We start from the raw sequence: 72,089 nt of genomic DNA, 5'->3' as shown, positions 1-72,089 counted from the left end.
GTCTGAGAAACTGGTGCGGCTACTCTTTGAAATGGTGAGTGATCTCTCAGGAAGCAATGGAGACACTGTGATAGTGTTCTGATATTGAGTTGTTTATTTTCTGAAGATATAATTTGATAGTGATTAGGATAAAAGTACTCTTAAATTTCAGTGTTGATTTTACATAAATGGGTAATATGCTGCGTTTTAATAGGGATAAATTTAGTTAGGTAGGTAGTTAGTTGGTTAGAGAAATAAAATAGAGAAAACATTCTTTCATAAAAGGTAAAAGTACTCTTAAAATTCAGTGTTGATTTAACATAAATGGGTAATATGCTTTGTTTTTATAGGGAAAAGTAAGTTGGTTAGTTAGGTAGATAGTTAGTTAGTTAGGTATTTATTAGGTAGGGGTGAAGTTAGTTAAACAGTTAGTTAGGTAGCCAGGTTGTTAGAGGAAACATATGCTCTTATAAATTGTGGGGAGGGGGGTGTATTTAAAAGAGAAAAAAAAACTGACTCTGGTTTTAAAAATTAAGTAATATCAGTTATATTAACATGATAAAATAACATGTAATTAACTAAAACGGTTGGTCATCAGTTAGTTAGCCAGCTAGTTAGTTAGGCAGTTATGTCATCATAAAAGCAAAAAAAAAAACCTCCTAAAACTCAAACCGACATAAATTACCATTACACTGTTGTAATGGGGGCAAAGTTTGTCAGTTCCTTAATTAGCGAGTTAAGCTCTAACATTTATCTAAAACAAATATGTAAAAAACTATAAATGTTGGTTATGTTATTGTCTATATTGTTTATAATGGATCTTGGCACTTTTATAAGTTCTTATCATGTTTTTCTTTTTTGCTTTAACAGGCTCGTTTTTATGCCCCTACAACAATTTTTATTGATGAGATTGACTCTATTTGCGGGAGGCGGGGCACTTCAGACGAACATGAGGCCAGTCGCAGAGTAAAGTCAGAATTACTTGTGCAGATGGATGGTGAGTTTTGTGTAGTAGGCGACTCTGTTATGATAGTACAATGAATGATGCAGCCTTACTTTAACACCCACCCATGTAATGGCATCAGGTGTAGGAGGTGCTCAAGAGAATGACGATCCCTCTAAAATGGTAATGGTCCTGGCTGCCACTAACTTCCCCTGGGACATCGATGAGGCTCTCAGGAGACGACTGGAGAAGAGGATCTACATTCCACTGCCCACTGGTAATCTAACACCCTCACATACAAACGCCCATCAACAGGAAAACATTCTCCAGGCAGTCACGGCTCCTCTGATTTCTCCATGCATGTCACCCACTCAAAATGAACCAGCCTGACTAATTTCTCTCCATTCACATTGTGGCGTGTAGTTCAGTTAGTTAGTCATTACTCACGAGCTTTCATTTTCTGATGCAACTGCCTTGTTATAGTTACAGGGCCAGGATTTTAGAATTTCAAATTGGATGGGAGATAAAAATACGTCAAATTTTAAAAAGGTCATATTTCTACCCAAAAAAACAGAAGGATAAAAATTTTAATTACATAAACACAAATAGAAGAAAGCTTATTTTTAGGACCATGAACATGTTTCTAATTGTGGCATTTTTCCTGAAATATGAGAAATAATAATAATACAAAAATAAACCAACATAAATTAAAATCAAAATAACATGATTTACAAATACTTTATAAATTATTATATTATTGTTTTTTTTTTTATTGCTATGGAAGCCCATTTCCGCCACTGAATAAAACGTAAACACAATTCATCTCACAATCCTTTTTTCTTGCAATTGCGAGTTTACGTCTCACAATTCTTTTCTTCTCTGAATTGTGAGATGAAAACTCACAATATAAAGTCAGAATTGCAGGATATAAACTTGCAATTGCATGAAATAAAGTTACTACCCTGCAATTCTGACTTTATATCTCGCAATTCTGGCTGTAAAACTCACAAAACTCTGACGTTTTCTCAAAATTTAGAGTTTATGTCTCACAATTCTGACTTTTTTCCCCAAAATTGTGTTTGTGTCTTGCAATTCTAACTTTTTCTCAAAATTGCAAGTTTATGTCTCGCAATTCTGACTTTTTCTTAGAATTGGGAATTTATATCTCGCAATTCTGGCTGTAAAACTCACAGTTGTGAGTTTATATAAAAAAAAAAGTCAGAATTTCAATATGTAAACTCGCAATTGCGAGTAAAGTCATAATTGTGATATAAACTTTGTATCGTGCCATTCTGACTTTTTTCTTGCAATTGCGAGTTTATGTCCTGCAATTCTGACTTTATTTCTCACAATTCTGACTTTTTTCCCCCAAAATTGCATTTGTATCCTGCAGTTCTGACTTTTTCTCACAATTACGAGTTTATGTCCTGCAATTCTGACTTTATTTCTCACAATTCTGACTTTATTTCTCACAATTCTGACTTTTTTCTCGCAATTGCGAGTTTATACCCCACAATTTTGAATTTATATCTCGCAATTCTGACTTTCTCACAATTGCAAGTTTATATCCCGCAATTCTGACTTTTTTTTCCCCCCAGAATTGGGAGTTTATATCTCACAATTCTGGCTGTAAAAGTCACAATTGTGAGTTTATGTCCAGCAATTCTGACTTTTTTTTCCCCCAAAATTGCATTTGTATCCTGCAATTCTGACTTTTTTCTCGCAATTGCGAGTTTATACCCCACAATTTTGACTTTATATCTCGCAATTCTGACTTTCTCACAATTGCAAGTTTATATCCCGCAATTCTGACTTTTTTTTCTCAGAATTGGGAGTTTATATCTCACAATTCTGGCTGTAAAAGTCACAATTGTGAGTTTATCTCACAATTCAGACAAAAAATTTCAAGATGTAAACTCACAATTGCGAGGAAAAAATTGTAAGAAAAAATTGCAATTACTTCTTTTCTTTTTTTTTATTCAGTTGTAGAAACAGGCTTTCATACATAATTTAATACATTACTTAAAATAATATTTTATTTATAAAATTAAAATATATGTACCATATTTCCAGAAAAATTTGTTATAAACAACATTATTTTAAACACCAAGCCTAAACAAATTAATTGAAATTATGATGTTTTAAATACTTTCAGAAATATAGGAAATGGGTAAAAAACAAAACTAAATCATTTGTCTTATAAAAAACTTGGTTTCCATCAAACAATTACAGCTCAAGGACGGGCAGAACTCTTAAAGATCAACCTAAGGGAGGTTGAAGTGGCATCTGATGTGGATCTCACCCTCATCGCTGAGAAAATTGAGGGTTATTCAGGAGCTGACATCACCAACGTCTGCAGGTACAGTATGTTTTCAGGATTACAGATAACACCTTGTCCTAACTAAACTTGATGTGACAGGTTTCACACATCAAGTCATTTTTCTGCTCTTGCTAAAAACATAATGCAGCGCAGAGTGACAAAATCACAGCCCAGAAGACAGGCTCAAGCTCAACAGTGGTTGCCTGGGGCTCCTTAGTATATTTTCCATTCATTTTCCCCTTCAGCGTTGCAGAAAATTCCTAAAAAGAAGAGTTGTCTTGAACCAAACCAACCAGCTCTAGCTGTTTCTTGGACCTATTCATCCTATGAAGCACATAGCATATTGCCCATAATAGAAAATGATTTGATCAAGTATGAGTTTATATGTTTTGTCTGGGAGGGGAGAAAGTATATTAATATCTTTTATTTTAATGCTTAAAGAAATAATTCACCCAAAAATGAAAATTAGCTGAAAATACAATGAGATGAGATGAGTTTGTTTGTTCATTAGAACAGATCGGGAGAAATTTAGCATTACATCACTTGCTCACCGGTGGATCCTCTGGAGTGAATGGGTGCCGTCAGAACAAGAGTCCAAACATCTAATAAAAACATCACAATAATCCACAAGTAATCCACAAAGTTAAACCGACACACAGCTTTTCACTTCACAAGATGTCAATTGATGGACTGGAGTTGTGTGGATTACTTGTGGATTATTGTATTGTTTTTAGCAGCTGTTTGGGCTCTCATTCTGATGGCACCCATTCACTGCAGAGGATCCATTGATGAGAAAGTGATATAATGCTACATCTTGGTTTGCCTGAGGCTGAGTAAATTGTCATTCGTTTAAATTTTTGGGTAAACTATACCTTTAAATGAAGTTGCATGCTGCAAACATGTGAATTAATGCTGTTAATATGAATAAACTGTGTGTTTGTGCTCTCAGAGATGCATCAATGATGGCGATGCGACGGAGGATCCAGGGTCTGAGTCCAGAGGAGATCCGTGCTCTTTCTAAAGATGAGCTCCAGATGCCAGTCACCATGAACGACTTTGAGCTTGCACTTAAAAAGATCTCAAAATCCGTCTCGGCTGCAGACCTGGAGAAATATGAGTCCTGGATGTCTGAGTTTGGGTCTGTGTAAAAAAGAAACAGCAGCTACAAGATAAGTGTGAATGTGGGAGAACGCATTGTGGACCAATACTTGAAAAAACGGTTTTATCTTTCAAGGCATTTTAATACGCAAAGATGATACTGAAACTAGTCAACCCAGTGTTCAGATGCGTTTGGACATGTTTGGATCCAGAAAAGTCGCACCTTTGTTTGTCAGAAATGCACTAGCGGTCTGTGTATGACACTGAGCCACGTTTATTTGTTTCTAGCACCTCAGCTTCAAGTGTTTCTAACTTCATTCTCTGCTAACAGATGGAAATCACCTGAGTTGCTAATGACCTGTCTTAAGTTTCAAAACTGAAACGCCCGTGAAAATGATACTTGACAAGGGAGACCAGCATAATCCTGGTGCTGTGCTGGATGTTTTTTTTAATGTTTATTAGCGTGTAGACATTCTTATGTGCGGTGTTATTTTATTTGTTTTACTTGATAGTTCTAATAAAATTAACATTTGTTCTCTACCTATTTAATGTCAAAATGTACTTATTTTCTCAATACACTGAAAAAAAAACGGTTGCTGTGTCTGACAAGACATGGCGCTCTCACGCCACACATCAAGTTCTCACACAGTGAAAAATACATCGCGGAGCAAAGAAGACACTGACAACGTGCTGATAGACAAGACAGAGCAGGTTACTTTAGGTATGAAACAAAGTCTCAGAAAGAAATGTAAACATTTATAGCAATTTGTGGCTCTTTAGTGTGTCGTGACAGATCGCTGTAGCATCTCAGTTCAAGCACCAAGTGAACCAATCATCTCTTCCTCTTTACTAGTTATAGCATAAAATAAACATGAATGTACATCAGAAAATGTATAGTTTCAAACATGGAAAGACATTACAACCTTTTTTAAGTTCAAGTTAAAATTGTCAATCAAACCCCCTGCGAACAAATTAAACATGACATTTTCAAATAGAAAGATGGAAATAGTATTTTAGAAACTCTAGTAGTCTTATTGTTCCAAAGAAAAACATTGACTTCATAATTTTTCATCGAAATATAATAACTTGCTCAGGCTCTGAAACAAATTTTCATCAATACTGTGCAGGCTATTGGAAAATATCAACCAATTAATTAAAGCTCCGCCCACTTTTTGCAATCTAATTAATTTTGAACAATAAAATGAAAGTCCTGCACTTGTTTCTCACTTTGAATTTTCTGGTTAACGCAGAAATATACGTCAAACTGCAAAAAATACACGTCAAACTGGACAAAAAAGGACCATTCTATTGTCAATAGAATAGTATAGCACAGCTCGCAAGTCACTTTCTAACCAAGCAGGTTTCTCCTGGCAAATCAACATGAGCCTGTTGTAAAATCTGTGTGGTAAAATCGGCCGCCCTTACTCGAATTTCCCAATCACATGGATTCCTATTGAAACGTCTGGAATTCATCTATGAAAATTTGCTGAACAACGATAAATGTGACTGCACATTTGCACTTTGGTCACGTTTTGGTCAGTTACCCAAATGCGTGGCCATATTGTAGATAGTCAGATGTAAACAACAGCATGGATTGCATGGAAGGCATTGGATAATGTACTAATTGAATACATTGTTCTGAGAATTTATGTTGTCTAAACCACAGAAACAACGTGTGGAAGCTGCTAAATCATATAGAGAAGGACTTAGTAAGCAGGAAAGGGCGCAATAGTTTGACAAACTAAAGTTAATAGGTGATAAAGATATGTACAAGCAGTATTAATTAAGATATTAGCCTAATATTTCACCTACCTGACTGAAAATGAAACGAATGTTGTCAAGATTCTTGCCCTGGTTCAGTTTGGCCAGCCACAAATGTCTTTTATTCCTAAGACAGTTTTTTGCACTCTTCTCCTTGATTTGTTATAACTTTTGGCAGTCTACAGTACGCCAAATGTTTTCCCCGGTCCGATTAATTAGTACAGCCCAAAACATGACAATAATTGACCATTTTCAGCAGCAATAATCAAAACTTTGACATTTCACTGACACGTTTCACTTGGCAGCGCTAAAAACCGGCAGTGCAAAATAAAAGCTTGCTGATATTAGGTTTAAAAAGATATTAAAATTTGTATTAAAAAATAACAAGTAAAACTGAAAAAAATAGAAAATTTAAATATTAGCATTGTATTTTTAGGTGTACTATAAAATAATTCTATTTTTATTTAATACTTACTTTTTGTTTTAAAATATAATGGTTATCACACTTTATTATAATAATCCAGAATATTTTTTTTATTCAGTTTAGAAAATTACATTAGATTTTTAAATAAATCTAAACTATTCATTTGCTAGGTTTACATGGAATTAAACATATTTTAAAAAATGTATTTCCATATAATTGTATTTTATTTTTAATTCTTGAACACCTGAGTTGAAGAGAGTTGACCTAATAATGTCACATTTTTATTTTATTTCCATTTTTATTCTAAAATTTATTTCCATAAAATGTTCTTTATTTCCAATTCTTGGAGTTGACCTAATAATACATCATTTTAATAATAATGCAAAATAAAAGCTTGCTGATTTTAGTTTTTTTTTTTTTAAAGATGAAAATTTGTATTAAAAAATAAATAAAACAGAAAAAGAAGAAAATGTATATATTAGCATTGTATTTTAAGTGTACTATAAAATAATTCTATTTTATTTAATACTCACTTTTTGTTTTAAAATGTAATGGTTATCACACTTTATTTTCTTTTAAAAATAAACTAAATAAAGTGCAAAAAATTCTATTATTAATTGTTTTATTTTATAGTTACACTGATTTTTAGTGTTTTTTTGGTCTGCATTTATTTGATCCAAAGTACAGCAAAAACAGTAAAATTTTAAAATATTTTTACTATTCTAAGTAACTGTTTTCTATTTTAATATATTTATTCCTGTGATTTTAAAGCTGAATTTTTAACATCATTACTCCAGTCACATGATCCTTCAGAAATCATTCTAATATTCTGATTTGCTGCTCAAAAACATTTATTATCATTATGTTGAGCTGAGTAGACAGCCGAGTAGAATGTTTTTGAGGTTTTTGATCAAAAGAAAGTTCAGAAGAACAGCATTTATCTGAAATAGAAATCTTTTGTAACATTATAAATGTATTTTAAAACTCTAAACATTTGAATGGTACAGTGTATAATGTTACAAAAGCTTTTTATTTCAGATAAATGCTGATCTTTGGATCTTTCTATTCATCAAAGAATCCTGAGAAATGTTCTCAACTGTTTTAAATATTTATACAAATGATAATAAATGTTTCTTGAACAGCAAATCAGCATATTAGAGTGATTTCTGAAGGATCGTGTGACACTGAAGACTGGAGTAATGATGCTGAAAATTTGGCTTTGATCGCAGGAATAAATTGCATGTTAAAATATATTCAAATAATGTTACTGTTTTTGCTGTACTTGGGATCAAATAAATACAGGTTTGGTGAGCAAAAGAGACTTCTTTACATTAAAAATCTCACTGTTCACTCTCATGAGAACCAGACTAAAAAACGTATGTGCACCCCTGATTATATTAGTAACCAGTGATCATCACATCTGATATTCAAGCGTCTACAGTTTGTATGACAGCTTGATAGTAAGCAGATCTGGATCTGGATGGGCGATGAAGTTGTTCTAGTGTCCTACAGCAGCAGAAGGGTGTGACTCAGACAGCGGGGGGAGAGGATGACTCTGTTGTTGTGGGCCGTGCTGTGTGAGTGTGGGCTGTGTGTGGAGTTTATTGTTTTCTGACTACTTCAGAGTTATTGCCGTAACCGTCATGATGTGTTGTCAGCCCCAAGCGAAGTTTCCTGAATGTTATGAAACGGTTTATCTGTGCTGCTTTTTATTTTTTCTCCATCACCCAGTTATGGCCAGCATTAAAAGTCACAGACTGACAATACTTGATGTAAACTAGCATGATGCAGTGTTATAGATAGTGCCTGGTTAAATGGGTTAGAGAGTGGTTGGTGAAAAAGATGCAGGTTTTGAGTTTGTGTGGACACAGATGGACGTGGCAGCTAGTGTATATCCAAAGAGAGTGTGAATGAATCATAAGTATGGACAACAGTCCGACCGGCTGACGAGAGGACCGGTGATGGCATGACGTGGCATTTGTGCGGTTGAAATCCAGGATAATAGTCAATAGTTGTCCTGAAGCGTGGCTCTCTAAAGGCCACTACACATGGCTACGACACGGACCAGCTGCTCTTATTTTCTCTGACGATTTGTCTCTACTGAACAGGTTGTGTGCGCAGAAAAAATGTAATTTGTATAAAAAAGCTACACAAATGATTTTATACATGTGCTTTATCTGTGTCAACACCGTAGTTATTATTAGGTTACACAGTCCAAATGACCACTATAGTGAAAATTCTTATAAATTTACATTTTGTTTTAATTAAATTTTTTCAGCACCGCAATTTAAGTGAATATTTTTGCAAAAATAGCAACACGAATTTCTGAATTTCTCAGTAGCAATAATCTAGCCCTTTGAACAGTTGATAATACAGAAGTTCAATTATTCTTTTTATTCATTTTAGAAAACGAAATAAGATTTTTACACAAGTCTAAACTTTTCTATTAATTTTTTAGGTTTAAAATGGAATTAAAATCCTATATTTTTAATTCTATAACATTTTATTTCCAGTTTTATTTCCAAATATATATAATAATTTATTTATAATAAATATAATAATATTTATAATAAACTTTTCTATTAATTTCTGGATTTACATGGAAATAAAATCCCATGTTTTTATTTCAAAAATGTATTTCCATTTCAAAAAAAATTATATATTCCCATTTTTATTTCCATATAATTTTATTTTTAATTCTTGAACACCTGAGTTGAAGTGATTTGACCTAATAATGCAAATATATTAAAGTTTTTATTTATGTGAAATTTTATTTAACTTTTAGTTATTGAATACCTGAGTCGAACTAATAATACAGAATATTCATCATTTTTTTTAATTCATTTTAGAAAATTACATTAGATTTTTAAATAAATCTAAACTTTTCTATTAATTTCTAGGTTTGCATGAAATTAAAATCCCATATTTGTATTTTAAAAATGTATTTCCATTTTTATTACCATATAATTTTATTTTATTTTTAATTCTTGAACACCTGAGTTGAAGTGATTTGACCCAATAATGGCACATTTTTTTTTTTCCATTTTTATTCTAAATTTTATTTCCATAATTTTTTTTATTTCTATTTCTTGAACACCAGAGTTGAACTGTGTTGACCTAATAATGAATATTTTTATTGTTTTTTATTAATAATTTACACAAGTCTAAACCTTTCTATTAATTTCTAGGTTTAAATGGAATTAAAATCCTATATTTTTATTTCCAAATATATTCAAAAATGTATTTCTGTGAAATTATTTAACTTTTAGTTCTTGAGTACCTGAGTTTAACTAATAATGCAGAATATTAATCTTTTTTTTTCTTTTTAGAAAATTGCATTAGATTTTTAAATAAGTCTAAACTTTTCTATTAATTTCTAGGTTTACAATTTTTTATTTTATTTCCATTTTTATTCTAAATTTTATTTTCCATTTTAATTCCCCCGAGTTGAACCGAGTTGACCTAATAATAAATAATTTTAATATTCTTTTTATTCATAAAAAAATGACCTTTTTTTTGTCTAAACTTTTTTTTCCATTTTTTTTATTCCAAATTTTATTTCTATAAAATTTAATTTTATATTTAATTCTTGAACACCTAAGTTGAACTGAGTTGACCTAATAATGCAACATTTTAATAATTTTTATTCATTTTAAAAAATTACACAAGATTCTTACATAAGTCTAATCTTTTCTATTAATTTCTAGGTTTAAATGGAATTACATTTTATTTTATTTTTACTGATTTGACCTAATACAGATTTCTTTGTTATTTCCATTGTTATTCCAAATTTTATTTTCATAAAATATTATTTCCATGGAATTTTCATTTGCTTAATTGAGTGACCCTAATGCAGAATTTTAATAATTTTTTATTCATTTTAGAAAATTAAATCAGATTTTTACTACTTTAGTCTAAACTTTTCTATTAATTTCTATGCTTAAATAGAATTGTAATCCCATATTTTTACAAAATGTTATTTTATTTATATTTTTATTTCTAAATGTATTCCCATTTTTCCCCCAAATTTTATTTCCATTAAATATTATTTTATTTTTTATTCTTGAACACCTGAGTTGAACTAATAATGCAAAACATTAATACTTTTTTTAATTAATTTTAGAAAATTACACTCAAAAAAGTCAAATAGCCACTTGTTTGATTTGCAAAATACAAATATGCCTGATTAATAAGAATATAACGATTTACTTCTGTTAAATGATTTATTCTTGTTAGTTGTAACTAAATTAAGAAATAATCAAATGAATTAGATCAGCACTTGTTGATTCAATGAGCCCGAAACGCTTCATATCAACAACTCTCTCTGATGAGTCACTGCGCATGCTCAACACTGCGACGGAATCACGTGGGTACAGACGGCTGGAAGAAGAGGTGTGTGAGCACCCGCGGTTTGAACTGCTGCTTTTAAACGTTCTTCATCCTTGATATTGAGGGTAAGTACTTGATTGATATAATGTACCTGTTTGCAGTTAGTAACGTGAGTTAATAAGTAATTAGACACTGTAGCAGACTTATTTAAATTCCTTTGTCTTTGTCGATACAAGTTTCACCTTAACGTTAATATATCTGCTACAATTTGTGCAGACTTCTCTCCAAAAAAACATCAGGGACAGATTGATCTTCTGCAAAAAGTATGGCGAATGGACTGCTGAGAACTGGGGCAAAGTCATATTCTCCGATGAAGCCTCTTTCTGATTGCTTGGGGCATCTGGAAAAAGGCTTGTCCGGAGAAGAAAAGGTGAGCGCTACCATCAGTCCTGTGTCATGCCAACAGTAAAGCATCCTGAGACCATTCATGTGTGGGGTTGCTTCTCATCCAAGGGAGTGGGCTCACTCACAATTTTGCCCAAAAACACAGCCATGAATAAAGAATGGTACCAAAACACCCTCCAACAGCAACTTCTTCCAACAATCCAACAACAGTTTGGGGAAGAACAATGCATTTTCCAGCACGATGGAGCACCGTGCCATAAGGCAAAAGTGATAACTAAGTGGCTCGGGGACCAAAAAGTTGAAATTTTGGGTCCATGGCCTGGAAACTCCCCATATCTTAATCCCATTGAGAACTTGTGGTCAATCCTCAAGAGGCGGGTGGACAAACAAAAACCCACTAATTCTGACAAACTCCAAGAAGTGATTATGAAAGAATAGGTTGCTATCCATCAGGATTTGGCCCAGAAGTTGATTGAGAGCATGCCCAGTCGAATTGCAGAGGTCCTGAAAAAGAAAGGCCAACACTGCAAATACTGACTCTTTGCATAAATGTCATGTAATTGTCGATAAAAGCCTTTGAAACGTATGAAGTGCTTGTAATTATATTTCAGTACATCACAGAAACAACTGAAACAAAGATCTAAAAGCAGTTGAGCAGCAAACATTGTGAAAACTAATATTTGTGTCATTCTCAAAACTTTTGGCCACGACTGTAGAACTAACTATCCTTGAATACTGAACTTTCCTTTTCTTTCTCTTTCAGTGACATGTATGTGGCAGTGCAGGAAGTGTTGCAAAGGAGAGTTGTAAGTACAATTTACAACATTTGAAGTGGACCAAAACCTTTAATAAAATTTGGGTCACATTTTATATTAGGTGGCCTTAACTAATATGTACTTGCGTCATAAAACAAGTGCAATGTACTTACTGTGGTCATATTGTATTACCAAACACCTTTTATTAAGGTGGGATATGGGTAAGGTTAGGGACAGGTTTGGTGTTAAGGTTGGGTTCAGGTGTAAAGGATGGGTCAACAGTGTAACTATAAATCTAATTACAGAAATTAATTACATATAGCTATTTTTAAAAATATAAGTACACAATATAAGTACAATGTAAAAACATGTATGTACACAATAAGTACATTGTACCAAATGATTAATTTAAATGTAAGTACATAGTAGTTAAGACCACCTAATGCAAAGCGGGACCAAAATTTGACCTAAAACCAAATTAATTTGACTTAGGACAACTTTGATTAACTTTTTTGTTGACTACTATATATTTAAATTATGCATGCACATTTAAGACATGGGCAGGACTTAAGACCCATGTGTATAGAGTTACACCCATTACATTCTACAAAGACAATAACACGTTCAGTACTCTTAAGCTGTGCCGCCGCTGAAGTTGATTTAATCTTGTCTCCACCCTACAGGATCACACTGTACATACCATACCAGAGAAGCCTGTGTCATCAAGTCTCTGTGCATCTACTTGAATGAAGACCCTGAAAAACTATTAAAGGCATATTTGGTGAGTTGATGAGAAAATAACTTCAAAAGCCCTTATATTCTATAATTGGGACATGTTTTTCCCTGTTTGCTACAACAAAAATGTGACTTGAGAGAACACTTAACTTTGTCAAATAATTGAGCTGGACAAATTGTTAATTAATAGGAAACTGCTGGTACATTTAGACAAAGTTCTTATGTGAATTGGTTGATGTACTAAACCAATGCTTTTTATTGGAGTGCTTTATATTCATGGTGGTTATAATGTTTAAGCCACCGCATTCATTTTAAATATGGTTGCCAGATAAATTGTAACTCTCTTTTTTATATAATGCACTGCAATAACACACCAGCACCGACTGTGACCTCAATAATAAACAGAGAAGAATTATCACTTTTCTGACAGTTTCAACTTAAAAACTGAGAAATTATAACCTCTGATTCACATCAGAGCTCCTGTATTGGATTGAAGTTTACTTTACAGGTGTACATAATAAAGTGGCCAATAAGTGTATAAGCAATTCTTGTAATAATTATTTTTGTTTGTGATCTTTTATGTGTTTTTCCCCACAGGATTCAGACATCGAGTCAAAATGTACCATGGAGCAAACTGTGATGGGAGTGGGACTTAAAATGAAGAAAGCAGTTTAAACTTATTTGTATGTGTATGTTAAAACTGAATGAAAAAATAAAAATGTTTAATTGTTTGCATGTTTTATGTGGTTTTTCTGTAGATTACTGAACTTTTAATGTTTTGGTTCTTAGTGCTGTCACCTAAAACAAATCTAATTGAAACAACAAGATAGGTATTAATTAAAGTACCAAAACTATACATGAACAAGACATTAACTAGTAGATGTAACAAGGCAGAATTTTGTTGAATTGAAGTGCTTTTACTGACATATTAGACTAACACGATACAAACATTTTGATTCAATTAGTTGGAAAGAAGCTACACTGACATATTAAAACCATGTTAAATCTACAAGTTTAAATCACATTCATATAACATATTCGAAGCTTTATTAGATTGGTTTAGATGCATAATGGGGGCTACGATTAAATCATGCTCATTGAACAATTTATTTTTTTGAGTGTACATAAGATCTTTATGTAAGTCCGAACTTTTCTATTACTTTTTAGGTTTAAATGGAATTAAAATCTCATATCTTTGTTTCCATACAATTTTATTTGCTTTCTTTTACATTTTTCATTTTATTTCTGTAAAATGTTATTTTATTTTTATTTCCTAAACACCTGAGTTGAATTGATTTAATCTAATAATGCAGAATTCGTATTTTGTTTCCATATTTATTACAAATTTTCGTTCCATTAAATTGTATTTTATTTTCAATTCTTGTAATTCTTGAACACCAGAGTTAAACTGAGTTGACCTAATAATGCAGAATTTGAATAATTTTTATTCATTTTATAAAATTACATAAGATTTTTACATAAATCTGAACTTTTCTATAAATCTTCGGGTTTAAATGGAATCCCATAAATTTGATGTGGTATCAAATATTTTAAATGATACATGAAGAGTTTATTTGCAAAAATAGATAAGTCAGTTTTTTACATTTTCAAAAATCATGTTTTTTATTGTGTTAATTAGCTGTATTTTCATTTTAAATAAAAATATTTAATAAAAAAAACATGTTTTTTGAAAATATTTAAAAACAGTTACATTTTTGCAAATAAACTCTTCATATACATATAAAAAAATAAGATTATATATATTATAAAACTCTCTCTCTTTCTATATATATAAAATAACAACACCTATAAACAAAAAAAAGTTACATGATGGGTCTGATGACAGTATTGCATGCTTGGTGTGTGGGGAGTGTTGGATTAAAAGCAGATGTTCCAGACGGCGTCAAATGCATCTATTTTTACCCATCCATAACTGTCTGTTCATAATCACCAAATGCATTCTGGGAATATATCTTTAGTGGTGTAGATTCTATAGCATGTAACTTGAGGATTTAGTGCTATAGACTGATCAGTTACTCCTCCGCAGCATCTGGCCCCAAACAGATGTAGATGCTTTAATGGATCTATTAAAAAAAAAACAAAAAAACACGTTGAGTCGTTACATCCGTTGCATTAAGATGGAATGATGTGTACATTATATAACTCTACATAAATTTGTATTCGTTAATAGCCACCATATCCACATAGAAAGCATTTAACGATGTTTGCTGTAGGACAGACTCATGTAAACTTTGAAGTACTGCAGATATAAATGGCTTTTATGTGAATATTTGTGGTTTCCGTAGAATGGGCGGTTGAGTCGTCACAGTTTTATGTACTGAGAAGCTCACATGATTTTACGCTCTTCTGAAAGTTAATCTGGTGGTTTTGAGAGGAAGGAGAGTTTTGAAGAAGGCTACTGTGCTGCATTCGATACTTCTTTGCATTGTGCTTCTGCTCTCGGTTTCAGACCTCAGCTGTGTTGCAGTTTCTAATATGTCCCATGAGATGATGCTTTTGTTGGTTGTTGCTCTTCATCACCAAATTTCCTGTTTTACACATGTGACCCCCGGTGCCTCAGAGGGAACAGAGTTTCCTGAAATGAATACACGCTGTAATGTGACCTGTTTAAAAGCCTATGGGATGGTCTCAGAAAGGCCTACATGGCTAATAACATTCAATCTTTGTTGAATTTGATTGAAATTGAGGGCAATTACTGTGTAAATGTACTATTGTGTAGACTTTTTTTTTACTATTTTATGCTAATTTCAGATGATTATCATTTCTATTATCTGACATAACTATATACAATATACAACTAGTCTATAATATATATTTCCCCTCATTTTCCCATTTTTCTGTCATATGCTTAGTGCAAATATATATAAATTAGTGGTGGGCATAGATTAATTTTTTTAATCTAGATTAATCTAGATTAAATCTTGAAATTAATCTAGATTAATCTAGATTAAAATGGCTAATTTGAATTCTTCTGAAGGCATTCAGAATATGTGTGCTACCCAAATAATGACTAAAAGTAAGTCTTTGAGAACGGGTTTCTCAAGCCAGGTGGCGCATTAGACCAGGCGCTCATCTCCTGTTTCCAAAATGCATTACAAACTGCTTGACAATTGCATTTACAACACAATTAACTATACAAACTTGTGTAACCAAGTACTTCTGCGCAAAAGGCTGTACGACGTGCGCGTTCCAGTAAAATATACAGGCGCGCGGGTATGGATAGCCTATCTGCGTGCATAGTCTTCCAACAAACTGCGTTGCTTTTAGAAGCGTCAATTCAGTTGTTGCATATAGTTTAATGTCTTTATTTCGGGATTATCAAAGTAAATTATAACTCAAACTTGAGATTTTACTGGGGCACAGCAGATTTTCACTGGGGCACGTGCCCCAGTAAAAAGGGTCTAGCAACGCACGCACCTGCCCTGAAGCGGCTTCATAACTGCATCCATGTCTGCGCGTCTCATTTGATGTGGTAATTTCACAGAAGTTGAAGACTCGTTCTCGCCCCCTACATTGCAATTCAACTAGATATACGTCATCCGCGCTAAAATATCAAGGTGAAGGTCATCACAGTTTACGTAGTTTAGACCCAGCTCCCAACCCAACTTTGAGAATAGATTAACGGCGATATTTTTTTTATCGCGCGATATGAGTCTCACGTTAACGCAGCACGTTAACGCCGATAACGGCCCACCACTAATATAAATATTAACATAATTTAATTAATTTAAACAAAATTTCTAATAATATCTGTATTGTGATTCACATTTCTATATTTGCAGCAATAATAATAATAAGAGTAATTGAACAATACATTTATTAAAATTATATTAATAATAACAATATTTCATATTTACTATATATATATATATATATATATATATATATATATATATATATATATATATATATATATTATGTATTACTTATAATAAATATAGAATATGTAATAATGTGTGTGTGTGTGTGTGTGTGTGTGTGTGTGTGTGTGTGTGTGTGTGTGTGTGTATATATAATTATATGTTATTATAATTTTTAATACGTATTATATATAATAAAATAATATAATAGTTTAATATATAATATGTAATATGGATAATGTATACCATTTAAATTTACTGTATTAAATTTATATACATATAAAATAAAATTGTATATGTATATAATATATGAATACATTTTAAGATAAAATATATGAAAATAAAATACATATGAAAATATATTTCAATCATAGAATAAATGTTTGTATGTTAAGTTACTGTTATTAATATTAATACAGTATGTGTTATTTAATAGTTAATATAAATAGCTTTTATTTTTTTATTAAATGTATGTAAATGTTGTATTAAATAATTATTAATAGATATGTTTTATATATATATATATAATAACACGCACACGCACACACACACACACACACACACACACACACACACACACACACAAACACACACACACACACACACACACACACACACACACACACACACACACACACACAAACACACACACACACACACACACACACACACACACACACACACACACTTGTATGTTTTTATTATAATATTAAATTTATATAAAAAATACATATTAATAATATTTAATATGAATAATATATACCATTTAAATGTTGTATGTTATTATTAATATGTATTATTTAAATGTATTGTATTAAATTTATATAAATATTTAAAAAATCACATAGAAAACACATGTTTGTATGTTATATGTAACTGTTATTAATATTAATATTAATACAGTATATACTATTTAATAGTTAATATCAATTGCTTTTTATTAAATGTGTATTGATATTATATTAAATATTTTTTTCTTAATATATATGAATGTTTTATATATATATATATAAATCACATATACACACATTTATGTTATTATTATTTTTAGTATGTATTATTTATAAAAATTGAATATATAATATGTAATATGGATAATATATACCATTTAAATGTATTGTATATATTTTATTTTTTATCTATGGACCAAATGTGTGTCTGAAATAAAGTTATATATATATTGTATTAAATTTAAATAAATATTAAATTAAAATGGTTTATATGTAGGCTATATAATATATGAATATATTTTAAAAATAATATATGACTATAATATGCATATGAAAATATATTTCAATCATAGAATAAATGTTTGTATGTTTTGTGTTACTGATATTAATACTAGTATGTATAATTTAAGTTATTATCAATAGTTTTTATATTTATATTTATAAAGTATTACATATTTATTCCTAATATATGTGACCCAGACTACAAAACCAGTCATAAGTAGCATGCATTGTATGGGTCAAAATAATTGATTTTTCTTTTATGCCAAAAATCATTAGGATATAAGTAAAAGATTGTGTTCCATGAAGATGATTTCCGCTTTCGATTAGTAATATGCATTGCTAAGAACTTCATTTGGACAACTTTAAAGGGGATTTTCCACAATATTTAGAATTTTTTTTTTTTTGCACCCTCAGATTCCAGATTTTCAAATAGCTATCAGATGCTGTATAAATCTCATTTTTAGAAATCTGACCCTGGTTTTGTGGTCCAGGGTCACATATATTACTGTTATATATTTATATATTACAACTACATATTTATTACATTTATGTATATATTACAATCATGCGTACTAGGTTTCCTTGCTTTTCTTTTCCTGCATCACCGGATGGAACTGACGGTTGTTCTTGGGCTGCCGGCCATAATCGGTGATGGAGCCCAAATTCAAATCACTAGGGTCTCCCTCTCATCAGACGGACCCAGCATGTTCAGCTCTGCCGGACTGCTGTGCTCCAACATTGTTAGTGAGATACAGGATATCCCTGAAGGGGAGAGACAGCTAAACAATATCAGACCTCATCAACATTGTTTGTTAACAAACAGTAAGCCAGACATTCTTCTATGATATAACACCCCACGCCCAACAGACATAAACAGTACACCGTGAGCTCCCGGGCAGAATTTCAACCCCTAAATATGGACGCAGAGTACTCAAAACACGTGCTTGAATCACAAATAGTAATATTAAAGGGATAGTTCAGCCAAAAATGAAAACGACCCCCATGATTCACTCATCCCCAAGCCATCCTGTGTGTATATGAAAGCTAGTTCTTTGGATATTATTCTCACACAAATGCATTGATTCACTTCAGAAGGCCTTTATTAATCCCCGGAACCATGTAGAGTTTTTTTTATGATGGATAAATGCACTTTTTTGGTCTTGAAAATCTCAACAGCCATTCACTGCCATTTTAAAGCTTGGAAGAGCCAGGACATTTTTTATATGTAATTCTGATTGCATTTGAATGAAAGAAAAAAAGTCATATACACATAGGATGACTTGAGGATAAATCATGGAGAAATTCAGAGTCAAAAGTTCAGTCATGTGACTATTGATGCAATAAAAGTACATACAAATTCAAAACTACTGTTCAAACAAATCATATAATCAAAAACTATTAAATGGCAGTCTGAGGCCTTGTTTATATCACCCTTACGAAAATTAACCATAGTATTATTGTAGTAAAAGTGTAGTAAACATGGTTATTTGTTGTATTGATTACCATTTGCATAACCACAGTTTAACTACAAATACCATGATTAAACTATGGGTAGTGTATCAAAACCATGGTTAATCACTGAGATACTAAAATATCTCTGTCACAACTCAGGCAGGAACACACGAACAACGACGTAGTAAAGAAACAAACATTTAATAAATCCAATGGGAACAGGCAGACACAGGAACACGGAGTAGAAACATCAGGATAACATTAAAGACCAACCAGAGTACAGGGGAAAACACACACCTTATATACACAGACTAATAACAGACACAGCTGCAGACGATGAGGGAGAAACCAAAACACACAGAGCTGCGGGGGAGAATGGGAGAAACCAACAGGAAAGTCCAGGGGTGTGACATTACCTCCCCCTCCCGGAAGGCACGTCCTCGTGCCGACAAACATACAAAAGGGAACAGTACCTAGTCTTTGGAGGGGGCTTAGGTGGAGGACGGACTTCCGAGAGGAGGGAACAAGATGCAGTCCAGGGTGGTGACGGAGGGAGGAGCCAAGGAGGTGACAGGAGGGGGCTGGAGCAGGAGGAGCCAGGTGGGACCCAGGCCGCAGCCAAGATGTCCATCCACGGTGGAGCCGATGGAGGGAGGAGCCATGGTGGAGGAGAGGCTGACGACTCCATGGATCCGACCGACGGAGGCGGAGCAGGTGGTGGTGGAGCCCGAGGCGGAGACGGAAAGCCGAAGATCTTGGGTGACACCGCGGATCCGGAGGGCCAAGGCGGAACCCAAGGCTCTGGCGACCAAGGCGGAGATGGAGATCCGGAGATCCGCGGCGGAGCCGGAGCGACAGAGGACCGAGGCTGTGCCCACGGGAGGGAGGAGGTCCACAGAGCCGGTGGGACGGAGCGACGAGGCACAGCCGGAGGAGTATAGTCCTGAGGCGAAGGTGGGGCGACGACTGACCAGGGCGGAGCCGGAGGGCCGATGGAGCCCGGTGGAGCTGGTGGATCGACGGGCGACGGCGGAGATGAGGGAGCAGAGAGCCGGGGTGGAGCCGCAGGGTCGGAGGGCCGAGGTGGAGTCCAGGACTCTGAGGCTGGAGGCGATGGTGAGGGATCCTCCAGCCCTGACACCGATGGAGACTGGCAGACCTGCGGCGAACCCACCGCACAGATGGTGGGCTGAGGGTGAGCAAGGGGACAGACAGTAGACAGCGGGGATTCAGGAAGGCTGGGCGGAACCAGCGGAGATTCAGGACTAGGCAGAAGAGGGAGGGTGGGTGGGAAGTCCAGGCAGATAGGCATTTCCATAACACAGTCCATTACATCCCCAAAACCTTGTTTCAGCTCACCCTCAGTGATAGTGCAGTGGGCGGGGCTCTCTACCGCCCTCTCTTGCTCCACGAAGCACTCCACCGTCGCAGATGTAATGGCCGGCTCACGCACCTGATCAGCAGTTTTGACCCTTTTGGCACTCCATACTGCTGTCGCTCCGAGCTCGGGCTTTCCGTCTACGATGGGCTCATAATCCGTCGGTCGGGGAGGCTGGCTGGGCTCTGGGTCTGGAGTGACACTGACGAGATAGTCCTGGGAACAGGCGGGAAACGACGGTCTGTTTCTCGCCAGTGTCCACTCCACAAACGCGGCGAAGTCCGCTCGAGGGCCGTCTTCGGACGACGGCGCTCTGCATGATGCGTTTAGACTAGCCTCATAGAACGTACAGAGCGCGTCGTCCGGGTAGCTGGTGGTGATAGCTACTAGTTGGAACATCACGGTAAATCCCTCGAGCGGTAAATCCCCCTGCTTCAGCCGGAGGAGGATGAGTTCAGGTCGAAGGTGATGCATGTTGGAACACAACGGAAACAAAAGACTGAAAAACAGGACGATAAACAAAACGGGGTGGAATACACGCAAAAAAAAAAACTGTTTAGGTTGGTCTTTCTGTCACAACTCAGGCAGGAACACACGAACAACGACGTAGTAAAGAAACAAACATTTAATAAATCCAATGGGAACAGGCAGACACAGGAACACGGAGTAGAAACATCAGGATAACATTAAAGACCAACCAGAGTACAGGGGAAAACACACACCTTATATACACAGACTAATAACAGACACAGCTGCAGACGATGAGGGAGAAACCAAAACACACAGAGCTGCGGGGGAGAATGGGAGAAACCAACAGGAAAGTCCAGGGGTGTGACAATCTCTTTAATTTTTTATTAGTTTTTAATTTTGCATATTCCATTTTCAGTTTAATTTGAAAGAAAAAAGTGAATAAAATGCTATATAGATATATTTAAAAAAGAATAATAAAATGGACAAAAACACAATCAAATATTAATTAATATTAAAAATATTTTATTAATTTTTTTAAATTCATCTATATCGTTTTTATTTTTTTCAGTTTAAGTCATGTTAGTACATCAAGTTAAACTAAATGAAAAGGAGAATTGCTTTAGTAACTAGCCAGTGTTGTTTTCGTCAACGATGACGATGACGAAATCATTTCGTTGACGCCACTTTTTTTCATGACGATGACGAGATAAAAATGGCTCGTTGATGACTAAAACATGACGAGACGTGTGTGAGTTTTCGTTGACGAGACGAGAATAGACAAATGTTAGTGGGTGGTCCGTCAGACGTTTAAAATGCATGACATTTCTGCTTATTGTGCATGCCAATCAAAACCTAAAACGTATCTGACGCTATGGCAAGCCGTTTTAGCATTCCATCCTTGTTTGTCTTTTATGTTTTAAAACATTCCTTCATTATTGTAATTATTGGTGAAAATAGTCGATCCGAAAGCTCACATTGTTTTGAACTATAGATCTGCTATTTTCAGAACTTACAAGTGACACTACCCAACAGCAAAATACTTATTGACCTACATTAATTTGTTAAAAGACTACTTTTTCCTCTTTTTTGACTAAAACTAGACTAAAACCTTTTTGACTTTTCGTCGACTAAAATTGGACTAAAACTATCACATATAGAAGTGACTAAAATTTGACTAAAACTAATAAGCATTTTAGTCCAAAAGACTAAGACTAAGACTAAATCTAAGATGGTTGTCAAAAACAACACTGTAACTAGCTGAAATAAAACAATTTTTCATATTTTATTTTATATTATTTTATTTTATTTCAAGTAGTATTTTTTTTCATGGTTTTAGTTTTAGTTCCAGCCCTATAATCACTCTGAAACAGTAAAATACTCCCTCTAAAGCGTCCAGGCCTACACTCCTAAAAATAAAGGTGTTTCACGATACCATATAGAACCTTTTTTGTCTAAATGGTTCCATAAAGAACCTTTAACATCTGAAGAACCTTTCTGTTTCACAAAAAGGTTCTTTGTGGCGAAAGATGGTTCTTCAGATTATAAAAAGGTAAGAAAGAGATGGTTCATTAAAGAACTTCAAAAATGGTTCTTCTATGGCATCGCTGTGAAGAACCTTTTAAAGCACCTTTATTTTTAAGAGTGTATCTTTGTGAACGCATGAGGTACGTCTGCCATCTGCCCTATTAACGTTCCTAATAACTGCTATTTGATTTTGTGTTATTCTTTCAATAGGACCTGCTTCCCAACCTGCATCCTGATCCTGACTTGTTTGCCTCTGGTGGGCTTACAAGAAGAACTTCGACCCCTTTGTTGAAATCTAGAAAATCCTCTTTGCTTGTTTGTGGCCACACATGACTAGAGGCCTCATTAAGATAATGGTCGATATTAGACCTGCGAGAGGATTCGCATTACGCCAATGCTAATTGAGGTCCTGCGAGGTGGTCTGGTTATTTCCAGCTTCCTGTCATCATCGCTAATGTCAAAGGAACACAAAATGGGATGTCAGGATGCTCTGTCACACCAACCCTACAGCTGTACAGATTGATGTTTTTTTTTACAAATGAGGTGGGTTTAAGCGGTATTAGACAGGGCTGCCCACATGATGTCAGCAGATGATGTCACAGCTCAACATCTGTTGAGTTGAGGAATATTTCTGGATGAAGGTTAAAGGTTGATCGCTTGTGAAAGGAGATCCTTTTCATGGCATTAAAGCCATTGTGGATTTCATGGGAAAATGTAAACATGAGCCCTCAAGTCAGGCTACGTTTCAAACTGTTGAAACTTACACTATGTGTCTCCACCCTTTATAATACAGTGTATTTATCGCTGTTGTTGTGTTGAGGTAATACTGTCATTATGGCCACACCCAGCCTGGTATGCACTAATCTTGTGTCTGGCTGGACTTTACACAGGCTTTACAGTCAAAGCCATGTTATGAAGCCTAAAATGAGTTCAGGAATGGTTAAAAACCAAGATTCGATTGAAGATTGAAGTTCTTGTCTGACAGACTCTTTGAAAGGGAACGGGTATTAAGACTTGTATGCCTTAATATAATGTAAATCATGTCTCTTACTGAAATATGTAGTAGAAAGCCCAAGAAAGACTTGCGTTATTTAAAAAAATCTTTTGGACTATGGGGGGTGGCACCATTATTTCAATTATGTATAATGGCTGTATTTTTTGGTGTGAAATTTTTACCGCAACACAATTTGAAAATAAAATACTGGTACGATGCCAGTTGTTGGCTTTTGGTTGTCATTTTCAGTCGAAGAGCAACAAGAGAAGCAATATAAGTCTTCTCTGCTTTCCTAGCAATAAGTAGATAGATAGATAGATAGATAGATAGATAGATAGATAGATAGGAAAGGAAAGGAGGAAAGGAGGTGAAGTGAGGCCAAGTATGGTAACCCATACTAGGAATTTGTGCTCTGCATTTAACCCATCCAAGTGCACACACACAGTAGTGAACACACACCGTGAACACACACCCGGAGCAGTGGGCAGCCATTGCTTCCCCTACGTTTCCACTACTTCTACGTTCATGTTACACCGTACTTTTATTTTGACAGGTTGCCGTGAAGTTTCTGTGTATACAGTATGATATGATGCTAGTTTTCTCAAATGAAACGGTAAAAGTGACACTCACAGAAGTTTGGGAGATTGAGTTTATCTGTTCATGTGAGATGCAAATGCCAAAAATTACCGGGAGCGTCACGTGTGTTTCAGTATGCTTGTAGTAAAAGCTCGTCTCCATCATTCATACATACAGCTAGGCAAACGGAGCATACCGGATTCATATTAAAACGGTCTTTTTGCATTTCAGTTTTCACATACACTAGTCCATATCGCGATTTGAATTAAGTGACAGACCAACATTTGATTTATGAATCCAAAAAACTACGAATTTACGTGGCATTTTGCGCTATAGTAGATTCGGTTTTTATGAATGGAGGACGACGTGATCCTGTCTGTGTTTCGGCGGAGGAGACGTAAACGTGCGACCATATAGTCTTTGGTATACATCCGCGTTAAACTATCAAGGTGAAAGTCATCATAGCTTGCGTAGTTTAGACCCAGCTCCCAACCCAAATTTGAGAATAGATTAACGGCGATATTTTTTTATCGCACGATAAGAGTCTCACGTTAACGCAGCACGTTAACGCCGATAACGGCCCACCACTAATTCTGAATTGTGTTGCGAAAAAAATCTGAGTGCAACCATTTCACGTCATTTCATGGCATAATGGCATAATAAGTCCAAAATATGTATGAAACAATGTGGGTTTTTTAAATAACGTAAATCTTTCATGGGTTTTCTACTACATATCTTTTAGTAAGAGACATCGTTTATCTTATATTAAAGCTTACATGTCATAATACCCATTTTGCGTTTGTCATCATTTAGTCATGATCATGTCAGTTCTATACTGTTTTTTTTCTTGTGTGGAGCACAAAAGTTTAGCATAATTTGTGAGCTGTTGTTCCTTTCAGGATAATTGGTTGCGAATAGGTTCTTAAAAGTCAAAAACACACTTTGAATGTAAGAGGGTTTGCACTTATGTCATGATTTGGTCAGTTACACGGATGCGCGAGCGTACTGGCGATACTCAGATGTAAACAACAGCATGGATTGCATAGTTATTGTACTACTACATACGTTGTTCTGCGTATCTAGAACATGTGGAAGCTGCTAAATCATGTAGAGAAGGTCTTAGTAAGCAGGAAAGGGCGCAAAAGTTTGTTAATAGGTAACGATACGTACAAGCAGTATTAATTAAGATAATAGCCTAATATTTCACCTACCTGACTGGAAATGATAAGAACAAACATGAATGTTGTCAAGATTCTTGCCCTGGAAATCCTGGTTCAGTTTGGCCAACCACAAATGCCTTTGTTCCTCAGTCTATTGCACTCTTCTCCTTGATTTGTTATAACTTTTGGCAGTCTGTAGTACTCCAAATGTTGTTTTTCGGTCCGACCGATTAGTACGCCCCAAAACATGACAATAATGGATCATTTTCATGAGCGATAATCAGCAAAATATGCAAGTTTTGTTCGGTTCAGTGGCATTGTTTACATTCAGTGCTGCAAATATGGCCAAATGATGATGCATCGTGAAAACACTCTATTATAAAAGTTGTCTATATGATTCTTTTGTATTCCAAATCTTTGTTTTTGTACCTTGACAGAATCCATCCATATTTATGTTCATGAGCAACGTGAACATCTCTTTTGTGTTCTACAGATCAAAACAAGTCATACACGTTTGGAATGACGTGACGGTGACTAAATGATGACAGAAGTTACATTTTCAGATGAATTATTCCTTTAAGGAGCATTATGAATGGCCAGTTTTAAAGCTGCGACTAAAACAGTGGAAATGTTTAGGGAGTATCCCAGAAGGTTTAGCTATGAGTTGGAAAGAAAAACAGAAAATGGTGGCTGCCATGGCGATTTGGGCAATAGTCACACACAGTAAAAGCTGTGGTACCTGTGCTTCAAATGATCATTCAGACACAGACCATAGTGGCACAGTCAAAAGCTTCATGGAAAGGTTCAGAAGCGTGATGAGGGAGGCATAAACAGGTTTATGTTTAGATATAATGTAATGCGAGACTAACCACAGTTTCACACTCACTCACACATACACACACCTCTCTAAATACATAAATTAGATCTAAATTAGTTCCTCACTACCTACTGTAAATCTCAGACGGAAGAAGAAACTGTTTACATGTTTATCGTGTTTTCATCATTATAAATATTGAGTCAAGGATCAATGTTCAAGGCAGTTTAAAAGCTAACTTTTACAATGTTAATAATCAACCCGAAACACGAGTTCAAATACAATGTTAAGGATTTTCCTGTCCAACTCTTGACATACTTTTGGATGATTCATGTGACACTAGAGACGGGAGTAACGGCTGTTGAAAATTCAGCTTTGTCATATAGGTTAAATAAATATCACAATACGTTAAAATATAAAATGGTCATTTTAAGTTATAATAATATTACTGATTTTACTATGCTTTTGATTAAAGAAATGCAGCTTTGGTGAGCATAATGTCTTCCTGTATGAAATAAAAATCACAAATGAGCTTTTCAAAACATTTTAACATCTCACATTGTGAACAGTTTACGAAAGGTGCCAATGTATATGCTAAAAATGCACATATTTCAATATAAACTTAAATATTTATCATTCAAAGTCTTCCAAAGATCAATTTATGTGAGTTACTATCTGCTTTAACCGTAAATAAAGTTGAGGTCAAACAGGGTAAATTTAACTTATTTTGTCTTCTGGGAAACATGTAAGTATTTTCTGTAGCTTCTAAAGGCAGTACTAAATGAAACAAAATCTGATATTTAGGCAAAATAAGAAAAACATACACATCTGTTCACATTCTGTTCAAAAGTTTTCACCCCCTGGCTCTTAAAGCATTGTTTTTTCTTCTGAAGCATCAGTGAGCATTTAAACCTTCTGTAATAGTCGCATATGAGTACCTCAGTTGTCCTCAGTGTGAAAAGATGAATCACAAAATCATACAGTCATTGTTGGAAAGGGTTCAAATACACAAAAATGCTGAAAAACCAAAGAATTTGTGGGACCTGAAGGATTTTTCAGAAGAACAGCAGGCAGTTTAACTGTTCAGGACAAACAAGGGACTCATGAACAACTATTCCTAAGCGAACAAACAAACAGCTGTGGATCTTTAAGGTAACAACAGTATTAAGAATCAAGCGTATGTAAACTTTTGAACGTCGTAATTTGTAATATTATCCCTCTTAGTTTGGTAAAATAATTCACATTTTGCAGATTCTGCAAGGTGTATGTAAACATTTGGCCTCAAATGTATCTCTATACTCTTACTGTATATAATTAATTAGGAGAAACATCTGAGACAGAGCTTCTATTAAAAGCACAATTGAGATCTCCTGAGCTTCAACATTTGCACCCCTGAGCAATAACGTTACGCCTCTGTCTGAGATGGCTGTCTCTGTTTGTGACTAATGCATATAGCGCTGCTCTCAGTTTCTCAAAGCTGTGAGAATGTCATAAGTTGCGAATACACAAAACAACAAACACCAGAAGGACCAAGCAGCCTGTTGATAATGCGCTCAGTACTTTGTACTTTGAGGAACGCGTGTAACTCTAACAGTAGTTTGGAAAGTCTTTGTTTATCAAAGGCAGTCGTGTAAAACCCTTCGGTCTAGTCCCACAGCACTAAGCTGCCACTCAGAGCATCTGTGCTTATTCTGGACCTAATCTCACTTTAGCTCTACCTATACGCTCTTATGTCTGCAACCGAGAAGGCTTCCTATGTCATTCAATCCTAGGACCTTGACACATATAATCCACAGTAATTGATTTTCTTGTGTGTGTGTGTGTGTGTGTGTGTGTGTGCATGTGTGTCAGCCCTGTCTGAGTTTGTACTCAATGGCTTTTTCTGTAAACACACTATTACACAGATTAACGTTCGCAATCAAACAAAGGAAGTAGTTACATGTTTGTCTGAACGTCAACACAGTCACAAACAGATTATGATCTCGGTCTACCCAACAGCCCTGTATATGCATAAACACACACACACACACACACACACACACACACACACACACACACACACACAACCTCTGCGTGTTTGTATTTATTCACAGTCATTTGGTTTTGATGGCATTTGAGGCTGTATTTTGTTCTGACAGGAGACTGAAATGGCACACAGAACAAAAGCGTTTTGGAGGCAGCACAGAAGAATCAGTGACAGATTAAAGAGTTAATCCTCTTGAGTATCTGTGGGTCTGACACCCCACGTCAGGATGAATTCCTCTCAACACTGCGCAAGACAATAGAGGTAGAGTCAACAGCACAGATATAGACCTCATGCTTTCAAGACAGGGCCACACATGCAGACATGCACACACACAACCCACAGTGTTTAACTTTCTATGTAAATTTATTCATGAAATAGCTATAAGCACATACAAAAGTCAAATTACATTAGAATATTACAAAATACGACCGAAGATGAAAATGTACTTGCTCGTTTTGCTTATGCCAGTGACAAAAACAATTTGTGATCCTGGACCACAAAACCAGTCATAAGAGTCAATTTTTTTGCAATTAAGATTTATACATGTATGGTTTGTTAGGATAGGACAATATTTGGCCGAGATGGAACTATTTGAAAATCTGGAATTTGAGGGTGCAAAAAAGAAAAAAGAAAAAAGAAAACAAAATATTGAGAAAATTGGCTGAGGTTTTTAGCTATGCATTTTACTAATCAAAAATGCAGTTTTGATATATTTACAGTATATTTACAAAATATCTTAATGGAACATGATCTTTACTTAATATCCTAATGATTTTTGATATAATTTTTTTCCCCATACAATGTATTTTTGGTTATTGCTACAAATATACATGTGCTACTTAAGACTGGTTTTGTGGTCCAGGGTCACATATAATATCTATTGAGAAATTTGACATTGGTTTTAACTGTTCTGTATCTTGGCGTAAATAATTTTGAATAGTTTTCAGGAATATTTGCTTTTATATCCATTTTTCCTTGCTTTATTTATTTATTTTTTTATTTTCTCCACATGAGCAAATTGTATCATACAATTACAGCTATAATTCATTTATATCACCAGGTGTGTATATATATATATATATATATATATATATATATATATATATATATATATATATATATATATAACCACAAAAGACCCAGAACAAACTTACTTCCAAGTAGGTTAAGGTTGAACGATAGTGGATCCATCATATGATGCAGTTTACGCATGGACAGCATTCTACATGAAGTAAAAGCAAAAGAAAGTAGAACAATTTAATAATAACAGGAGTACATGCTGCGTAAGCTAAAAACAGCAGCCATAAAAATAAATAAATACATAAATGTGACCCTGGACCACAAAACCAGTCTTACGTAGCTTGGGTATATTTGTAGCAATAGCCCAAAATACATTGTATTGCATGGTAAAATTATCAATCAAAAATCATTAGGATATTAAGTAAAGATCATGTTCCATAAAGATATACTTTTCCTACCTTAAATATAGCAAAATGTAATTTTTGATTAGTAATATGCATCGCTGAAAACTTCATTTGGACAACTTTAAAGGTGATTTTCTCAATATTTCGATTTTTTGCACCCTTTTCAAATAGTTGTATCTCGGCCAAATATTGTCCTGTTCTAACAAACCATCAATGGAAAGCTTATTTAGATGATGTATAAATGTCAATTTCAAAAAATTGACCCATATGGTTTTGTGGTCTAGGGTCACAAATAATAACAGTATTGATGATATAGCAATAAGTGAATTCATTATTTAGTATGTTATTTATTAGGAACAATGCGAAGTAGGACAGTCATTATTTGTATTATCATGCTGAAAAACCATCCGATGGTTTGCTGAACTGTCAGCTGGTTTTACAAGGATTTTGAGAGCTTTTCAGCTGGTTGAAATGGGGTACCAGCTTGCCAGCCTGCTAAACCAGCTGAGTACCAGCTTGGCAAGGCTTGTGACACAAGCTTAGACCAGTTTAAACCAGCAAACCATGTTAGGCTTTTTCTTCGGGAGGGTGTAAACCACAATTACGTTGATCTAACAAATGAGGAGTCGCTGATGATTTTACTTGTGGCCACTGTGGTCTCAGTGCAAATGCCACAGGTAAACAATTGGTAAGAACTAGCCTATGTGGTACATAACTGAGTAATGTAACAAAACTGAACACAAAACAACAACACCAAAAAATGCTTAGCATTATATACTTGGAAAAAAAGAATGGGCATATAGCACTTTGAAAAAGTTCACAAATCCTTCCCACTAATTTGTTTATAATGAAACGTATATGGGCGCGCATGGATTTGTGGGCTCGCCTCTCTCTCTCTCTCCGCCTCTTCCTTTAACTACTGGGGGCGTATTCATCCGCGCACACACACACACATACCGATCGACATCGCGCCGTTTTTATCTGCCTCACCAGCTCCGGTTTCCCCACGTTCAGCCTTTCCCCCCGTCAACTGCCGCCATGTTTTTTTGAGGCAGGATGACAGCAGAGAGCGAGCTCAGACGAAGACGGATATAAGACTGAAAATACGTCGAATTACAGCGTTTTTTTCGACCAGGCGACGGTCTATTTTTTATTGCGGACTCGCAAGGAACTCATTTCGGTATATTTGCAAAAACCAACGGCCGAATTGTAGTATTATTTTGTTTTCCTATGGCGTAGGCACATTTTTCCTAATATATATCCTTTTTATTTCAGGATGGGAGGGGGTCCTCCCACATAAAATATAAAATCCACAAATTATTCTTTTCTCCGTTTTGAAGTTTATGCCATGAAAAAGCAAGAAGTCAGAAGCCTGACTGAAGAAGAACAACCTATTCCTGCCTGCGCTTAACTACCTCGACCAGCGAACCTACAGGAATAACCAGACGAGTGATCTCTGCATGAGCAACTGCTTTACCACAAGTCACCTGCTGTCAAAACTTTGTTTTTAAACAAACTGAAGGAAGAAGCTACTTTTAATCTAAAGTGAAGATATTTCAAAGATGACGGGCAACATCCCAGTTGACATGGTAAGAATGTACTCATTCTGCAAAATGTTTAGTGGTGTTTACGATAAAAGTAATGTGCCTTGAAACTAACTAACGTTAGTATCTATTTTCATAGATAGTTTCTAGTAGGTTTTTTAATTACTAAAACATAATCCAGAAATGAAAAAAAAAAATGCAGTTTTAGTATGACTGGCAACTATTATAGAGATAATCATACTTATTTTTTTAGATACTAATACTTAGTCAGTGGTAATTATTTCTTACTAGCCACTATACTGACAAGTTACTATTCAGTTGTGACTTGTCACAGATTAATTACAATAAACAAAATAATACTTACTAGTACCTAATGTTTCTTTGGTAGTAAACTAGAATAGCTACCAGCAATGTGAATAGTTAATAATAACCACAGATCCCCATAAAAATCAATTAAAAAATTGCCATTTGTTACTAGTATCAATGAAGTAGTTACTCGTCACTATTAAAATTCTGACTAGTAGCAAAGGAATGTCTACTGAGTACTTAAATCTAATGAATAGTGAATTACTAGTCGTTTTTGGGCTTAAAAACAAGTACTACAAATAGATACTACCATTACTTAGTTTTAACAAATGTGTTATTACAAATAAGTTAGTGTTTGTCAGAGATTAAAGACGGTTAGTTGATCTCACTGTTGTTTTTGCAAATAAATTCAAACCCAAGAAAATCTAGAGAGTTAAGTGTCTTGGATCACTTTTTGGTCTTCCGGCAATAACCCAATCAAAATTCCACCTTTATCAGGAATGGCAGTAGTGTAAAAGATATCCTATCTGATGGCCTACGCAGTGCTGTTCAGACTGATAATGAGGAAGTGTGATCAGGGAAACTCAAACAGTCACTGCCCTGTTTGCACAACTAAAAACGTCTCGAAATGTGAATCAGATTGAATGCTCAAACCGAAACTCAACTTAGATTCTTTGCTGTCTAGAGGAATGATGTCATAGACTCTTTTAAATCCTCATCGCATGCTTGTGAAATGACATTTGAAGCTTTGCTTCTATAGCATTATGATGTAAGGCTATAATAGATTGGGACGTCTAAACCCCGTGGGTGGTGGTGGTACTGCTAGCGCTCGCCAGTATCCAGAAGGTCGGTGGTTTGAATCCAAGGGCGTGGGAAATCAGCTTATCAACAATAAACTACATCCCTGAATTGTGTTTTAAGATATTGAAGCTAATATCAAAACAAACAAGGACTACTCCTGTTGGCACCAAACTGTAACACAGTGTCCCAGCGTTAGTCAGGCATGCTTTGGATATGCCAAACAGCTGATCTGGCTGTCAAACTCAAGAGATGCCGATGCTCTGACATTGCAGGGACTCCGTTTGATGTAATGTACGCTGAGGGCTGATGTGATCGTCCCTTACAGTGCACATTCAGCTGTCCTTGTTTTTGCCATTGAGTAGAACTGAATGGGCTAATAAATCTGGCCATCAGAAAGGCTTCCTTTTAAAGAGCAATGCCACATATTGTTGATTTAAGGCCAGAAACGTGAGCCGACCCTGATGATGACGATGCATCTCTTTGACGTCTCTACAGGAAGAAAGGTTTTTCTCACACTATGCAAACAGGGGACAAAGTGTTACAGCCCAAAGTCAGGTATTGATTATCTAAGCTAGCATTAGAACGTTTTAAGGTCGTCTTTGAAAACTTAAATCAGCCAAACCTCACAGGAAACAGGAGTGATAGTCATACTCCATTATTACTAGCTTTGAAATGAATGCAGAAGCTGCATGACATTTTTCTACTTTGGGTTTCGGTGTCTATTTTGGGTCTCCCGGAGCAGCATGTTCAGTTTTAGGATGAAATGTCCACGAGGTGAAACTTTGAATCATTGTGTGGTCTCCAGCTGAGGGGCGTTCAGTTGGGGGGTAGGGTTGTCAAACAATAGGAGTGTTTGTGTGTGTGTGTGTGTGTGTGTGTACATACACATCTTGTGGGTGGGCATTTTAATGAATGGGCTTTTTTTTAGTGGAGAGCTCTCACCATTTCAAAGCGACGAAATGTTGTGGAAGCCTTTCGCCTATAGGTGCTACATCAGATATACTTCTTTAAACGAGTCTGCTTTGATCCATTGTGAGACTGAGGTGTGAAGGAGATCTCAATACTCCCTGACAGGACTGTGTCACTTTGTGCGGTGTCATGTGGTATTGTGTCCTCTATGCGTAGGGGTGAATTAGTACGGGAGGAATGTCAAGGAGAGACCTCCCCAATGGCTGTCGTCCATACACTTGTGTAGCATTGCTCAGCACTTTCAGAAGTTTCAATTGTTAGGTGCAAAATGAATTTTGAGGTGCTTGATAAACCTATACACTACCCGTCAAAAGTTTTTGAACAGTGGGATTTACAGCAGTTAAATTGTGAAATGGTTTTACTATTTAAATTAACTGCTTTCTATTTGAATATATTTTAAAATGTAATTTATTCCTGTGACCAAAGATACATTTTCTGCATCATTGCTCCAGTCTTCAGTGTCACATAATCCTTTAGAAATCATTCTAATATGCTGTTTTGCTGTTCAAGAAACATTTATTGTTGTTATCAATATTTAAAACAGTTGAGTACTTTTTTTCAGGATTCTTTGATAAATAGAATGATCCAAAGATCAGCATTTATCTGAAATAAAAAGCTAACATTACAGAGTCAGAATAATTTTTGTGGGGAAATAAATTATAGAAATTAATACTTTTATTTAGCAAGGATGGATCAAATTGATTAAAAGTGATGATATAGACAATAATGTTACAAAAAATTTCTATTTCAGATAAATGCTGTTCTTCTAAACTTTCTATTCATCAAAGAAACCCGAAAAAAGTCTACTCAGCTGTTTTCAACATAATAATAATAAATGTTTTTGAGCAGCAAAGGATCATGTGACTAGAGTAATGATGTTAAAAGTTCAGCTTTGAAATCACAGAAGCATATTACATTTTAAAATATATTCAATAAGAAAACAGTTATTTTAAATAGTAAAATATTTACAGATTTTGGATCAAATAAATGCAAAAATAGATTTTTTAAAACATTAAAAATTCTACTGTTCAAAAACTTTCGACTGGTATTGTGTGTTGAATGAATTTAGACTGAAAGTGAATCAACATCTTGTTATGAGGAGGTAGTTATATTGTTTTAATACAAATACAACCCATTTTATGACTGTAATATGACATTTTGGAGTGAAACGGGATATTTTATGTAAAAGAAAAAGTTGGATAGCTCTTTATTATGTCTATTAGGATTGTTATGATTCATTTAAACATGTTTTTCCTTCAAATAACATGCACTGATAAATGAACAGTAAGAGCAGGAATGTGTATAAGCAAGTAAATGATTTTAAGTTTCATACAAGATGAAGGCACACTAAACATAAATGAGTGTAGAAACAATTTTGGCTTAGAAATTGCTAGTAAATTTCACTATTGATTGCGAAGAAACGGCAAGTAACACATTGAATTAAATGTAAAATGTTGAAGTGAAAGACATTTTTAAAGTGTAATTGCTAAAGTAGCGTGCTTTCTGTTTGCAGAATCAAACCAGCTTTGTCATTGAGTCTTTTGCATAATTATGTAACCAAGCTCAAATCAATAGATCTCATCAGGGAAACAGACAACGGGAGGACGTGGCTATACAAATGAGTCCCTTTGAGGGTTTATTAAGTCATTATAATGTCTGTTTAATGGCAGACAGACCCTCTTCTGACCCCTAACAGCCTACCTGCTATGAACAGCCACTGTTTGAACTCTTGAGAGGTGGCCAAAGCGAGAGAGAACAACAGGAGAAAGGTAGAGGGTAGGTAACGATAAGTGTTTGCGCATTAGAGATGGAAAAAGTGTAGAAAATGTTATGAAACACAACACAGTACCTGCCACGATTCAAAACATTGCGAACGAACCTGCTTCAGCAGCGTGGGAAAAAAGACTCAGCAATTTGGCAAGGTATCAGTTTAAATTTCTCTCACACGCTTTGAAACCTCATTTTTTAAAGCAGTTAAAGTAGTAATAGTAATAGTTTGGAACAAGTGCTAAGTTGAAACTAAATTACAAAATTGGTTGATACATTGATGATACAATGAATCACAATAAAACAGCATAAAGATAGAGATGAAGAACATTTTGGTATCTGTTGTAACTATATGTGTGTACAAGTATAACATGGTGAGGATGATTTGCATAAAATGAATGACTCCAGAGAGTGTTTATGGGTCAGTAAGGGTTAAAGGCTAAAGAGGGAGCGAGAGAGAAGGAGGGGGAGGAAGTAGCTCAGACTCACTCAATAAAGGATCCTTTCAGTAGAGTGAGGAACAATTTACAACAGCTCTGTGAGAGAGGTGCCCGCTCGCGCACATACACATACACACACGCTGTCATGGAAAGTTAGTCTGATTCAACGTCAGTTCGTGTAAATAGAGCTCAGTGCCTTATTATAAGTTGTTTTAACTTCTCTGCGGTGTTTCTGCATATTCATTACTGGACTTGAGTCAACATATATCTGTTTTTACATGTTTCCAAAGGTGGTTCTGTTCGAGCTTTGTGTGAGCTGCGTACTGAGACTAACTGTAGAGGGTTGTTCCACTGTAAACAGTGGCTCTCGCTCGCCTTTGTGACATCATCGCACAAACATTCTCTTGTAGTTCGGTGAAGTCACAGATTGAAATCTCAAGCCAGACTTCCCTTCTCCTAGAGGCCTCTTCATACCGCTCTCTTCTCCTAGCCAAATGTTTTTTTTTCTCTGATGCTAAGACATGATCTAATCGACAATCTGTCTTCGCTTTTTTAAAAACTGTCACTTCTGAGGCAGTCGGTATGGACTGTAGTTAAAACACAGGCTGTAAAACATATTTAATATGGGCTGTTCCCCAATATTGCAGTACTGCTGTCCCACAACCAAAAAACACATTTTAAAAAGCATTTAAAGGATTAGTTCACCTCCACAACAAACATTTACAGATAATGTACTCACCCCCTTGTCGTCTAAGATGTTCATGTCTTTCTTCAGTCGTGAAGAAATTATGTTTTTTGAGGAAAACATTTCAGGAGTTATCTCCATATAGTGGACTTAAATGGTGCCCACTAGGGTTGGGTCGATAGACGATGCCATCGTCCATCGCCGATGGCCGATACACATCACAATGCGATCCTTTGCCCCGCCCCGCAGCAGCAGCAACCCGCTCGCGAAAAACACACACTTAATCACGCTATATAGCCAAATGAAATGCATGCTTTCAATTTCCGCATCTTTACTTATTTTATTGTTATTATTATGAGGAAATAATAACAAGGAAGTTGTTAGCGATCACAATACAAAGTACAGTGAACTCCAAACGAATTACACTAACTAGTTCGTTTACATTAATAAATGAGGCATACGAAAACAGCAGAAAAAAATCTAAATAATTTTAATTAAATTAGATTAAATAAACTACACCAAATATGCTTTTTTCATGGTTTTACCATAACGAACAGAGCTTGAGACACAAAAAACAAGAGAATACAGGGCTCTAGACTAACTTTTTGCACTGGTTGCACTGGTGCGCCTAACTTTTTTTCTTAGGTGCACCAGCACAAAAGTTAGGTGCACCCAAATTTTCAAACGCATCACATTTAACACCGCAGTTTTACAAGTTCACTTTTTTTTTTTACTTTTTTTTTTTTTTTTTTTTTAATCCCTGTCCATATAGGCAATATTGACTTGTAAATGATTAACTAACAATCTGGTCAATATAAAGTTCTTTATTTGAAGCATATTTTTTTCCCCAGTACTTTACCCTACTTTGTGTAATAACGAAAACATTTCAGTGAAAAAATAAGTCCAAAACTCTCTATTTTAACATTTTGAACAATTATTTTTATTTTTATTCTTGTTTTAATTTTTCTCATAATCAAATGAAAGCATAAACATTTATTTATTTTTAATCAAATGAAAAATAAACCTTTTTAATTTTTGGCAAACATATATATGATTTATAAATAGGAATAGATAAACACCTACATTATACTGTACAAAAGTAATACAGGACTAAAATTGTTCTGTTTCATGTTAAACCGTACTTTTATTTTGAAAGGTTGCCGTATGATATGATGCTTTCTCAAATGAAACGGTAAAAGTGACACAGTAGGTTTGGAGATTGAGTTTATCTGTTCATGTGAGATGCAAATGCCAAAAATTAGCGGGAGCATCACGCGTGCTTCAAAAAAAAAAAAAATACACATCTCCACCATTAATACATAGAGGCAAACGGAATATGCAGGATTCATTTTAAACGGTCTTTTTGCCTTTCAGTTTTAATAGACACTAGTCCATATCGCGATTTGAATTAAGTGACAGACCAACTCTTGATTTATCAATCCAGAAATAAACGTATTACGTGGCATTCCGCGCCATAGTAAATTCGGTTTTTATGAATGGAGTCCGCGATCCAGTCCGTGTTTTTGCGGAGGAGGCATTGTAAACGCTTGACAATATAAAGACATCCTGACTGCATCACATGCATTTTCAAACGTACACACACGTACAGGAATATCTGGACCACGGCCAATCAGAGGGGGGGCGGGATCCGTCCTTCATCTCTGATTAGTTTAGACCACGCCACGGTATGGGTCTAATTTGTGTCTGTTGTTGAGCAACAGGGAGACTTTAAGAGTGACGGAGTTTCGTTTTTTCCCCCCTCGAACGGCTGGTCGCACCGGTGCAACCTTTGATTTTTTTTTAGTCGCACCATTGAGAAATTAGGTCGCATGTGCGACCAAATTGGTCGCACTCTAGAGCCCTGGAATATATTTTTTTCCATCGAAATACGAACGTCCAATACAAAGCCTAGTATACATTATAAATAACAGTTTATCATTCAGATACATTGGGAATATGGAAACACATGGAGGTACGTGAGCCCAACGCCTGGTATTTTTAGTTTTGCTTTGTTTTGGTTTCAGCTTTATATATTTTGTTTCATTCCTGTTCTGTTCTGAATACCGTTACATTTAAATGATTCGTTTTGGAGTCATGGTAACTAACTTATAGTTATGATTCTAGTGTTTATAATCCTCCAAATACATCTACATAAACCCAGTAGTGTTACAGTAGTGACCAAAGGGAACACATAATCCGTTATTTAAGGGAAATAAACAAAATTTAGTGCAGTTACGCAATTTGTTGGTATTTTAGTATGTGGTAGTAGTGTTTTAGTATGCAAGTTAAAATTCTGTAATGTTTTGTCAAAAATAAACTATACTGAATTATCAACTAAGATGTTATGATAGTTTTTGGTTCAGAGTATATTCAAACTAATGAATTCTTAAGTTTAAAATCAGTATGATCAACTTTTTGCCTTTTACAAAGAAAAATTGGATTCAAAATACAGCAAATGTATAAATTACACTTGAAATATTGTTAAAATTGTAATTGATTTACCTCAGAAAAAAACTAATAAAATAGCGAAGAATATATTTACAGTGTAGTTGTAAGCAAAATTTTAATAGGTCAAAATAACCTTTTTAATTTATTTATTATTATTATGATCAGTAGTGATGAATTTGGGGAGAGGATAAATGTTTCAAAACTTTCTAAAAATACAATATGAGAATTAACTGCACAACTACTAGAAATGTGTACCTTCAAAATGACACAGTTTGCATACATACAAATTTACAATTCTAACTTTAGACCAATTCTAAATTTAGACCAATGTTTTGATCTGATTCTCATGATACAATTCCAAAATGATTCTCGGCTTACTTTTCTCCTTTTTAATTATTCCCCTGTACATTGAACTGTAGAACATATGATTGGATAAATTAATATAAGATTTTATCAACAGAGAAAAATATCACACTACAATGAAATATGACTGTATTGCCGCATAGCATGCTTGCTGTTTCTTAGAACTGGTGCTTATTTAATACCATTATGCACTCTGTTTGACAGTAATAACAAGAAAAAGCCGTAGGACAGACTAGAGTCATGATTTTTAATGAAAAATCTTCTGTGGGATCGCCTGAAAGAAAAGACAAAAAAATGATTTTCAGTCATGAAGTTGGCGCACAGAGCTTTGTCTCCAGTGCTGTGATAATTCTGTTTGAGAACATGTGCATGATAGTAATAAGAAATGAGAAGGGTGTTTTGCAGGTTTGTAATACAGTAGACTACTATTAAAAGGGCATTTCTATCAGTCAGCCATCTCACTGATGGGGAGGTAAGTGAATGGATCCCCTCCCCTCCCCCCTACTCTCGCTCTCTCTCTCTTTCTGCAGATGTCTGCCCTTTCTCAGCAGTAGGCACGTGGGCAGGGCCTGCAGGGCAGGAGGCTGCCTGCCTTCATCTGGTTACAGGAGATTAGATATTATTTTCTCATGCTCTATCTTTCTTCTTTTTATCTTCTGTGTGTGTTTTTTAAATCCTCATTTTTCCCATTGCTCCATCAGAAAATGAATTATAATTGTATGTCAAAACAAATCTTTTGTTTTTTTATAAAATTACTAATTAATATTATTAAAAGACTTTAATATAATATGTGAATCTTTTAATAATAGTAATTTAGTAATGTAAGAAAAACATATTTTAATGAAATGTGTAAATTTTATAAATAATGTTGATTTAATCTGTATGTTTCCACACTCTGTATACACTGGCGTCCAAAAATTTGGGATCAGTACGATTTTTAAAGAATTCTCTTATGCTCATCTATACTGCATATTGTGAAATATTAATACAGTTTGAAATAATGGCTTTCTATTTAAATATATTTAAAATATAATTTATTATTTAATTAGACATTACTCCAGTCTTCAGTGTCACACGATCCTTCAGAAATCATTCTGAATGCTGATTTATTAGTTTTATTATCAGTGTTGGCAACTGTTGTGCTGCTTAATATGTTTTTGGAACCTGTGATTGTTTTTCAGGATTCTTTGATGAATAAAAAGCTAAAAGGAATAGCATTTATTCAAATTGAAAGCTTTTCTAACAATGTAAGTCTTTGCTATTACTTCTTTAATCAACTGAACACATCCTTGCCGAATAAAAGAATTAATGTCTTTCAAAAAAAGAAAGAATAAACATTTACTGACAACAAACTTTTAAATTGTAGTTTATATTAGAAAAGACTTAAATAAATGCTGTTCTTTTGAACTTTTTATTTATTAAAGAATCCAACAAAACATTAAGCAGCACAACTGTTTCCAACATTAATAATAATTCAGAATTTTAGAATGATTTCTGAAGGATCATGTGACACTAAAGACTGGAGTAGTGATGCTGAAAATTCAGCATAAAATATTTTCAAATAGAAAACAGTTATTTTACACTGATATAATATTTCACAATATTACTTTTTTCAGGATTTTTGATCAAATTAATGCAATCTTCATGAGCATAAGACATGTCTTTAATATTCTAAAACATTAGAATACTCCAAGCCATAACTGCATAATCTTTCTCATGAAGCAGATATCTTGTTGTATTTTCTGACCAAGCTGCGTTCTCTATTTTAGCATGTGTCTAACTTACAGAGATCATCTAACATTGCGACTTGTCACATTGTCCGTAAAGCACCTGAAAGGAATCTTGTTTCAGTTTCTAGAAAGGTCACGCAGTTCTAGGTTTGTGTTTATTTAACCCCACTAAACTCACATTGCTAATGTGTTTATCGGAGGTGTGTAATTAGCCTCAAGAGCAGGAAAATTTGTACAAAGATGAATCATTCACAGACTGCCACCAGTGTGAAGCCATGTCCACTTATGTGATTGTGTTGGCACGTCATCAGACGGGTTTGTATCGATTTCAGTGATATTATCACCCGAGCCCTTGTTTTCCCATCCGGTGAGATACATCGTTTGGGCCGGATGAGCGCGTGTGAGTATGTCTATGTGAATGATTGTCCTTCAGGAGTGCTGATAGGGCATTCAGACAGGCTGAGACTGCAGCTGCTGGTGTGCTGTATTTGTGATTAAGTATGGAAGCTAAAACTAGCTTTCTGGTGCTAATAGCCACCATGTGACCCACTCAAGTGTGTACGGGAGCAGACCAAGAGCGAGATAATGGGAGTAAAGGATGTTCTAGAAATCTTGAGGAAATGATTGCAAAATGATCACTATTACCGTAGTTATTGAGACTGGTGTGTCATGAAAAAATCTATTAAGGAAGTGTGGAAAGTTTTTGGCACTTTGTGGCTGTGCGTCATATGTGTTTTTTATAGGACGTTTTGAATAACCGACAGCCGTTACCAGAGCTTTCATGCTTGTCTGCTCAGATAAATGGCAATGATTATTAAGGAACATTATGTTCAATAAAGCATTATAAGAATTAAGAGAAACTAAAGCCACAATAGCCTTTAGCAGAGAGACCCAAAGGAAAGCCTCATTAAAAATATCTCAGATATTACAGTCAATATGACATCACCCTTTACCTTCTTAAAGGGATAGTTCATCTAGAAATGAAAAAACTGTAATCCTTATGCACTCTCATGTTGTTCTAAACCTGTTTGTCTTCATGAGGGTGAGTAAATGATCTCTAGAAAACATGTTCCTGGTCTTATTGTGAGCAATTTACCATTGCACGTTGTTCTAATGCAAAGAAAATGTTTTCCAATATTTTATCAAAATACAATAACCTGCTTCACCTCAGCTTTCCTTTTCTGCTAATGAGCTTCCTGTTTCTGATGGATAAAGTTAAAATGAATCTATCTAGTCGGTGCTGATAGCTTTGTAGGCAGCGCACCGATATAATGTGCTGTCGCTCTATGGGCGTTCTGAGTTCAAATCCCGGCTCAAAGAGCTTTCCTGATCTCCTCCCCCTCTTTCTCTACTTCACTTCCTGTCTCATCTACACTGTCCTATCACAATATAGGCAAAAACACCCAAAAAAATCTTTCTAAATTATAAAATAAATCCATCAATCCTTCCAGTTATGTCTATATCTATTCATCCATCCAGTTATGTCTATATCCATCATGTTCTGTTTATGTCAATCCATCCATTCATCCATCCATCCAACTATGTCTGTATATATATTCATCAGTCTATTTAGTTATGTCTATATCCATTATATCCATCCATCTGTCCATCCATCCAGGTCTGTTTATCTGTCCATCCATCCATCCAGTTATATCTATATCTATTCATCTGTCCATCCATCCAGTTATGTCTATATTAGGGCTGGACAATATATCGAACGATATTGTGAGGCGCGTTTAGTCAATGAAGCCGGTACTTTGATTAGTAGTAAATCTCCATCACGTGCGTTCCGCTCAGGTTCCGCTGGAACGGCAATTAATACACAGAGACGTATATCTCTGACAAGCTACGCCATATCGAGCTTAATATCGAATGCGATTTTGAGCGCGATTTGGCGTAGCTTGTCAGTGATTTACGTCTCTGTGTATTAATTGCCATTCCAGCTGAACGCACATGATGGAGATTTACTACTAATCAAAGTACCGACTTCATTGTCTAGACGCGCCTCACAACATTGTGCGATTAATCGTGCAGCCCTACTATCTATCCATCCATCTATCCATCCATCCATATATACAGTTACTATCTATCTATCCATCCTTCCATCCATCCAGTTGTCTATATCCATCAGTCCATCCAGTTGTATCTACATCCATCCATCCATCCATCCAGTTGTTTCTGTTTATCCACCCACCCATCCAGTTCTGTTTCTGTCCATCCATCCATCCATCCATCCATCCATCCATCCATCCATCCATCCATCCATCCATCCATCCATCCATGTCTATATACATTCATTCATCTATCCATCTATCCAGTTATGTCTATATCCATCCATCCATCCAGTTATGTCTATATACATCCATTCATCTATCCATCTATCCAGTTATGTCTATATCCGTCCTTCCATCCATACCTTTGTCTATATCCTTCCATCCATTCATCCATTCAGATGTCTATATCTATCCATCCATTCAGTTATGTTTAGCTGTCTATCCACATCCATCCAGTTACTATCTACCTATCATCCATCCATTCATCCAGTTGTCTATATCTATCCATCCATCCATCCATGTTTATCTGTCTATCCATCCATTCATCCATCCATTCATCCAGTTACTATCTACTCATCCATCTATCCAGTTATGTCTATATCTATTCATCCAGAAATTGTTTAACTCATAATTGCTCATAAAGCAAATTTCACCATTACAAAGAAATAGCAATACTTTTTGAAGTAGGATTACTAAAAGATTATTTATTTATTTGTTTATTTATTTTACACCAATAATCTGATTTATTTACAGCTTCTTAATTTTTGTTATTACAGGGTATTCACCCATCCATTCAGTTATGTCAACATCTGTCTATCCATCTAGTTATTTCTACTTATCAATCCATCCATCCATCCAGTTATGACTGTCTATCTATCCATGTCTTACATGTTCTGCTAAATACTTCACATGCTCTTTTCCTCCATTCCTCGCTTTGTTATGAGCATTACGAGGCAAACACAGCTGAGAGCAAAATCACTTAATGTTCAACCTACCGCACATTAACTCAGAGAACATCAGCCTCTTTTTGTGTTGCTCGTACAAGGCAGATTTGCTCATGTGTGTGCGTGCACACTTATGACTGCAAGTCAGTTTTAAAATTCCTGCATAAAATTGTGTCATCCGCAGAGGTCTTGGAGATAGACAGGGAGCTTTACAATTCCTCTACAGCCCCTCTCACAGTTTAATTTCCCATGTCTAAATGTGCCATCTAATTCTCAGATCTCATGTCGTTTAATACTGTTATCTATTTCTCGGTGCCAGGCTCTTCATAATGAGAATTTAAGAGTCTGACACACATCTGAAAGATATCACATAATAATGAATGGCCAGGCCTTAGATTTTTGCTCCCAAAACAATCTGACCGATATCATAAAGGCATTTTTATATGAAACAGGGCTGGAATCTATTCATTTAGTAGCTCTGCCTAGAGACTAGTGGCTGAATGAGCTGGCTATTATCAAACACGCCAATTGTGACTGTGCTTTTGGCTCTGGCTGAAGTGAGACATTTATCCTTCCTTTCCCATTTCAATCTGTCATTTTGGACATGTTCATTGCTTTAACCCCTGCTAATGCAAACAGGCCAGACCATTTCATTTTCTGTTCAGAAAGAGGACAAGGTGACCTGTAATGTTGAATATATATGCAAATCCCCCACGCAAACAATGGGTGGTTTGCCGTATTCAGCGGTTTTAACTTTCTCACCAGAGAAAGAATAGGATCGCTGTTGGAAAGTGGACCAACCTGTTCTTTCTCATGTTGAGAAATAAAAAAACTGGATTGTACAGGCTATGCCTGAAATAACCTGAAATCAATGCATTGTTTTCCCGTATTTGTCCTCTTAGAAAAAAAAATAAAAAAACAAATATATAAGGAAACATTGTAAAAATGGCTTGTAAAAGAAACTTGTAAAAGTGATACCCAAGTATTTTAATACCAAAATCATTTTATGGATAAGCTTCTGGATTTCTCACTTGCGTAATTAAAGTAGAAAGGAAATGGCATTCAGAATCCCTTTTACCTCTATAGTAATAGCATATTTCTAAGATATTCAGTAGAACGGGACTTTATTTAATTGGGAATTGATTGGATTGTGATTGGGTTCAAAAATAAGGTTCGTTATGATCGATTGACTCTTTGCTGGTTTACAGCATCCAGGCAGTTGGTACGGTATACCCCAGTTTCAAACTGAGGAAAGAAATAACACTTCCATTTCTGGAATGAGATCCTTTAAAAAGCTCAGGCTTCACACTTCGCCCTGAAAGATGAAGGAGAGATGAGTGAGTGTGATCACAGCCTTCAAAATCACCTCTGTCTCAACTACATCACAGACTCCTGGAGACAGAGACAGAGATGACACTGTTTGAACCAACATTGTGCTGTCAGGGGAAAGATGGATGGCTTCTTTTTTCTGTCTCCTCTGTTTATGACTGAGGTTGAATTCGCACACAGAAGCAGACTCCATTGAAGCCATCGAGTAGAATGAATGAGTTTTGCACATGACTGAGATGCATTTTCAGGACACAGAAAGCGAAAATCATTCTTTGTTGAGCGTCATGGTCATATTTTCTCAATCCTGTGGGAATTCTTCATTTATCTGTTGTTCTGACTGCTTACGTCATAGTTAAATCAGTTTTTTAAAGATCTCTGAAGATTACAGCTTTGGTTTAAAGCCCTTTTCTTAATGTCATGATATTTATACGATTAGTTTGTCTGAGTGACGCTTTGGATAAACTGAAGTATTTTTATCCTTCTCATTAGCAGGACTAGGCAATAAGAATGTTCTGACATTGTGCATTAATTTACACATATTTTAGACTTGCAAACATAAACAGTGGTTTTCTGTCATGCATTGAACACTTTTACACATTGAAATATGCCACCTTGGTACAGTAATTTACAGTAGCTGGCTAATATATCGTAGTTTAGTCAAAACTAATGAGTGTTTTGCAAGGAAAGTGTTATGAATTTATATGTATCATTAAGTAAAATTACAGCTGCATAATTTCTGGCGATTATTTCAGTTTGAAAACTTGGCCGAGATGCTATTTGAAAATCTTGAATCTCAAAATATTGAGAAAATCACCTTTAAAGTTGTTTAAATTAAGTTCTTAGCAATGCGTGCTACTAATAAAAAAATAAGTTTTTATATATTTATGGTAGGAAATTAGAATACTCTACAGTTTATCTTTTGTCTTCAAAACAAATGGAAATTTTTTACAGTATAATAAAGACATGATAATATTTTAAGCCAGCATGGAACATCGTTATCTTTGCAAATAAACAGCAATATAATATTATTATTTTAGTTTTTCCCTCTAGATTTTTCCTCTTACTATGGCCCAGGGTTGGAAATGAATGAGGGCTTGTGGCAAAAATGCTACCAAAATGAACATAAACACCCCAAAAATTCAAGACAAAGGGGCGAAAAATGCCTCTGCGCAATTAAACAATGTATTACGGTTGTCGCGATTAAAATGAAATGTGAAAATGAATGAAAGATGTCAGTTTGTGGAATTACATTCAGATTCGCTCACACTGCATCAGCTTTTATGCACTATTTTATGCAGCGTTGAGCCTTAAAACCAATCAAACGCGTTTCTGTTAAACTTAGGAATACATTGGCCAATAAGAGACAACAGAGGAGCTGTTAATTGTGCACGTTTGCGAATTCCCTCATCATAAACAACACAGTGTAGATATGATGTAAGTATAAGAATAATTTCATAGCTTCAGTGATTATAGACGGGAGTTTTTGCATAACTTGTGCTAGACTTGACTAACGTCATGGACTGACATGTTTGTCTGTGAAGCCAGAATATGACGTGCCCAAAACGAAACAAAAATGTTTTATATGGTTTTCTATATTGATAGTAATAATCATTATTACAATATAAAAAGCAATTTAAGTATTTGACATTAAAGACAACATATGGTTTTTATAATAATAAGGTGATGATAGAAATTGCCCTTCACAAATGTAAAAAAATGCCCCTGTAATTCAGTTCAAGGAAACAGAAATGTGAATTTCTGTAGCTATAAATAAATTGCATTTTGAAGAAATTTTGTGATTCAGTCGCTTGAAGAATTTTGTAGCGTGAACTAGAATAACTCCTAAGTTTGTTTAAAAGTCAGAGCCGAATGTTAAACTTGGATTCAAGCTTGCATTAGGCTTGTGTGGTCGCAATCCCTAATGGCTCTTCCTGTGCATTTTAAGCAACTTTTTGTTTTATTATAGAGCGTCATGCCAGTGTTCTTTAACCAGCTTATACAGACATACCCAATCCTACCATAGAACTCACTAATTTCCTCTCTGTCCAAAACGGACAAATCCCTGCTGGAGGCATCGTATCTAATATTGTTTTCATTGATGTGCGGTTGCGTAAGTGCTGTGAGTGTGTGTCTGTTCCCTATTGCATAAATGTCATTCCCAGAACAATCTGGCAGACCTCTATTCTGAGTTGGGCAAAGCTGGACGACGTGTCACATCCACTGTGGTCAGCATTTGTTGTGGCTGCTTTTAGTTCAGACGTCCTGTCTGATACACTCATTACTGTCAGCATTGCTATCTCTCTCTCTCTCTCTCTCTCTCTCTCTCTCTTGTCTCTTGGCAGAACCACCAGGTTGTTTATCCTTCTCAAACAGAGAATCTCCTGCTCAACTTGTGATACCCAAAAACTGCAAGCACCAGAAAAATCTCTAGTATTTCATACTCTTAACCGTAGCAAACCTGAAACACCTGCTCAGGATGACATATCTGTTTTCAACAAGTCAGCTATGGAAAGACAACTGCAGGTGTTATTTGGCATCGACAAGCACCTTGCAGTGTCGAATCACAATACAGGTGTCAGAATTCAATGTTATTCATTGCAATTTTGCAGTGAACTTAGATTATCTACTAAAGTGGATAAATTCCATGAACGTAGTGTCACCTAGTAAAAGACCAATAAATCTGTAATAATTTGCCTTTAATTTAAGATTATCAACATTGGCCAATATATATAACTATTGTTTAAATTACTATATGTGACCCTTGACCACAAAACCAGCCTTAAGTAGCATGGGTATATTGTAGCAATAGCCAAAAATCATTAGGATATCAAGTAAAGATCATGTTCCATGAAGATATTTTGCAAATTTCCTACCATAAATATATCAAAATTTAAAAATCAGACACATGATTACTAGAGGCCTCAGCAATAATCAGAAGGTGAATTTAAACAAGAAATATAGTCATTTTTAAGCAACAGTTGAGTTAAATAAAACATTTAACCCATTTTAAAGAAGTCTCACCAAGCCTGCATTTATTTGAAATTTATTTGAGTACAGCAAAAAAAAAAAAAAAAAAAAAAATACAATTTGTTAATATTTTTATTATTTAAAATAACTTTTCTATTTGAATATATTTTAAAAATAATTTATTCCTGTAATCAAAGCTAAATTTTCAGCATCATTACTCCAGTCTTCAGTGTCACATGATCCTTCAGAAATCATTTTAATATGCTGATTTGCTGTTCAGGAAACATTTATTATTATTACTATTATTCAGTTATTATTATAATTATTATTATCAATATTTAAAGCAATTGAGTACATTTTTTCAGGTTCTTTGATGAATAGAAAGACCCAAAGATCAGCATTTATCTGAAATAACAAGCTTTTGTAACATTGTACACTATACAATTCAAAAGCTTGAAGTCAGAATATAAATTTTTCTTGGGATAGAAATGAATACTTTTATTTAGCAAGGATTATTTAAATTGATTAAAAGTGATGATGAAGCCATTTATAATGTTACAAAAGATCCTCTGAACTTTCTGTTCATCAAAGAAACCTGAAAAATTCTATTCCGCTGTTTTCAACATAAATGTTTTTTGAGCAGTAAGTCAGAATATTAGAATGTTTTCTGAAGGATTATGTGACTGGAGGAATGATGCTAAAAATTCAGCGTTGAAATCTCAGGAATCAATTACATTTGAAGATATATTCAAATAGAAAACTGTTATTTTAAAAAGTGAAAATATTTCAAAATGTTACTGTTTTGCTGTGCTTTGAATCAAATAAATGCAGGTCTGGTGAGCAGAAGAGACTTCTTCAAAAAACATTACAAATCTTGACTGGTAGTGTATATTTATGTAGTTGTATGTAACAATCCTATCCTGCAAATCCTTATATATTTAATCTATTAAAAAAATACTTGTGTGTGCAGCCTTTAGGCTGAAAATATGAACAAATGTGACATACAGTCACGTTTCTACATGGAATGACTGTATCAGCAGAGCCTGTGTTTATGTGTTTCTCTAATATGAATCCAGTCTTCACATAAGCAAGTCTTTCCATAACAGCGGAGGTCCCATCGCTGTCTTGTAGCCTCACGAGTGAGGTGTACGTGTCCTGCGTGCCCAGAGGAAAGTGTGTTTTGTGTGCACAGGAGAGGGCTTGGGGGTGATTACATCAAACGTTCCCCCTGAAGGCTTGGTTGCAGGGATCCGGGGCTTCCTGGGCTGTGATTGTTAAAAATATTGTGCAGAGATGCAGTAGTAGAGATGACTTTTGAGTAGCGTAATAATGTTTGGCATAGCAACTCGCGGAGAGGGAACCACCTGCCACCGGTTATATCCAGTGCCACCGTCACCCTCGCCTATGAAATCATTCCCTAGCGGATGTTTTCTGCTGAGGTTGTTGTTGTCGAAGTTCCTCGGAGGCATCGCTGCATGCCGTATTACGTCATCGTGAGATTTTGTCTGCTCACCAAGGAGATGGAATGTTTCGAGCAGACGTATCCCAGCATAACACATATTTCTGCTGTTAGAGCTTTTCCTCCTTTCTGTGCACGTCTGGAAACATCATATAAATCGGCGTCTGCTCGGCATGCGCCAGGTGAAGACGATATGTCATCATTACACAAAGATGTGGAAAAGATGAGCTGACATAATGAAAGATGAGCTGCGGTGAGAGAGGAAGAGACAGATGAAGAAAGACTCTGCCTGCAGGTGATTCAGGTCAGTGCTCTCGCAGAGGAGCCGCTGCCACGGTTACCATCTCTATGGAAACTAGGAGGTGTTCCGTTGCGTTAGAACCATAGACTGTAAAAAATATGGACGTAGGATCAGTGACGTCACCCGTAGGATTCTAAAGCGCTGTTTTGAAGCTCATAGTGGGCGGGAGTCGGCCGTCGCCATCTTGGAATCGCGTCACCGCGCGTCACTCCTCGATAATCAAAAATGGGCAAAAAGGCGGGACGTGGGTGGAGCTGGTTGCTGAAACCACGCCCGCCTAGCGCGACAGTGGTGACAGCAGCGGCAATCCCCCTGTCACTCAAGTGGCTACGCCCTTAATTATGCTGAACTTTAAGGCTTAATATAACTTAAACAGATGAGTTATAAAAAAAATTTACCCCCCTCACAGTTGACATGAAGGGCAAAACTAGCTATATACACCAAATATACCTGGTTTTCTGAACCAGGCTGTAAACATACTTTTTTCTGGTGTAAAGTTGGGCATTTTAACATGGGGAGTCAATGGGACTGACTCCCTTTTGCAGCCAGTCTCTAGCGGCCAGTCGATGAATTGCAGTTTAAGTCACTTCCGTGTTGGTTTCAGTAGAGAGAGCGGGAGGTTGCCGCTTGGTTAGAACTGCCATCCTGATGTTTTTGATGAACCGCTAGCTGCTGAATGCCAGCTCATTGAGTGAGTCCATGCAGGAGAATGACACACATGCCTCCTGTTCAGTTTCGAGGGAAATATTGCATCTTCATAAGCATGGCTGGACAGATAGTTCAATATGAAACAGCAGTCCATTTTACTTCCTAATGTGATGTATTTCAAGTGAACAAGATACTCGTGAAAGGACAAAGGCAGGGTTGTATTGGATTTTGTCCATTGAGAATTGGAGTACAGTTGATTCAGTTTTTTTTTATTAATACATATGCAGAGTCAGACATTTTTCTTATCATAATGTTCACAACAGTTTTGTATTAAAACAGGTCTAATTTAATCTTCATTTTACTTGCCATTTGTAGTTTGTAATAGAATTTAAATAGGTAATTAGCATATACAGTTGAGGTCAAAAGTTTACACCCCCCTTTCAGAATCTGCAAAATGTTAATTATTTTACCAAAATATAACGGATGATACAAAATGCATGTTGTTGTTTATTTTGTACTGACCTGAATAAGATATGTCACATAAAATATAGTCCACAAGAGAAAATAACAGCTGAATTTATAAAAGTGACCCTGTTCAAAAGTTTACATCCCCTTGATTTTTAATACTGTGTTCTTACCTGAATGATCCACAGCTGTTTTTTTTGTTTAGTGATAGTTGTTCAGGAGTTCTTTTTTGTCCTGAACAGTTATTGTGAAACTGCCTGCTGTTCTTCAGAAAAATGTTCAGGTCACACAATTTTTTGGTTTTCCAGCATTTTTGTGTATTTGAACCCTTTTCTAAAAATGACTATGATTTTGAGATCCATCTTTTCACACTGATGACAACTGAGGGACTCATATGCAACTATTACAGAAGGTTCAAATGCTCCCTGATGATTCAGAAGGAAACACAATGCATTAAGAGCCGGGGGATGAAAACTTTTGAACAGAATGTGTACATTTTTCTTATTTTTCCTAAATATCATATTTTTTTATATAATACTGCTTTTCAGAGGCTACAGAAGATAGTTACATGGTTCCCGGTAGACAAAATAAGTGAAATTTACCCTGATCTTCCAATTCAAAAAGTTGTAACTTTTGACCTCAAAATGTAGACTAATTGCTGCAATTAATTGATCACTTATTTAATACAGTATTTCTGTGAAATATGTGAAATATTTGAACATGTATTATTGCGAAAGCTGTTTTTGAATATAATTTGAAGCATTCATAATAATAATCATAATAATAAAAGCCAATAATGTCAAGCATAGCAAATATAAGCCGATTAATCTTAAATATTACACAGTAAAAACTAAAAATAGATTTGTACATTATTGTTTAAAAGACTTTTGTGCACACCAAGGCTGCATTTATTTGATTTAAAATGCAGTAAAATCTGTAATAATGTAAAATATATATAATATATAATATAGTGTAATTTATTCAGGGTTTTATAGTCTTATAATCCTTCAGAAATCATTTTAAGTAATATTTTCTTCTCATAATCGAAGTTGAAAACAGATTTGCTGATTAATATTTCTAAGGAAATTCTTTTGAAATATTATAAAGGTGTTTTTACTGTCATTCTTCAATTTAATGTGTCCTTGCTGAATAAAAATATTAATTGTATTATTGGATTTTGCCCATTGAGAATTGGCTTGGTTATGTGATGTCATCTGAAAAGTGCAGATAATTCAGAGTGATTATTTTGTAATAATAAAAAAAAGTGTATTTATTAATTTTCAAAACAGTTTTTCAATATAATGTTTAACCAAAAATTAATAGATTTTGTTCTGTTAATCAATGCCAACATTGAATAAAAACATGAAAGCAATAAAAAACTATAAAAATATAGCCAAATATAAGCCAATTAATGTTCAAATATTACACATATACATACAGTAAAAAAAAAATATATATATATATATATATATATATATTATAGTTTAAACTGTAATTTATTACAGTCTTAATACTGTCATGATCCTTTAGAAATCTTTTTAAAGTAACATTTCTCCTCATTATCAATGGTGAAAACATTTCTGCTGATGAATATTTCTATGGAAACCTTTTTTAAAAATGTAATTTTTTACTGTCATTCTGTAAATGTGTCCTCACTGAATAAAATTATTTATTTCTCTTAAAAAAATCGAAAAACCTCAAACTTTTAAATGGTAGTGTATATTTGATGTATTTCCACAAAAAATTACCATTCAGAAGGTTTTTAGCTCATTTGTTGTTCTTCTTTACATTTAGAGGATATGAGTAATAATTTGAGGAAATGGGCCTTCAGTTGCACTTTTCAATAATTTCCTGCTTTCTGACATGGATAAGTCAGCCTATGTCTGTCGAAAACTAAAAACGGAGGAGTGAATTTGCAAAAATGTGTACAGAAATATTGTGATAAGTAGATTTCCTCTGGTATTTCCTTCCTGTGCAGCGGCTTCATAAAATAGCCACACACTAATCCGAGCCTAAATTAGATTTGCATGTGTATGTCTGCGTGTTCATCCAACCATTATTTGGGCAAGTGCATGCTTGTGTGCGGCTGTTTGTTGACTGATACTCTATGCTTAGATGGAGACCTAAGATTGTGTGTGTGTTGTGATCTCTGGATGAGAGCTTTGAGTGAGCAGGCTTGCTTCTGGCTCTAATCTGATTCTATAAAGTGCTTAGGAGGATCTTTGTTTCCATCTGGTGGTTTTCACTCTGTTACATCACTGCAGCTGGCAGTGTGCGTGTGTATGGAGGGAGGACCTCAATACTGGATCCTCTGATGTCAGAGACTCACATAGTAACACACGTGCATTGGACATGCACTGCCCTGGGCCCTGTCTCTCAGCTTGATTCCTCCTACTCTTTGTGCTTAAATGGCCGACGCTCTGGGATGTGAATGAATATGATAATGGACGTTTTGCAATTTATATTGCTGGAGTACTTGTGCGAACAGCATAATTGTGCTGATTGAATGACTGGTGGTTTGCAGGCATCAAAGGAAGGACACAGTGAAGGACATATGAAAAATGTATGAAAGAATTTCCAACCGTCCAATAAATGACCCTATTTTGAAACTGTATCTTAAGCTGTGATGTGTTCTGTGAATGATGGATTTGGCTCAACTATGTGAAAAATGTAGTATGATACTGATATCAAATCAATCACAGTTCCATCAGAAATGTAATATTTGTGCACCATGTTTTGCCTTTATAAGGCAGATTATTTCAGATTTGCCCTGACTATACCTAATCAGATTTATTATATTACTATATTACTATATTAAATCTTATTATATTACTAATTATATGTGATTAATATATTTTTCTTAAAAAGTGTGTATTTATTTTATAAAAATATCAACTTTTTTAAAATAACATGGTTTTAATAAAGAAATAAATAGAAATTCTACAGTTATGCAATTAAATATAATTTCATTATATAATTATATTATTTGTGCAAATTCAATTTAAAACTTTCTATTGTATGGGTTGTTATGTAAATGAAATGACTCGCACCACTGTAACAAATTAAGTTTATTTTTTACCAACATACTTATATTCATATGTGATGAAAATATTTTTCATTTAAAATGATTTATTTACTTTTATAAAATTATAAACTTTTTTTTAAATAACATATAGTTTTAATAAAGAAATGGATAGAAGTTCTACAGTTATGCAATTAAATATAATTTAATTATATAAGCATATAATTTGTGCGAATTAAATTTAAAACTTTCCATGTATGGGTTGTTATGTAGATAAAATGACTTGCACCAATATAACAAATGAAGTTTATTTTTACCAACTTACTTTTGTGATTAATATATTTTTAATTAAATTTTTTTTTTATTTTATAAAAAATATCAACTTTAAAAAAATAATGTATGGTTTTAATTAAACAATAGATAGAAGTTCTATAGTTTTACAATTTAAATTTTTTAAATTTAATTATATAATTATATCATATGTGCAAATTCAATTGAAAACTTTCTATTGCATTGGTTACCAACATACTAATATTCATGTGTGATTAATATATTTTTCTTTAAAAATTATTTATTATTTACCAGCTTTTTCTTAAAAACATAAGGTTTTAATAAAAAAAAGGAAGTTCTACAGCTTTACAACTAAATATATTTATTTATTTAATTCTATCATTATATTACTCATGCGCATTCAATTGAAAACTTTCCACTGTATTGGTTGTGTTATATAAATAAAATGACTCACACCACTTTAACAAATTAAGTTTATTTTTACCAACATACTAATATTCATATGTGATTAATATATTTTTTATTACGATTATTTATTTACTTTATAAAAATATGAACTTTTTTAAAATAATATATGGTTTTAATTAAAAATGTGGTTTTAAAGCAAACATGAAATTTAAATTAATTAATGTTTGTGTCCTTCATTTATGTTATCTTAGCCAATTTTTACCTCAATAATGTAAACTGTTATTTATTTATTTTTTTATTAATTTTTATTTAGCATTTTGATTTCTGAAATGTATTTAAACATAGTAAGCAAAGCTTAGAGCACCACACTTGTATTGAAAGCTAAAAACATAATCAAATTAGTCAGCATATTTATAAACAAATATTCAAAAGTCATGGGATTGTGAAACTTTATGCATGACAGGCTTTTTAATTTGATAAACATGCATGCCTTTTGTCAAAGTTTACCAAAGATTCTATGTGGGCCTGCCAATAGTAAAATAGCTATTTAGCTATTGTTTTAACAATCTAACATTTCAGTCCTCGCTCTATTCTGGTACAAAACTGGGAAATACATCACACTACAGAGTTAAAATGGTTTCGTGTCGATGTTGAGGAAGTGTTCGGGTGGATACTGACCAAGCTTCTAATGGCTCTATTGTTTGTGTTTGTGTTTCAGATCAACTTGAGGCTCATCTTGGTGAGTGGAAAAACAAAAGAGTTCCTGTTCTCGCCAAACGACTCCGCGGCCGACATCGCCAAGCACGTGTACGACAACTGGCCAATGGGTGTGTAGTGATTCACATCTTCAAACACACATTTTTTTGAATGCATCCCATCAGTAGAATGAAACCGTTGGCTCGTGTGAAGGATTTTCAGGATATTGTTTTCTAGTGTTGATTAGATTCCTCTTTACAACCCTTTTCTGTGTTCAGATAATCTGTACTGCAGACAAATCTGAGTCTGACCGAGAGGTAATCCTGCGCAGAGCTAGATTCCACTCACTGTATGCTGATCTAAAGTCAATGACAGTACTGAAGGGTAAAAACAGAGCGTCTGAGTGTGTGTTTATATATCTGTCTGGCCATCTCTCTGCATGTGTCAGAGCTCTGTGAGGTGGGGTTTGCATTCAAATATTCAAGTTTAGCATTTTTCCATCTTATTGACCTCTCAAACATACTGTGGTGGTTCCATGGTGCAGTGATGGTAATGCCATGGTATTTTGATATATGGGCTATTCTACAAAATTTGTATGCAAGTTGTATAATATCTAAGGTACACATTTCTAGTAATTGTGCAGTTAATTCTCATATTATATTTTCAGAAAGTTTTGGAATATTTGTTCTCTCGCCAAATTTGTCACTACCAAAACACAGTAATAATAATTTTATTACAAGGGTTATATTGACCTATTAAGAATTTACATTGGAAATATATTTTTTGCTATTTTATTAAAACATTTTCTGAGGTAAATCAATAACAATTACATTTTTAACAATATTTCACTTGTAATTTATGAGATTTGTTGTATTTTGAATCTAATTTTCTTTGTAAAAGGCAAAAATTTTGATCATACTGATTTTAAAAATAAGGATTCATTAGTTTTAATATACACTGAACCAAAAAATATCATAACATCTTAGTTGATAATTCAGTATACTTTATTTTTGACAAAATATCCCGTGTTTCGGTAGTGACAGTAATGTTTTGGTAGCGACCACATCACATTACAGAATTTAAACTTGCACACTAGAACATACTAAAATACCAAAAAAATGCGGAACTGTACTAAAATTGTTTTTATTTTCCCAAATAAAGGATTATGTGTTCCCTTTTATGGGATACACTCAAAAAAACAAAGATGTCACTACTGAAACACCACCAAATGTAGTGACAATTTAGATATATTTGAAGCTAGCTCAAAGATGTTAATCAGTACATAGTTATCTAGCACAGTTCTGAACAGTTGTACACACATAAAAACTAAATGTTATGGAAAAACTCCCCAAAAAACTGCTTAATTGCAGAAAAAAAGTGTTTGGTAGTGACGTTCCTTAAAGTTACAAACAGATTTAGCAGACTTTTAAACACATTTACCTCAAAATAATGGAGCCTATCTACTTGCACCTTGTAGTTATGAAAGAGGGGGACACAGGAATAAAATCAGTCTCAGCCAATGGACTAAAACATACACTATTTCGGTAGTGACAAGAAAAATGCGGGACACAATTTCTTTATTATATATATTTTTTTACTTTACTTTTTAAAAGAAGCAAAAAGATACTTTTAAAAACAACAATGGAAAAAAAATACAAACATTATTTTAGTATAATTTTCATAAGTTATAAATTTAGGGGTTAGGATTCGTTACAGCCACCTCCCAATCGAAAGTACCCAATAAGTGATGATTTTATATATATTAAGCTTACTGAAAGAAGCTTAGATAGTAGATAATAAAATGATCTTAGTAAACATCTAAGATTTTAATATTTAAATGTTTTTTAAATGTGTTTTTTGGTTGTGGGACAGCAGTTTGCACCAATTCTGTAGAATGGCCCGTATACACTACCATTTAATTGTTTAGAGTTGGTAGGAGTGTTTAAAATGTTTTCGAAAATCTCTTACCAGGGTGCATTTATTTGATCAAAAATACAGTAAAAACACTAATATTGTGAAGTATTATTACATATAAATAGCTATTTTCTATTTTAAAACATTTTAACATTTTCAGCAGCCATTACTCCAGTCTTTAGTGTCTCACGATCCTTCAGAAATCATTCAGAAATCAATTTAGTGTTGGAAAACATGTTGGGAGTAATATTTGAGTAGTGGAAACTGTGATACATAGTTTTTAGGATTTTTTTTATAAATAGAAAGTTATTAGTTTAGTCTAGTGTCAGTTTTGATCATTTTAATGCATCATTGTTGAATAAAAATATACATTTGTTTCTTACAAAAAAAAAAGGATGTTATGTTGGTATTACAGACGTTTGAGCTCACTGACCAGCTAAATCATCTTAAATCAGTCTGAGACCAGCCAACTAGATTAGGTTGGTTTCAAATTAGGCAGGAATGATACTTTTTTTTTATTACTCTTTCTTGTCCTTATTTGCCCTCTTAAGAAATTCAGGGTTCATTCAAGTTGTAGTTTATTTTAATTTTATTTAAATATGAAAGTCATCAGCCTTTAATTATGTCAAAAAGAATATTGATGAAAATAAAAGAAGAAAGAAAGGCTTTCTTTGTTGTACAGTTCGTAAACTCCATCGGGGTGGTCCGGGATTGAATCAGAGTTTTATTCATAGCAGCCGAGCACAGCGGAACTCGACCTCATGAGGACACAGAATGACCCTCACTCGAGTCTTGTGACTGACTGAGTCAGGACTGAGAAAGAGACGGGTGGGTCGCATCAATAAATGAATGAAGAGCCAGAAAAGACTGAAAAACTAAGGAGGCAGTAAAAAAAAGTGCAGACTAGTAGAAAAATGTCTTTCTAGGGGACAGCTCACCCCAAAAAAGCATCCATAGCACAAGTTTTTGATAGGAAAGGATGATGAATACGAAAAAGACTAAGGACTGTAGTGTGCAATCACCTTAACTCTGTGTTAAGACTTCTAAGACTGAAATTTTTGTCTATTTCTCATTTTGTCTTTCTCTTATGAATGATGCTGTAACCAATCTAATTTGTTCTGTCCTAAACAGACTGGGAAGAGGAGCAAGTGAGCAGTCCAAACATCCTGCGCCTCATCTACCAAGGCCGATTCCTACACGGCAATGTGACGCTAGGAGGTGAGCCGCCCATCCCACGCTCCTCATTCCCATTATTAATATCACATCACACATGCTCCGCTTCTGTTGATTATTTATTAAATCATTCCTCTCAGTCTAGAATCATGAGCCAAGAAGTTGCTTGGCTTTTTCCCTGCCAGGTGAATCCGCTGTGTCCCAATGGACTCTTACGATAGCACAGATATTTATTTTGGCTTTGTCAAGTTTTATTTCGGGCCAGGGTGCAGTGCGCTTCAGTTCCATCATTGTTCAGCTGATTGTAAGGACATCCAAAAATTCAGCTCCCAGTCCCAGTACACCTAAATGTTACTATTCTCAAATCATGAATAGAGTTCAATGACTTAAAATATTCCCAGAATGCGGTAGCAAGTTTTTCATGGAGCTTTGAAGGGAAAGGAGCAGTCTATGAATGTAGGAAAGCACTGGCCGGCAGACCTGTCATCAGGGAGGGAAAACAGGGAGGAGAGGAAATTCTTTGGGCGTGAACAGGAAGCAGTTTTTATTTGTTTGGCCATCCCTCAAGCAACAATAAAAGATTGAGTGGCTTTGTAAATGCATGTATGAGAAAGTGTCTTTTCCCTCATATTTCACAAACAAATCCTAGTTAAATAGTTCAATCCTAGATTCTCTTTAAATTTAATGAGGCCTTTTAAAAATTAATGTGACCTGTCAAAAGTTTAAAGGCATACTTCACCCCAAAATTCAAATTCTGTCATTAATTGCTTACCCTCATGTCACCCGTTCATCTTCAAAACACAAATTAAGATATTTTTGATAAAATCCGAATGCTTTCTGATCCTGCATAGACAGCAATGCAACTACCACGTTCAAAGCCCAAAAAAGGTAGTAAGGGCATTGTTGAAATAGTCCATGTGACGTCAGTGGTTCAAGCTACAAGAATACTGATTACTGACGCTACAAGAATACTTTTTGTGTGCAAAGAAGACAAAAACGCCAGCTCCTGCATCAGCAGCACCACATGCATACACTACCAGTCAAAAGATTTTTAATGTTTTTTAACCCTTGTGCGACCTTAATGACATTTTTGTCCATTTCAGTTTTGTTTTTTGTTATAAGTGTGCCTGTGTTAATGCCAACTGCATACATTTAGCCTCAGGTGTTTATTTTTATTGAAATGTTAACATTAATTACAGGATCGTCTCACAACGATAACTTTATTAACAAAAAGTGCACTGTGTCTTCAGGTAGAAATAACAATGCTGGTACTAAATGCTATTACTTGAGCATTAATGGCAATTTTTTCTTGATAAAGAGAAGCATTTCTGTCTTGTCACCAGTTAATCCAGCATTACTACACTTCGTAACATTCATTCACATATTTGCGCCACACCACCGCATACAGCGTCTTCACACACAGATGAAATTTACTAGAGAAGTGTGACATAAATGCATCTGTAAATAAATACAATTTAAATTCAGGTCGCGCACGCTTTAATTCCCTTCAAATGGAACATGTAAGCTCGCTGAGAACTATTAGTGTTTGAAGACGCTGTCTGCGATGACGCAGCACAAATATGTGAATGAATGAAAGTGTAGTAAACGTCAACAGATTTCCCCTGCTCAGGGAGTAGGGAGCAATGAACACTATGCAGGGACCATGTCAATCGGAACACAGTTCATTCGCGGAGCTTACTTCTAACAAGCTGATCATGCAAAATATGCAGAGTGGGGGACGCGATCTACCACATGTCCAGCCAAGCTAAACAAGCACTCTCCTTCTACGCTTTGGCTGACTCGGAGCGCTTGCTTTAGCCACTTTCCCCTTTTCAAACTGGGCATATTCAGCTGAGTGATGGTTTTGATGATGGAAGTGTCTTAATAGGTTTGTTGTTACGAACGTTTATATTGTTGTTCCCTCACGTTGTATTTTGCCCTTATAAATGTTACAAATTGCAATCTTTGTGTCATCTTCACTCACACCAACGACATGGTTACACATGACCGTGAGTGCGCGCGCGTGACTGTGACGTCATTGCATGCGCCGCTGGCAATAAAAGGATCGGCTAGGAATCGGCAAGAAGAGAAATTGACCGGCCGATTCCGATCACTAGCCGGTCAATCGGTGCATCTCTAGAACTAATGTCTTACAAATTTTAAACTACAATGAGTCGTTCCAAAAGAGTGAGTGATTAATGACAGAATTTTCATTTTTGGGTGAACTAACTCTTTAACTATGACATTCTTCACTCATAACCAGAGGTTTTGTCAGTATATTTTGTCTGAGCAAACATTTCCCAAGGCTGAATAACTATGAGTAAGTGAAACCTCACAACCGGCTCCAATTCCTGAACTGTTCGACCGATGACGTGATGGAGGAGCGCAGGCAGAGTTTGCCAAAAAAGTGTCACTTTGATAATACACGCTGACACCTACTTGATTCAAGACTACCAAGGCATGAAGACCGAGTGTGTCTGTGGGGCAGAAGGCAGCGGCAGTGACAGCTCTCATTAAGGGACAGGCTTAAATGCCCCACACTCTTCCAGGGGTTTGCATGTCATCCTGGTCCTCTATCCTATGACTTCATCCCCTTAAAAAAGTGACTTTGGTGTCATAGATGTATGACATTAGTCTCTAGTGTCCATTCAGTCCAACACTCTTTTTTTGTCTTATGTCTTGCAGCTTTAAAACTGCCTCTCGGAAAAACCACAGTGATGCATTTAGTTGCCAGAGAGACGCTGCCCGAGCCAAATTCCCAAGGTAACCATTCTGCCTTCTCTCTTTTCTGTCCACTCCTCTTTCACTTTTTCACACGCTCCCTGCCTCACTTGCAGCCTTCACTTTGTTTAAAAATGTCTAGTTATATGTAGATCATTCTCGCCCTCCAGCAATATTTTAGTTTTTAGAAATTTTGAAGTATTGTTTAATTAAACAAAATATAGAAGACCTGGTCACGTGACAGTTTTTTCAGTTTTTTCATGTTACTATATATATATATATATATATATATAATTTTTAATCCTTTTGTGTATGAGATAATATTTTCAATTCTGTTTGTTTCTTTTTTAAATAAAATGTCTTTTAGATTATTATTTATGTATTCTAAAGCACTATTATTAATAATATTATTTACATTTGATTTAAGGGTACTTGGTTAAAATATTATTTTAGTGTAAAATAAAAATAAACATACGTAAATAAATCATAAAGTAAACCACAAATAAAATAACATAAAATGCAAAGTCTGGGATTGTCTTTTTAAAGGTGCTTTAAATATACATTTTTCATTTTTAATTAATTTGTGTATGAGATAATATTCTCAGTTCTGTTTGAGTTTCTATTTTTAATAAAATGTCTTTTATCATTAATTATGTATTCTGAAGCATGTCTATTATTATTATTATTATTATTATTATTATTATTATTTTAATTTTATTTAAGGGTTACCTATATATAAGCCTTACTTTTTTACACCGTTTTTAGTGTAAATAATAAAATAATATTTCAGTGTAGAAGAAAAGAAAATATACTCAAAATATACCAATATAACAGAGTAAACCACACATAAAATAATACAATTAAATAAATAAAATATACATAAATAAAATGACAGTAAACCACACATAAAAACTAAATTAAAATATTATTATTATTATTCTTTTAATTTTATTTAAGGGTTACCCATAAATATACCTTACTTTTACACAGTCCTTAGTTAAAATAATATTTTCTGTGTAAAATAAAATAAATGACACATAAATAACTACGCAAACCACACATAAAATAATAAAATCAAAATTATTAAAAAATATATTATTATTATTATTATTTTAATTTAATTTAATTTAAGGGTTCTCTGTACATCAACCTTACTTTTACTCAGTCCTTAGTTAAAATAATATTTTAAATGTGTAAAATAAAATATTATATATACACATAATAAAGCTAACCACACATAAAATAATAATTAAAAAATCAATTATTATTATTTTAATTTCATTTAAGGGTTACCTATACATAAACCTTACTTTAACACAGTCCTTAGATAATATTTTCAGTATAAAATAAAATAAAATATACATAAAAAACAGAAATCCACACATTAAATACAATTTGTCACTTATAAGGTGCTTTAAATATATATTTTTCATTTTTAATCCTTGTGTATGAGATAATATTCTGAGTTTGAGTTTCTATTATAAATAACGTCTTTTATATCATTATTTATGTATGCCGAAGCGCTTGCTGTCTTTCTAACCATGGCTCTGTTCCAAACCCTAGTAAGCTTCCATGCTGTCTGCTGCATACATGGGTAGCTGCCTTTCGAGTCACAGAAATAAAACCTCACGTCTGATCGATTTGGAGCATTTCACATGCTCCTTCATATGAAAATGCATAGATTTTGTTCAGCTAATTCTGTAGTACTATAATAAGCAGTACATGGAATATAATTATTTGCTAAAGTAGTCATTTTTTAAACGTTTTAACAATACTGTTTTATATCAAATAAGATTTGCTTGCTTGTCAAGCTAAGGATTAATTCTGAGTAAAGAATATATATATATATATATATATATATATATATATATATATATATATTATTATGAAAAACATAATTTTTGTTGCTTTTTAGGTTATTTTTGGAACAGAACCATTGTTTGTTGTCGCGCAGTAGTATTAAGCTTCTGTGTTTTTTGTTTCAGGTCAAAGGAACCGGGAAAAGACTGGAGAGAGCAACTGTTGTGTGATCCTGTAAATACATCCCATGATCCCCCAAAACGAGTGTGTCCTGTCACCCTTCGCCCATGCTGCTTTAACACAACTAATCACACCTGACTCCCACGAGCACCTGACCAGAACAAGAGCTTCACCTGGAAAGGACAAAAAAATCACCCGAGACTCGGATCGGAGAACATTTCGGCTTCGCACAGCCCGTATTTAAGCCAAAAGATGTCCAAAAATCAGATAATAAAATGCGTCCCACCTTCACACACACATTTCCACCCTTTCTAACACCTTCACGTGCATCCATGAAATCTGTAACTCATTCGCGCACACACACACACACACACACACAAACACACACACACACACACACACACACACACACACACACACACACACACACACACACACTCCTCCCCTTCTGCCAGTTTGCACACGGAGGAGGCCCTCGTTTCTCCTTTTTTTTTTTTTTGCACATATTAACATGAATGATTCAGTGAGGAAAAAGAGACTCGCTCGCCTCAGCCGAGGTGATTCTTCCTCTCAGGAGGGAGACGTGTGAGGGGGGAAATTAATTTACACAGGGTCTGACGAACTTTTTACCTTTTTTTGGCTCGGATCTTGGCGCGGAGGTGGAAAGGCATGCATCTGAAAGAATAGCACACGCTTCACCGACGGATTAAACCTCCGCTACAGTCGCCCTTCCGGACTGTTCTCGTCAAATGCTAATCGCCACACATAGTCTGTTGATTTCAAGCAGGAGAACAAGTATTGATGTGCCTGATGAACGTTTTAGAAATGTTTATTATACGTTTCCATGCGTTTAAACGCCCCTTTCTGGTTTTGGAGGTCCAGTTCCTGAACGCCGGTGTTTGGAGCACGGTCGGGACTTTGCGGGAAGGCCGATCTCCAGAAGTTGGTTTGATTCACTCGTGGAAAGTCTACAATATGCGTAATGAGTAACATTTGCGACTGTGTTTTGACAGTCAACCAGTGTTGCGTCTGCCCTCTTTAGATAGATCTGAGCTGCTCTTTCAGGAAGGGTAATGAGATTTATCCCTTTATTTTCTAAGTGTAGTGGTGTAAATTAATGCTTGCGTTTTGGAGCCAGAAGATAACTATGGAATGAAGTTTGGCTTGGTTTCTATTTCCCCTTCCTTGTTAGATATAAATTTGTTTGCACAACAGAAATATGATGAGCTGTTTTGTTTCTAAATCTGTGTAATTTTTTTTTTTTTTTCCCCTCTGCCCTTTTTAATATTTTTCCAAATGGGAATTGTATTCGAAGGTTACATATGTGTAGAGTATATTTAATATGAATCTTATAGAGAACATAACTATAGATTGTTGATATATATTGGTGTCTAGTGTATGCTAGTCTAAAAACAGTTAGCACATTAGCATTTGGAGCAGTGAGACGCTGACGATTTCATGTACTTTAACAGCAGCAAATCCCTCTCTAATGGCTGAAGAAATTACTGTGTTTTCTTCTCTTGTTTTGTTTTTCAAATGTTCATAATTTGATATGTTTTCTTTCCTTATTCTTTTTATGTGGTCTTTGCTTTCTGCTTTTTAACACCGCACTAGGTCTGAAAAATATTGGTCCTTATCAGGGTTCAAATCTGTACAGAGCTGAAGTTTTTAAAAAGATAATTGTAAATAAACTAATGCTTCTCATTCTCTAAACTACAAATGGAAATACATCTATAAACTGAATAAAGAATCCAGAATATTGAAGTGAAATGCCTGTTGCTTGCTGTGTTCACCTTCAGATTGTTTATGGTGAGTTTCAAAGGGCAGGAAATTTATAGAACATGTCCAAATATGTTTGGATTTTAGCACTATCCTATATTTATATATATTTTTATTATTGTATTTTATATTTATAAAACACACAAGTATATTCTACAGAATTTGTGCAAAGGCAGAGTTGGAGATTGAATAATATTAAAGGTACACATTTCTAGTAATTGTGCAGTTAATTCTCATATTGTATTTTCAGAAAGTTTTGGAATATTTGTCATCTCCCCAAAGTTGTCACTACCGAAACACTAATATATAATTTAATATGAAGGGTTATATTGATCTATTAAGATTTTGCTTACCTCTTCCTAGTAAATGTATTTTTTTCTATTTTATTAAAAAGTTTTCAGAGATAAATCAATTGCAATTTCAATTTTAACAATATTTCAAGTGTGATTAATGAGATTTGTTGTATAATGAATAGTTTTTCTTTGTAAAAGGCAAGAAGTTGATCATACTGATTTCAAAGTTCATTCGTTTGAATATACATTGAACCAAACACTATAATAATATTAGTTGATAATTCAGTATACATTATTTTGGACAAAACATCCCATGTTTCGGTAGTGACAGTAGTGTTTTGGTAGCGACCACAGCGACTTGTAATTAAATTTCGTTTATTTCCCCCAAAAAGGATTAACTCATGTGTTCCGTTTTGTCACTACCGAAACGATGCGAGTTTTATGGGATAACATCCAAAAAACAAAAATGTCACCAAACTTCGCCAAATGTTTCAATCGTGATACTTTTGAAGCTAGCTCAAAGATGCTAATTAGCACATGATTGCTAGCACAGTTCTTAACAGCTGTACACATATAAAATCTAAATGTTATGGAATATCTCCAGAAAAAGGTGTTTGGTTCTTTAAAGTTACACACAGATTTTTTAGACTTTTGAAACACATTCCCCTCAAAATGATAAGGCCTTTCTACTCATGTAGCTATGAGAGATTAACATAAATATATGTACGTATCATTAATGTAGGGGTGTAGTTAAAATCAATGTCAGCCAATTGACTAAAACATACACTTTTCCGGTAGTTTTTTTAACATAAAGTTTCGCAGTTTACAAAGAAAATATAAAACGAATCTCTCTATATTTTAACTTCACTTTAAAAAATCAAAAAGATATTTTTATAAACAAAGGGGAAAAAATGCAAAAGTTGAAATTTAGGGGTTACAGGACAGCCACCTCCCAAGAGTACTTTTTGATGATTTACTGATATTTTAAATATTATTGTAGGTTTTAAAAGATAATAATACTTAATAATGCTTTTTAAATGTGTTTTTTTTTTGGTTGTGGGACAGCTGTTTGCACCAATTCTATAAAATGTGCCATATAATGTGTATTAATCCTGTATTTCATTTCACAGTATTGTTTTACTGTATTTTTCATAAATTCAGCATATACTCAAACAATATGCGGCTTAGGTGGACATAAGAGGCATTTAAATAGTGTATTTATTCCTAAAAGGTATTAATAGCTTCTTTCCAATAAGGCCTTTACAAATACCTTTACAAATGTTATGAACGTCAAATACTTCTCTAATTGTGATCTTTTCGCGCCACCGTGTGGATAAAATGATAATTACACACACATCTCCTGTTTACACAATTCAATTACATCAGTTTTGGTTTATATATATATATATATATATATATATATATATATATATATATATATATATATATATATATATCTCAGTATGTATTATTTTTGATGTTGATTTTAATTTTGTGCATAAATTGAATAAGATAAGAAAAGTAAAATACTGTAGAAAGTAAGTTTGAAAGCAAGTTTTGGTCTCATCTGAAACACGTTTAAGGACTTTAAAAAAATGACAGGAAAAATACAATACGCACGATTTATAATAATATATAACATTTAATTCTAATAATGCATTTAAATGGCTAACAAAAAAACACCGCAAGAGCACTTTCTTTTAAACATAAAGTTTCACAATTTTAAAGAAAATATAAAATTAATCTATATATTTTTACTTCACTTTAAAAAAAAATCAAAAAGATATTTTAAAAAACAACAATGGAATAAAATGCAAAAATTGAATTTTAGAGGTTATGGGACAGCCACAGTTGAAAGTACTTTCAGATGATTTTATATATATTAATCTTACTGATGTTTTAAATATTTTTCGTGGGTTTCAATAGATAATAATACTTAAATCCTTTTTTATGGTTGTGGGACAGCAGTTTGCACCAATTCTGTAGAATGAGCCATATAATGTGTATTAATCCTGTATATTTAATTGTACAGTATTGTTTTACTGTATTTTCCATAAATTCAGCATATACTCAAACAATATGCAGCTGAGGCATTGAAATTGTATATTTATTCCTAAAATGTATTTATCAAAAGGCACTTTACTACTCATTAATGTAATCTTTCCAATAAGGCCTTAACATCAAATACTTTTCTAATTGTGATCTTTTCGCGCCACCGTGTGGGTAAAATGATAATTAGCCTACACACACCTCCTATTTACACAAATCACATCAGTTTTGTTTTATATTATATTTATTTATTAGTTTGTATTATTGTTAATATTGTTCATTTTAATTTTGTGCATAAATCAAATAAGATAAGAAAAATAAAATAAAATATAACTCGTTTGACCACCAAGTACCAAGCAACATTAACGTTTGTGGAAACTTGAAAGCAAGTTTTGGTCTCGTTAGAAACACGTTTAAGGACTTTATTTTAAATTAGGAATTTATACAATACGCAGGATTTATAATAAAATAAAACATTTAATTCTAATAATGTATTAAAATTGCTAACAATAAACCACGGTAACCATGGAAACCTCAAGAGCACACCTCATGGCCTTCGACACGAAACAACTTCCTGTACGTGTTTCTCAAACCACACGCGGTAAGGATCAGTGTTGTCTCAGCATTTTATATTACTTTATTGCAAAAAAGGTGGGCCATGTTTTAAAATTTACCAGTTTATAAAATCATTCTAATTGTTTTCAGCGAAACAAAACACCAACTGTAGGCTACTTAATTGACTAGAAACACTAATGAAAACCAATAAACACCACCCAAAACTAAATAAACACAGGCTAATAGTATCATATTAATAGCAAGCTGAACAAAACAAAAATAAAAAGCCTACGGTCGTAGTGCATACTAAAAAAACTAACCAAAATAATAACGATGTTGTTTACTTACGGTCATTTTAAGGCGAAACACTGCAGGTGAATATGGTAAAAAAATTTTTTTTACTATAGTTGTCACCTTACTTACCCAGTTAATTGATTACATTGATAATTGCAAATATTTTTTTTTGTATTACAAGTTTTCTTAAATGTCTAAATATGCAAATTAGGCATTATTTAATGAAATATGCGCTAATTTTCATACACTTATAGTACAAAAATCTAAACACTGGATGAAGTCAGTTTCAAAATTCTTGTTTAATTTTTTTTGACATATTAGAGTTAAATGTTTTTACAGAAGAAATTTTGTCACTCCATAATTCAGGATAAATTTAGAACAGACAGAAAACAATATATATATTTTTTGCTTTTTTGGGGGGGAATAAAATCAAGCAAATTATATATGAACAAATCCCTCTGTAAAAACCTTAAGGATATAGACAGGAATACAAATGCCAAGTTTGCTGTGTGTAAGTGCTACTGAAGTGGAGATTTATAGCTCAGTGTAGGAGAAAAAACTCATTTTGAGAAAACGGCTTTTAAAAATATGGATTATAGTTGTAGTTCATACTGGAAAATACTGGAAAATTCACCAAAATAATAACAATGTTGTTTAATTGTTGCCATTTTAAAGCTTTCCTTAATATTGATTGGTAATGGACATGAGAGCATTTATGATTTATTTCTAATTAAACACTACACAAAACTAAATAAACGTAACATTAAATTAATAGCAAGTTGAACAAAATAAAAATAAAAATCCTACAGTCATTGTGCATAATGGAGAATTCACCAAAATAATAGCAATATTGTTTAATTACTGTCATTTTAAAGCTTTTCTTAATATTAATTGGTGGTGGACCCGAGGGGATTTATGATTTATTTCTAGTGTATAATAGACTGTAAATTATACATTTTCCTGGCAGTGTGACAAATTGTTATTATTTTTTTAAATCAGAAATATTTAATGTAGTCTCTTAAATATAGAGGTAAAATCAATCTTCATGTATAATAATTATTTAAAAAAAAATTATATGCATGGAGTATATATATATCATCCTCTGAGCATTTTTAAAATTAATATTGAGGTCTAATTACCCACTGTAATCTACTGTTTATGTTGCCTGTTGATCCAATCAGTGAGTAATAAATGGTCTTCAACATTTATAATACACATGATCATTATTACTATCCAAAGGAAAATGACTATAATATTAACAAATATTGTAAATGCATAATAGAGGTCGACCGATATTGGTTTTTACCGATACCGATAGCTAGGTTGGACCACACTGGCCGATACCGATTAATTAACCGATAGATTTTGAAAATGGATATTGAAGGGCAACTAAAATAGTGCTCTACGATTTAAAAAAATAAATACTAAACCATACTTTGTAAATGAATAAAAATATTAATATTAATTATAAATTGATCATTAAAGTTATTTCATAGTTCATTAATGTTAACAAAATGAACTTCGAAATTTAACAATATATCAGTAAATGTTGAAATTAACACTTTAACAAGGAACAACACTTCTATTCTACAGCTTTCATCAATCTTAGTTGATGTTACAAATGGGCTCATTGTAAAGGGGTGGGAATCTTTAAATTTTAACATTTTTTTATTATATAAGCAGGCTACTTTTTAAAACAATTACTTATTTAAAATTAGTGTTCTTTAAGTGTCGGCAAGTTTACAGAAATAGTTATTGTTTTTTTCTTTTTCGTTTGATTATTACTGATGAGATCAGACAGTGGCTGCTTTAACAGGCTGCATTCAAACGAATGCAGATCTATTTCGATGTATCAGATATTTTGTCCTGCTCTGAAAACATAACTGACTGTGTGTACATCAGTTTCGTATAAAAGTATTTGAAAATCCAAGTGCATTTAACCGCATCTGCAATCAAGCTTTTTAGGACGAACAAACACAAAGAGCAATTGAAAGTCTGTCAGTGCATCTACTGCATTACAAACGGCAGAAATGAAGGCACATGTAAAGTCAAAAACTGCGATTGATAGCTCACACGGTCAAACAATACACACTTATTAGCTCACTGTGGAAATTCTGTGCAATGAAGCCAGCCGCGTTTCTGGCGCGCACGCGTGCCATATGCGGGAAAAACACACGCTCATTGAAGAGAGGATTGAGATGCGTCTGAGAATCTATTTTTCACCCACCCTTAATGAAACCGAACAAAAGTGCAGCGCTGTGTTGCGCGGACAACTTGCAGGTATCACACACACACAGGACGCGTTGTATAGTTCAAGCATAAATCTAAAACAGTTTATTTAATCACCAAACGGGCAAATGTTTACTTCAAGAATGATCAAAAAAGCGGCAAAGGTTAGTTTAAACATGAAACGGAAAGAGAAAGTGCGATCTATATTGCAGCCATTTCAGAAACAATTTCTTTTCTGTTTTACATTTATGTTTAAATATGATTTGTTTTTGTTTTGTTTCAGTTTAATATGTTAATTACGAAAGAAGTTTGTGTAATTTGTAAATGTCATAAAGGACATGGTATGAATTGGACGGCAATACGCCAGGAGAATTGGAGAGGGTCAGACACAATTTTTGACCACTTCGTACGTTTTTATTTGTGGAAAATCCCTTCTTTAACGAATTTCGTTTTGTATTATTTTTATCTTAATTTTTAATAGATATTTTTGTTGATCAGTTATTAAAATCAAATAGGAACAGGAAAATGGCATTGTGAAATAAAGTGCGTAACAAGATGCAAACTCACCATGCTTCAACGGCCTGAAGAAAAGGCTAAAACATAAATTATAGCTCTATATTAAGCATACAGACTTAATTAGAGCTACAGAAATACAAATAGTTTGCTTAAATGCACAATACTTAATTTTCCAGCCCAGGGTCAAGTCTTTATGAACGATGTGGGACAGATGTGTAATGTAAAACTAAGGCGCGCTGTGACTGATTTTGTCGGCTGAATGAACACAGTTTGCTTTCTCATGTCTTTAAATCTGCAACTTTGCTGGCTAAAAATATGAACAGCTGGATATAAATCAATACAAATATATGGTAACAATCCTGGCATTAAACATTGGTCTGGGGCTTAACCTCTCATACTCCATGACAGCGGAGCGTGAGCCGCTTCAGCAAAGAATGCAACCCGGAAAAACCATCGGCATGGATTTTTGCCGATAACCGATAGTTCGGCCAATCAACTATCGGTGCCGATTAATCGGCAAAACCGATACATCGGTCGACCTCTAATGCATAACACCAGCACATAACTGCATAACAATAACATGTCAGTTTCATGTAACAAGGTGCATAGGAACATCTGACAGGCAGAATATCTCATTTAGAAATAGTTAATGACCTACTGACAATTTTATTTCTGTGGACACACCATTTGATAAAGAACTGTCTAATTTCTTTGATCCTGATGCAGTAGATGAAGGGGTTCACTACAGGTGGAAGCAGAGTGTATAACATGACTATGCCGATCTTCACAGTGCTGTTCAACTCAGCATTTGGGATGTTAGAAGTGGTGAAAACCACAAAACGGGGGACATAATGAATAGCAATGATAGTCAGTTGGGTGGCACAGGTAGAAAAGGCTTTCATTCGGCCCTGTGCATTTGCTATGCGAAGCACAGACACCAGGATACTTAAATAGGAAAATATGATGAAAGACAATGGCACGAGAAGCACAAACATAGCCACAGCATATGCAATGAGCTTTGCGGCGGTGGCATCAGCACAGGCCAGCTGGTTCATAGACAGAGAATCACAGTAGCAATTATCAATCAGATTTGGCCCACAGAACGGAAGTTTCACTGTCTGCATTAAGCTAATGGTTGGAGCAATCATTGCAGTAACCCAGGAAAACCCTATTAGAAGCTTCATAGTGCGGTTTGTCATTAAAACAGGGTATCTTAGCGGGTAACAGATCGCCAAATAGCGATCTAGTGCCATGGTCATCATAGTAAG

At 34.4% G+C, this 72,089-nt stretch overlaps 3 protein-coding genes across 4 annotated transcripts in view; 2 read left to right on the top strand and 1 right to left on the bottom strand.

Moving 5' to 3' along the window:
* The window catches only part of katnal1 (katanin p60 subunit A-like 1), a 16,187-nt gene extending 11,305 nt beyond the window's left edge, over positions 1-4,882 (top strand). Inside the window, exons 7-11 of the mRNA XM_073829774.1 lie at positions 1-34; positions 850-976; positions 1,065-1,199; positions 3,155-3,281; positions 4,192-4,882. The exon at positions 1-34 is cut by the window's left edge and continues 125 nt beyond it. Of these exons, the coding sequence (XP_073685875.1) occupies positions 1-34; positions 850-976; positions 1,065-1,199; positions 3,155-3,281; positions 4,192-4,390 (622 nt within the window). The 3' untranslated portion in view covers positions 4,391-4,882. The remainder of the gene's footprint in view (positions 35-849; positions 977-1,064; positions 1,200-3,154; positions 3,282-4,191) is intronic.
* A 25,751-nt stretch (positions 4,883-30,633) lies between these two features.
* ubl3a (ubiquitin-like 3a) lies at positions 30,634-64,876 on the top strand. 2 transcript variants are annotated; one of them, XM_073829468.1, is made up of 6 exons: positions 30,634-30,861; positions 30,957-31,270; positions 55,341-55,449; positions 58,364-58,450; positions 61,091-61,168; positions 63,112-64,876. In XM_073829468.1, exons 2-6 carry the CDS (start codon positions 31,244-31,246, stop codon positions 63,162-63,164), a joined length of 354 nt encoding a protein of 117 aa, XP_073685569.1. In that variant the 5' UTR covers positions 30,634-30,861; positions 30,957-31,243; the 3' UTR covers positions 63,165-64,876. The 2 variants fall into 2 exon arrangements, with proteins under 2 accessions (XP_073685569.1, XP_073685568.1); XM_073829467.1 differs by having other exon boundaries at positions 30,634-31,270.
* Positions 64,877-71,453: 6,577 nt separating this feature from the next.
* Positions 71,454-72,089, bottom strand: part of LOC141298760 (olfactory receptor 2AT4-like) — a 984-nt gene continuing 348 nt past the window's right edge. The window contains exon 1 of the mRNA XM_073829065.1: positions 71,454-72,089. This exon is cut by the window's right edge and continues 348 nt beyond it. Coding sequence (XP_073685166.1) covers positions 71,454-72,089 — 636 coding nt within the window.

Source organism: Garra rufa, chromosome 23 (genome assembly GCF_049309525.1).
Source record: "Garra rufa chromosome 23, GarRuf1.0, whole genome shotgun sequence".
Taxonomy (NCBI): domain Eukaryota; kingdom Metazoa; phylum Chordata; class Actinopteri; order Cypriniformes; family Cyprinidae; genus Garra; species Garra rufa.
Note: the sequence above shows the minus strand (reverse complement) of the source record. Positions and strands in the feature narration are given on the sequence as shown.

Bases quoted from the DNA above. Each gene is read 5' to 3' on its own strand.
- ubl3a (XM_073829468.1), top strand. From the start codon at position 31,244: ATGACGGGCAACATCCCAGTTGACATG. The intron at 31,271-55,340 runs GTAAGAATGTAC...TTTGTGTTTCAG, and splicing joins GCAACATCCCAGTTGACATG to ATCAACTTGAGGCTCATCTT. The intron at 58,451-61,090 runs GTGAGCCGCCCA...TATGTCTTGCAG, and splicing joins CGGCAATGTGACGCTAGGAG to CTTTAAAACTGCCTCTCGGA.